This window comes from Pelophylax lessonae (assembly GCF_965119305.1).
Source record: "Pelophylax lessonae genome assembly, chromosome: 6".
Taxonomy (NCBI): Eukaryota; Metazoa; Chordata; class Amphibia; order Anura; family Ranidae; genus Pelophylax; species Pelophylax lessonae.
This window is the reverse complement of record NC_138773.1, coordinates 186,369,685-186,431,844: the sequence shown is the minus strand read 5'-3', so window position 1 is coordinate 186,431,844 and position 62,160 is coordinate 186,369,685. Positions and strand designations below refer to the sequence as shown.

The 62,160-nt window shown below is 48.9% G+C and overlaps 1 protein-coding gene across 1 annotated transcript; it reads right to left on the bottom strand.

Annotated features, from left to right (window-relative positions):
- Positions 1-17,131: 17,131 nt before the first annotated feature.
- On the bottom strand, positions 17,132-47,949 carry MAIP1 (matrix AAA peptidase interacting protein 1). The gene is made up of 5 exons (XM_082260576.1): positions 47,483-47,949; positions 38,877-38,948; positions 26,360-26,486; positions 24,391-24,541; positions 17,132-17,249 (listed from the first exon to the last, which is right to left on the bottom strand). The coding sequence occupies exons 1-5, from the start codon at positions 47,759-47,761 to the stop codon at positions 17,177-17,179; spliced, it is 702 nt and encodes a 233-aa protein (XP_082116702.1). The 5' UTR covers positions 47,762-47,949; the 3' UTR covers positions 17,132-17,176.
- Between the last annotated feature and the right edge of the window lie 14,211 nt (positions 47,950-62,160).

Sequence of the window (62,160 nt, the reverse complement as noted above, 5' to 3'; positions counted from 1 at the left end):
GTGTAAAGTTCTCTGCTGCCGGGCAGGTTCTGGTACTGATGTATACCAGGATGTGGTTATTTGTTGGGGCCTTTGTGGATGTTCCCTGTCACTTTCCTTGAACAATTCTCTGGGCATGACACTATGGCCCCTGTCTGTGTTGCAATTGTATCTTGGTGTATCTCCCTTGTGGCTGCGAACTTCTGTGGGGTTCCTGGGCAGCGGTGGTATTGTATGTTGCATCGTGCCTAGCTTCTGGTCTGTCAGTCAGCGGGGACCTGTGTACTTACCCCCTAGGTCACATGTCTGAGCATTTTTGCCTGCTGAGCACCAGTCTTGTGTGTCTTCTCCTCTGAGCCTTTTTGAGGAGGTTTTACGATATAATTCCATCTAGGGTTGCCTTTCCCTGCTTGTTGTGATACACTCATTTACACAGAGTGGAACTATCTGGTGCATTCTTGGTAATCCCTAAGCAATTCTGGACACCTCGCCTTTGAGGAGTTTTCTGGAGAAGTGGACCTATCCCCATGTCTTGGACCCTCCCATTTCTAGTTGTCACAGGCATCTATGCTGCTGGTGAAGGAGTCCTCTTCCCTCCCGGTCCCTGTGGACAGGAGGATGGATTAGGAGCAGATTTTCCTGGTCTATGTGGATCTTGTAGACCATCTTGTCCAGGGCCTCAAGTGCATGTGCTTGTGTAATGGTTATAGCCCCATTGTGTCCAAGCTCTCTGTCTCAGCTGGGGAGAGCCGCTCTTTGCTGCCGTCCTGGATAGCTTTATCAAAAACCTTATTAGAAGGAAGAGTACCTTTCTTACATACTCCAGAAAAGAGAAGGAGCTGTGCTGCAAGCAGGGTCTTTCTATTCTACATTGGCTCCAAGCCCTTCAGGCTCCTGTGGGTGGCATGCAGCAATCCTGGCCTTGCCAAGCCACAATGCCTGCAGGCAAGCCCCTCTTGGCATGCAGGCTTGCCTCCACCTGCTTCCAGAGTAAGGTGTTGTCTTCTTTGGATACACAAACCCTTTGTGGAGAGCAGGTCTACAGGTCCAAGTAACAATTTTGTCTGGCTATGAATTGAAATTTGTTCTTATCCTAGCCAAATTCTTTTCTTCAATTCCTTGTCTCTCCCCTGTGCCTTTGCAATGAAAAACAGGGATTTTGTAGTACACCCATATTGGACATGTTTAAACTGGCCAACTATATGAAGATAATCCCTCCTACTCTGCTCTGCCAATGCAAATTTTACAATGCCAACATGGGGCAAACAAGGTGCAGGTCTGGTCACTGACCTGCAATGCAACAGAAACAAGATATACAGTATCTTTACCTAAACCCCAGTAGCTTGTATATGTATATAATTTATCAGGTGCTAAAGGGGTGTGACCACATGTTAATACTAGAAATGTAGGATGAACCCTCTGCACACTGCTATATATCTTATATAGCAATATTTGCAATGCATTTCTAGTGTTAACATGTATCCAGTATGTTACCTGTTAACTAGTTTATCTTTTGACCGTTATCTGTTGTTTCACTTTCCAGTGATAACAAAGGAAAGCATTACCTGTTGTTAAAGCTTAAAACACACTATTGTTTTTTTTTTTTTTTTGTCATTCAACCCAGTGGGCTGAACGGAAAAAAACGAAAGAGCCAGAGAAAAGCTGCTGTACTAACTATCTGATGTTAGTACAGCGATCTCCCCCCGCTAAGGTATTGTGTTCTAACAGGTGAACTGCCCCCCTCCAGAACACACAGCCATTAGCTGAGATTGCTGGTCAGATGTCGGTCGGCAGACCTTTTTTGGTCATGCCCCTTCGATAGAAGCCAGATGTTCGGCCAGGTTCTATTTGACTGGCTACCATACACACACACCGAATGTAGGCCGGTTTATATTGAACCGCCTGATACTGCCTGATATTTGGCCCTTATGGCTTAGCTGGAGATCCACTAAGTTAGGGAATTCCGAATAGGTAAGTCAAAAGAAGAAGCATGCTTGTTCGACATATTGAATATGCCTGAAATTAAATTGGGCAAGTGGTACAGCAATTGACAAGAATACCTTTGCTTGGGATGTGTTCAGGACCAGATCCAAGTATTTTAGGCAGAGAGAAGACTGGAGTGCACGTTTGTGGACACTGATCACCCACCCAAAAGCCTTGAGCATCTGAATTGTCCTGTGGACTTTTGCAGACAGCTGAAAGGGGAGGAGTCCTTTAGGAGAAGGTCATCCCGATAACCCCTTGGCTGGATGCCCTGAGTTTTGAAAAGTACAAGAAGAGGTGATAGGATCTTTGTGAATACTCTGGGAGCAGAGAATAGGCCAAAAGGCAATGTAACAAACTGGAAATTACTGTCTGCCACTGCAAAGTGCAGAAAATGATGATGAGTTAGATCAATTGGAATATGTAGATAGGCATCTTGGATGTCTATGGATGGCTGGTATTCTCCTTGTCTCAGAGGAATGATAATTGACCTTTGCGTGTTTTGGAATTCAATGGTATGCTGAGGGATTTTAGGTCCAGAGTAGAATGAATACCCCCGTCAGGTTTTAGTGCTGTGAACAGAACCCTTTGCACCTGTTTTGTGGGGCTACTGATACAACTACTCCCTGGAACAAGAGATGGTTCAGGGTACTCTGCAAACCTGACTGTCCTTCAGCAGTTTTTGCTCAAATTGACATAAGAAAACAGTAAGGAATAACATTTTGAACATTATTCTGTACTCCTTCGAAACCACTGATTGAACCCACAGGCCTAGGATGTCTGTGACGCATAGAGAGCAAATTGTAACAGGTGTCCTCCCACTCTTACGAGTGAGGGTGTCCCTTCATTGCGAAGAGGGCTTTGTGGACTTGGTGGGCTTTGTGGCCAAAGACTTGAGGTTAAAAGAAGGACTACACTTTTTTAAGTTGAAGTGTGGGTAAAGCGAATAGGTGCTCTGTATTTTGTAGAGGTTCCTGAAGTGGGGGGGTTCTTCTGCTTCAGAAGTAGAACCTTTCCTCCTGTGACATCTATAAATTTGTCGGGTGCCTCCCCAAAAATTGCATTCTTTATCAGTAAAATACTTTTCTAGGGAGTACATCACAGGACATAGAGCATCTTTAAGATTCTCCCCACCAAGGTTATGCTGCCACTTTCAGGAAATCCCCTCTTATCCATAACACTTCCCCATTAGGCAAGGTTTCAGTTTTGTAGCAAGCCATAAACCACAAGACGGAGGAGTGGGACCTCTGTGTCCCCTGCTGTGCACGAAGAAAAGGATTTTATAAGTAAACCAAAATCCTATTTTCTTTGTCTTACGTCATGGGACACAGAGCATCTTCATAATCCTTATGAGCGGGATGTTCCCAAGCACTGAATATGAGGGGAGGACAACATGCCAACAGGCCTCAAAAAAATAAACCAAAACAGGAAAGAGCTTCAAGCAACAGCCTGCAAAACACGCTGATCGAAGGTATTGTGTGTCCTCGGCAGCTCCAACATCCACCTGGTAAAACATTTTAAAAGTATGAACTGACGACCCAGTAGCGGCTTTACAAACTTGAGCTGCGAAAGCTTGATAATGAATACCCGAAGAGGCACCTACCTTCCTAGTAGAATGAGCCATCACTGATGAAGTTGGAACTTTTCAAATGGTAAGCTTGAGAAAAAAAGCTGATGAATCCAATAGGAATTTTTAAATTGGTAGCAGCATGACCCCCTCCTTGGGCCTTCAGGAAGCACAAAAAGGTAATTCTACTGCTGAATAGCAGCATTCAACTTTAGGTAACTCCTGACAGCACACACCTCATCCAGATTGTAAAGAGCCTTGCCCCCCCCCCCCCCAGTTTCCAAGGCTTAAGCCCCGTACACACGCGTCGAAAATTGGCAGGGAATTTTCGTCCAACGTCCGATCTTACCGATTTTTGGCTTGTTAGTATGATGCTTCCGACAACCAACTCCGACTTTTCGGCCGAAAAAAATCTGGTGTGCAGACTATAAAATTTTTGTTGGCCATCAACATAAGGGCCGATTTTCGTGCAGTCAGTACAGATTTCGACAGAAAAATCTGATGAGCAAGTCTGGGCATGCTCAGTGAAGAAAGAACACAAAGAAAGCAAACCAACACATGACATCACTTCTGAAGTAGAATTTTGTTGGCCGAGAAAATTTGTGTGCAGACTAGGCACATTCCAACCAACAAAACACAACTTGGACAAAAGTCGGACGATCGGTCGGCCGATAATCGCTGCGTGTGTACGGGGCTTTAGGACAAAAAGCAAGGCAACACAATATTCTGATTGAGGTGGAATACAGAAACCCCCTCAGGTAAAAAGCACAGCTGAGGTTGAAGGACCACTTTGTCCCAGTGGAGCATCAGAAATGGTTCCTTACAGGAAAGGCCAGACAATTCCAAAACCCTACAAGCCAAAGTAAAGGCAACTAGAAAAATAAACTGTGTCAAAGGGGCTAAAGGAAGGAAGATCTTGGATGGGTTTAAATGGAGATTTCTGGAAGACAGAAAGTATCAAATGGAGATCCCTTGGAGTCCAGACCGGGGCAGTAATACGCTACACTTTGTACAAATGCACACACCAAGGAATGTGAAGCAAATGGCCTCTGAAAAGACAGCCAAGGCCGAAAACTGACCCTCAAATTTACCCACAGTCGCAAATCAACTCCAGCTTTGAGGAATGCCAAGATATGGCCCACAACAAGCATTATAAGATTTCCACGTCCTGTGCTAAATCTCCTTAAAATCACCTTCCTAGTTTTCAGAAGAGTAGAAATGACAGAATCAGACTACCCTGTCTCTCAAGCCTTTGGCTTCAACAACCATTCCGTTAAAGCAAGCACTCGTAAAGAATAGAAGATCGAGCTTTGAGACAGAAGGTCGCGTCAATCCGGAAGGACCCAAGAACATTACACTGGCATGTTTACAAATTAGGAATAGCGATGGGCTCAGGCGTGTTCGGAATCCTAGTCCCAACCCATCTGAGCAATCCCACCTGGAAGCTGACACTGCACACCGCCAATCATAGGCAGTGAGGCATTTTCTCTTTGTTCATTGACGGACACAGCTCCTGATCTTCTTAACCATTGGGTTATACAGCCCCCTCCAGAAGATGGACACTAGGCAGAAAAAAAGACTATGCCTATGGGCAGTCCCAGGGGGTATACTCCCCCCCCCCCCTCTCTGCTAAAGGTACTCATTTTTTTTCTGCCTAGTCAGGAGTAAGTTCCTTGCTGAGATCTCCTTGCAGATCTTTCCTTTTAGATCAAATTTTTTCTATTTTTTTCCCTGCGAGATCTACAATCAACTGCCGAACTGGGTGATGGGCTGGATAATCTAGATCCAGTGGTCACCCCAGTCTGGCCAGCGAGCGCGTGCAGACCTCAGCTCTGTGCTAGGTCGACCGTGACGTAGCCCCACCGGACGGGGGGCTGGCCTGCAAGTTAAACGCCACGTAAGGTCACATACGATGGAGAGGAGGTTCTGCCTGGAGCGGTGCCCGTCTGGTTTTTGGTATGGTAAATATTTGTCCCACCTCTCCCCCTGGAGGGTCTTTGGGTGGGCCCGGGTTCCCCTCCTTCTCGTTAGGCACCCCACTGTTCTGTGTCTGGTGGTCCCTGTGGGCCATCTAACCTCCCCCCTCCACCTATGGTGGGGGTTTGGGGTGGTCTGGCCTACCTCCTGGGGCAGGGTATTGTACTGGCGATGGGGGCATATGCCGCTGGCGATTGGCTGTGGGGGGGGGGCTGTACCTGGTGGGGGCTCCTGCCAGGACCCCCCCCTTCTTGCCTGTTTCTGAGGCCTAGGGATCCCTCCTGGGAGCCTTGTGGTGTCACCATTTTCTTGTAGCCTGTGTGCAGTAATGCACGGTTTGTGTGCCATTTTCCAGTAGTCCTGCATCGGAAATAGCAGCAACCATATGAGTGGAGCCTTTCTTGGCTGCGCTTTCGGCTGTGGGAGCCCCTCCTTATCCCCTGGTGCTGACTCCTGGGTCTTTTCATTACCTGGATGCTGAACATGAAGTGCAGATTATCCTGGTGCTGCCGGTGCTTGTTCTGTGGAGTGGTGAGTCTGGTGGAGGTGTCCCTTAGCAATTATTTTCCAGGGTCCCCCTATTGACTTATGGAGTCTGGAACACGTTTCCCCACCTAACCCCCTCTCAGAGGCTGCGGGGCCCCCCGGGACCCAACCATCTATTGATGCACTGACGGTGGTCCTGGAATCCTTTGTGTCCTGGATGGAGGTGGTTTTTGGCCAGCAGGCTAGCAAAAAGCCCCCCCTGCCTCATCTGTCTCCTCAGATCCTAAATCTGATTAGGCCGCTGCGGACGTGGCTCACCCTGCTGGGTTTGTGACCACGTGTCCTGAATTCTCAGATAGTAAGGACGATTCCTTTACACCCGTAGCTGTGCACGAAAATGCGCTGGTGGACGCACTGATTGTGTCTGTGTGTGAGACTTTAAAGATGGAGGACGCAGCTAAAGCTGCGACGGAGGCACCGGTTCCCTTTGGCACTCGCAAGCCATCCAGAGCGGCAAAGAGGTTTCCTTTCCCCTCCAATTTTGACAGGATTGTTGCTAAAGAGTGGGAACGGCCAAAACATCTCCTTGTGGTCCCTAAGCAATTTGATATGCGGTACCCCTATGAGGAGTCCCTTCTTAAAAAGTGGACTGTTTCACCAGTGGTGGATCCCCTGGTTTCCAGGTTGAACAAGGCAACCATGATTCCAGTTGAAGAGTCTCTGGCCTCTAAGGATCCGGCTGACAGGAAAGCGGAGGCTGTGGCCCGCAATATGTACACTGTGGCTGGTTTGGCACTTGCCCTGGTGTCGCAAACTCTTGACCGAGTGGGCTAAACTTTTACGCCATGACCTGGATGGGGAGCAACTTCCTCCTGCTTTTGCTGAGCTAGCGGACCAGTTGGTCCAGGGGCTGCAGTTTATCTGTGATGTCTCTTTGGATGCGGCCCCCCTACTTGCTTGGCTGTTATGGCAGTTGTCCTTAGGTGTGTTTTTTGGCTCAAATGTTAGTCTGCAGACCAGACTTCTAAAAAGGCCTTAACTGGTCTTCCTTTTCAAGGAGACCACCTGTTTGGAGCTACCCTGGATGACATCATTAGGGTCTCACAGGGGGAGGAGTACTTTTCTTCCACAGGTTAGTAAACGTTGCCCGTCCCCAGGTCACAAGAAGTTTTTTCATCCCTTAGGGTCGAATGACAAGGGATCAAAGCCTTTCAAGGCCTCCTCGGGTTCTCCAGACCCATGGACAAGGCTCCTTCAGCATGAAGGTGCGCCCTCACCCGACCGCTTACAGGGTCTGTTTTGGGCGGTACAAGACCTGTTACCTCAAGGGATGATTGTCCCGGTTCCAACTTCGGAACGTTTTCAGGGATTTTATTCAAACCTGTTTACAGTTCCCAGGAAGGAGGGCAAGGTGTGTCCAATCCCAGACCTCAATAAATTGAACTGCTTTGTGCGGGTACAGAAGTTCAGAATGGAGTCCATTTACACGGTGGTGGCATCCCTGCATCAGGGGGATTTTCTTGCCTCTATTGACATTAAGGATGTTTATCTACACATTCCAATGTGTGTCGGCCACCAGCGCTTCCTCCGCTTTGCCGTGGGAGAGGAGCATTATCAGTTTGTGGCGGTACCCTTTGGTCTCGCCTCCGCTCCTCGGTTCTTCACAAAATTGTTGGCCCTGGTGCCAGCATTGTTACGTCAGCGGGGGATCTCAGTACTGGGCTACTTAGATGACCTTCTCATGTGAGTGGAGTCTCCTACTGCTCTGATGGAAAACGTGGAAATCACTATACGGACTCTGAGGGAGTTCGACTGGATTCTGAATTTTCAGAAGTCTGCTCTAGTTCCTTCCACAAAACTGGACTATCTGGGTCTGACTCTGGACTTGGCTCTAGCTAGAGTGCTCCTTCCTCTTGACAAACTCCAGAAACTGCAGGCTGCAATTCATCTTCTGCTGTTCAGCAGATGGTCATCCCTCCGGATTTGCATGCGGGTGCAGGGCCTGATGGTCGCTACCTTCAAGGGGGTTCCATTTTGCACAGTTCCATACGAGGTCCCTGCAAAGTGAGATTCCGCAGTCTCTGGACCATCAGATTTGGCTGAGCCGGGGAACAAGAGGGTCCTTGCTATGGTGGCTTCATTCTCTGGTGCTTCAACAGGGCAAATCCTTTCTGCCCTTGTACTGGACAGTGGTCACCACGGATGTCAGCCTGTCCATGTGGGGAGTAGTCCTAGGCAGAAACTCTACTCAGGGGGTCCAGACACTGGAAGAGTCCAGACTACCGATCAATGTCCTGGAACTCCAAGCGATTTTTTTTCCTTTTTAAATGGAATTTTGTTCCTCTTTCTTTATTATTTTTGTTCCTGTATGAACTACAATCAACCTGTTCCTGTGTGAACTACAATCAGCTGGGCTGGGCGACACGCTGGATATCCTAGATCCTTAAGGTCTTCCCAGTCTGGCCTGTGAGTGCATTCCAACTATTAGCTTCACGCTAGGTTGGCCGCGACATAGCCCCACTGGACAGGTGCTGGCCGGCAAGTTAAACACCTCGTGAGGTCGCATAGCCCTGGTCACGACAGCAGTCTCGATCAGAGTCGCAGCGTACCTTGGGCCACAGCACTCCCTTTCCAAAATAATGCAGTGGACTGCTAGGAGTGGTGCCTGCCTAATGCCATGGTGTGGTGAGAAGTGTCTCCCCTCCTTTCTTTGGGAATTGCAGGGGTGGTCGTGGGCCCTCCCTGGGGATGGTGGGCCCCCCTCTGTGTCCTTCCTCCCCTCACGCTTTCCACCCTCTCCCTAGCAGGGTTCCCCTGCGTCGGTCATCCTCACCTGCTCCCACCCTTAGTCCCCTTCTGGGGCACACGGGTGTGTTTTCAGGTGGGGGGCTTCACTGGTGCTGGAGAGCATTGGGTGGGTGTCGCTGACGTTCCTCCTTTTGGGGGTGCCTGTAACCTTGGTGCTGCAGGGGGGGGGGGGTTTTCCCCCTGATGTATTATTTTTTCCCTGGGGGTCCTGGGTACCGGGTCCCGTGTAGTTTTTGTGTAGTCCAGCGGCCATGTTTTGGGTTTCCCATTGGAAATAGTGGTGGCCATTTTATTGTAGTCCGAGTGAGATGATGTGTTGCTGGGGCCTCTAGTGTCAGCGCTTACTCTTCCTCTTTGATCGCAGTGTGGCAGGCTGTTTAACGCTCTCCAGCTCAGGGGTAAGTCCTAGTGGGTATACGATCCTTCTGCTATATACAGCACTGCAAGTGCGCTGATTCTTGTGGTGCTCCAGCGGTGTGCCGGGAGGGGGTTCTTTTTGAAAAAAAAATGTTTTCTTTTTTTTCTTTCCGATTAGCCATGAAGCCTTTGGACTGTGTATCACCACCTGACCCACTCATTGAAGCTGCGGCACCCTCTGAGTCCTAGTCTGCCCTGGCAGGCCCTGCAGTCACTTGTATCTAAGGTTGATATGGCCCTGCAAAGGCGGCCTAGCAAGAAGCGCCCCCTGCCTTCACCTGTATCCTCTGTCTCCTTAGAGTCTGAGGTGCATTTGGCTGCCGCGGACGAGTCAACCCACTCAGTCTGCGTCCACGCACGAGTGCTCTAACAGTGAGAAAGAATCCTCCTCCTCTGCAGCCACGCATGAAAAGGCGCTGGTGGCGGCCTTGATGGTGCCAGTGCAGAAAACCTTAAAGTTGGAGGACTCCCCTTTCCTGCCTATTTTGACGAGATTGTCACTAGTCAGTGGGGTTCTCCGAAATGCATGGTTGGAATACCTAAGCGTTTCACTAGGAAATATCCCTTTGAATTGTGTTAGCACAAGGAGTCATTGCGCCAGTTCCAGAGTCGGAGCGTTTTTAGGGGTTTTAATTAAATCTGTTTACAGTTCCCAGGAAGGAAGGTAAGGTTTGTCTATTCTTGGACCTCAAGGCTCTGAACCGCTTTGTGTGGGTTCAGAAATTTCAGATGGAGTCCATCCGCACAGTAGTAGCTTTCCTTCATCAAGGGGATCTCTTAGCTTCTATCGATCTCAAGGACGCTTACCTTCATATTCCAATATAGGTCTGGCATCAGCGCTTTCTTTGTTTTACCGTGGGCGAGGAGCACTATCAATTCGTGGCGTTACCCTTTGGTCTCGTCTCAGCTCCTTGGGTGTTCACAAAAGTTTAGGCTCCAGTGCTGGCCTTGCTAAGGCAGAATGAGATCATGGTACTGGGTTACCTGGACGATCTGCTTCTGCGTGCAGTCTTCTTCGGCTCTAGAAGCCGACTTGGACATTACTGTGCAAACTCTTCAGGAGTTCAGATTGACACTGAATTTTCAGAAATTGGCTTTGACTCCATCCACCAAGCTGGACTTCTTGGGTCTGACTCTGGACTCCCCATCAGCCCAGGTCTTTTTTCCACAGGCAAAACTACTGAAGCTGCGGGATGCGATTCGGCTCCTATCGGTCGTCGCTCAGGACTTTCTTGCAAGTGCCGGGTCTCATGGTTTCCACCTTCGAGACGGTTACGGTTGCTCAGTTCCATACCAGTCCTCTGCAAAGAGAGATTCTGGCCAAATGGAACAAGGGTCTGCTGTCATTGGACGATCTGATCCTGTTAAGTCGGGGCATGAGGGGGTCTCTGATAGGGTGGTTCGCTCCCCGCCACTTTAACTGGGAAAATCCTTTCTTCCCCTGTATTGGACAGTGATTACTATGGATGTCAGTCTGTCCAGGTGGGGAGGTGTCTTGGGATGAGTGTTTGGACTCGAGAGGAGTCCAGTCTTCTGATCAACATCCCAGAGATTCGAGCAATCAGGCTTTGTCAGTCTCAGTGGATGGATCGTCTGCAGGGATGCCCTGTGAGGATACAATCAGACAGTGCTACTGCTGTGGCATATGCCAATTATCAAGGGGGGCACAAGGAGTTCCCTGGTGGCCTGGAAAGTAGCCGGCGTTCCGAGGTGGGCAGAACTAGATGTTCCAGCCCTCTCTGCTGTGCACATTCCGGGGGTAGAGAATTGGCAAGCGGACTATCTCAGTCGACAGACGTTGGATCCGGGAGAATGGTCTCTTCACCTGGAGGGGTTTCATCAGCTGTGTCTTCGGTGGGGGACCCCCCGATGTGGACCTGTTAGCCTCCCGTCTCAACAGGAAGGTGCAGAGGTTTGTGTCAAGATCTTGGGATCCTCTGGCTGACGCCACAGACCCCCTGGTGGCCCCTTAGGGTCAGTATCATCTGATTTACGCTTTTCCTCCAATCCAACTTCTGTCGAGGCTGCTACGCAGAATCGAGGTAGAAGGGATTCCAGTCACTCTGCTGGCGCCAGACTGGCCTCGCCGGTCTTGGTATGCAGGCCTGGTAAGGCTGGTAGCAGACGTCCCTTGGAAACGTCCTCTCAGGGAAGATCTTCTGTCTCAGGGACCAATCTTCCATCCTGCTTTACAATCGCTGGCTTTAATGGCTTAGCTATTGAAAGCCAGGTGCTGAAGATTCCTACTTTGTTAAAAGCTAGGAAATCTGCTTCCAGAAAAGTTTATCATAGAGATTGTAAGGCATACATTACTTGGTGTGAGTCCCAGGAGGTTTCTTCCCGTTCCTTTTCTGTGTCTCGCCTGTTGGAGTTTCTACAACTAGGTGTAGACCAATGTTTGGCTCTGGGCACCATCAAGGGCCAGATTTCCACCTAGGCCATTTTTTTTTCCAAAGGCCGTTGGCTGCGTAGTCCTTGGTTAACACTTTTGTGCAGGGAGTTCATCATCTGGCTCCTCCGGTGCGATCCCTGGTACCTCCGTGGGATCTCAATTTGGTACTGTCAGTGCTTCAAAAGCCTCCTTTTGAAAACATTTGTGAACTCCCTCTGCTCACTATGTCGCAGTAGGTGGCCTTTTTAGTCGCTTTTACTTCTGCATGTAGGGTGTTGGAGTTGGCCGTGTTTTCCTGTCGGTCACCTTACCTGGTGGTTCACAGGGACAAAGTGGTGTTGCCACTGTCAGGCGTTCCTTCCTAAGGTGGTCTCTGGGTTTCATTTGAATGAAGATATTGTGTCCTTATGTCCTAAGCCGAAACATCCTAAAGAAATTGCTTTACATTCCTTAGATGTGGTCAGGGCGATTCCAGGGTATACCTGGCGGTGACTGAGTTGATTAGGAAAACAGATTCTTTGTTTGTTCTTATGGACCTTGTAAGGGGATGGCTGCATCTGATGTAACCATTTCCAGATGGATCAGGCAGATGATGGTGCAGGCCTAATCTATTAAGGGTATTAGGGTCTATTAATCTATTTCCCTGTCAAGGCGCATTATATGAGAGAACTCAGTGAATCCTGGGCCTTTCCAGGCGTCAGTGGTTCAGGTGTGCAAAGCGGCTATGTGGTTGTCTGTACCCACATTCACAACGTTTTATAAGGCGGATGTACTTGCATCTTCGGATGCTGCTTTTGACTGCAAAGTTTTGCAGGCGGTGGTTGCAGAGGCTCTCGCCTCAAGGGTGTATTTTTTTTTCCTGGTGGTAAACTCCAGTTCCTGGTTGAGCTCCTGTTTTATCTGGTTGTCTATGTTTAGCCTTGTTGGGAATTTAAATGTATTGCTGTGTTTTTCCCACCCCTCATGTTGGTACTGCTTTGGGACATCCCAAGGGTCTAGAAGACTAGGAGCAGTGTCTGTCAATGAACGAAAGAGAAAACTGGATTTTTGTTTCACCATAAAATCCTTTTCTCTGAGGTTCACTGATGGATACAGCTCCCCAAACCTGCGTTGGGTTGAGTTATGCATTCTTCTGACACTGTTGTTACAAAGTAAAGTCCTATAGCAGGAAGTGATGGTATATCCTCTGGGACGTAGCCAAAATTGTTTTTGCCTAGACCTACTCCTGAAGAGAGAGCAGCATAAGCCCAAGGGTCTAGAAGACATGGAGCTGTGTCCATCAGTGAACCTCAGAGAAAAGGATTTTACGGTAAGACAAAAATCCAGTTTTCTCCTGGGCCGCCTGACTCTTGGTGCTTTCTTGATGATTCATGCATGCTATCACTGTGGCATCTGACTGAGCCATTACAGGGAGACCCTTCAGCTCTGCTGACTAATGCAGGAAAAGAGGAAAATTTCCCTGAGCTTCAGAATTTTGATTGACAACAACCTCTCCTGCAGTGACTAAGTTCCCTGTACCAAAAGGTTGCCCAGAACATCTCCCAACCAATCAACCTGGCATCAGGACCTTCCAGGAGAAGGGGAGAAATTACTTTCCTATCCTCAGCAGTTACCAAGACATTCATCAGTCCAGTAGCATATTGGAGAGTTAAATGATTGTATCCTCATGTCCCATAATGCCAAAACATTCCACTGTAGAGGCCTGGAATGAAACTGGGAAAAGGGCACTGTCTTGATAGAGGCTACTATCTTTTCCAGGAGCTTCATGCAAAGGCGAATTGGTGGATTCTGCATTATAGCAAGGCATTTTTTCTGGAGGGAGGATCACTCTTGTCTGGACAGTATCCAGGGTCAGGCCCAGATATTTCCAACCCCTGGGCTGAGAGTAAATCAGATTTCTGGAAATTGAGAACCCAGCCAAACTTCTGCACACACGCACTGAGAGACAAACTGTACTCCAAGAGAGGAGCAAAATATCCAGCTTCCCTATAAGTTGGATACCTTGGGGTCTGTAGGGGCCCCAGAACCAGAGTCAGGGCCTTGGTGAACACTCTGGGGGTTGTGGGTAGGGCCACAAATTAAAAATGACGATGCTGTATTGCAAACCGCAGAAACCTCTAGTGAGGGGGAAAAAAGGAATATGTAGACAACCATCCTTTATATCCACTGATGCCAGGAAATCTCTATGATAGAGAGACCACCACCAACTGCACAAATTCTGTCAAGAACTTCTACACATGAATAAAATTGTTCTTTTGGAATGGGCAAAATGGGTAAAAATTGCAGTTTGGTTTTGGAACCATAAGTGGTTAGATTAGAATACATGAAACCCTTTTGACCTCTGGAACCAGAATAATCACTCCCCAAGATAGAAGATGATTGAGTGCTTGTAAAAGAGCACTCTTTAGTGGAACCCAAAAAAAAAAAAAACACCACAACATGAAACATTATGGGGAAAAGCTTTGTAATTCCAGCTTGTAGCGACGAGCCACTAGATTGCAGACCCACTCATCCACAATCTTTCTCTGCAAACATTCCCCCACCTGAAAAAGTGGGGGCATCCCTTCATTGTGAAGAGGGCTTGCTCTCCAGCTTAGGATTGGCATGCCATTGTTTCTTACAGAACTGGGACTGAGCTTTTTCCATAGAGCCCAGGGAGTTTGTTGAAAAGAATGTTTCGCTAAAGTAGAAGGAACGGCAGGTTTATGAACTGCACGCTTATCTTTCTTTCTAAGCAGTATTAGAGTACTTATCATCTAGAGCAGAGCTAAACAAACGTTACACATGCCTCTTGCATGACTCCACTGACCAACACTCAAGCCATAGAATCCTGTGTATGGTCCCAGGCAAAAAATTTGTTGCATGGAGTCTGTGTGTCCACTGAGACGTTAAGGGCATGAGGAAAATCTTCCAGGTTCCTGCTCATATCTGTTTAATCACCAGAATGATCCCTCTCTCATCATGCAATGATACTAGACCTTGAAACTTTGGCAGACACCTAAACTTGCAATTGCTGGCTGCAAATGAGGCTTTAATTCAAGCCTCCAGACGCTTATGTGAATCAACCTTATTAAGTCTGTCTCCTTTCAATTCCTCTTCTGATAATGAGGGGGGAATGCTTCCATTTTCAAATCCAGCAGTTCAAACAAACGAGTATTCCAGAAAGCAATACCACAAACAAATGGCCACTGCTCTCACCGATTAACTGGCCTTTGCAGCAAGAAGCACATGGAAGGGCAATGCATGCAAAACAAAACTAAAGACATTCCAAGCTCAACTTATCAACCTAATTATCCTATATAACAGTATGCGTTAAAAAGAGAGGTTTAGTTTGCAAATACTTGCGTAAGCTACAGAGCTTCCTCCAGGCTCACCTGCCCTCTGCCTATCAATTTTTAATGCATGTGCTTCCACTGTGGAGGCTCTCAAATTTAGGCTCCTTTCACACTATCCGTCCGGACAGATTCTGTTTTTCTCAGCGGGGGATCGAGCCGGAGGATGACAGCTGTGTCTCCACGCTGTGTGCAGAGACACAGCTGTCAGTTCCCCATGCATCTCTATGGGGGAAATCGGATGGGAACGGACCGTCGGTCCATTCTCATCCGATCCCGTCCGCTGGACGGATGGAAAATAGGGTTTCCATCCGTCCAGATTTGACGAATCGGGTGTCAGCGGACAGGTCTCCACTGACATCCGATCCCCCATAGAGATGCATGGGGTGACCGATCAGATCCGCCAAAAAAAAAAAAAAAAACGGACAGGCGGATCTGACCGGTCCGCCTGTGTGAAAGGGGCCTTAGAGTTAGGACTACAGAAAATACTGGGGTGCCTTGATGGGGCTCTGTAAACTCTGTATTTGCAAATGTGTGCAAACTAAACCCGTTTTTAACACATACTGTTAGACAGGGAAATTTGGTTGGTTAGCAGGCTGGTAAGTTGAGATTTCTTTGGTTTTGTATCTGTCATGCACTGTTACCTGTGGGACCTTATTTAGACAAGTGTGCCCCTTTCCAATTCATGTCCAATTAACTGAATTTACCACAGGTGAACTATCAAGTTGTAGAAACATCAAGAATGATCAGTGGAAACAGGATGCACCTGAGCTTAATTTTGAGTGTTATGGCAAAGGCTGTAAATACTTATGTACATGTGATTTATTTTTTTAAATACATTTTCAAAGATTTCAAACTTTATTCATGTTGTCATTATGAGGTATTGTTTGTAGAATTTAGAGGAAAATAATGAAATTTATAACATTTAGAAATAAGGCTGTAACATAAAATGTGGAAAGCGCTCTGAATACTTTCCAGATGCACTGTAGCGCTCAGCTGACCCAGTAGACTTTTAAATGAGAGCAGAGAATCTGTAAAAATTGCAAGACCATACTTTCAAATAGTGACAGCGGGTCGGGGAGAAGATTCTTTGCTTGCTGTCACAGGGGGTGTGGACTTGGGGGAGGGGGGAAAAGAGATACAGGAGCATGTTCCACCCTAAATACAATGGAACTTGTACCCAAAGGTGAACTTATCCCTTAACCTTAAATTATGACTCTATAATTATTGCTCACACACTCATGTTGGTGGCAATCTCACACGTGTAGTGCAATCATGGTTTACATACAGGTGTGCACCCTATGCATTTTTGCACACGCCCGCAAATACAATGCAGGTTACATTTCTTTTCTTTAATACATTTTATTTTTTAACTTCTTTTTTTTTATTTAATTTTATTACTACAAGAGAGTCAACAAGCCCCCCATGTGATAATTGGGTAAGTGACATGTACTCTTTAAGGAGACATCAGGGCTATATTAGACCACAAATAACTTCCCTGTGCTTGACAGCATCTATTCAAGTGCAAATCATGCTTGAATCAACCAGGGAATAACAGAAAATCCTTAGAGCCGATCACTCCCGGTTTCATTCAATGCAGTGGAGATTAAGGCTCCGTTTCCACTATTGCGACTTGACACATGTCAATTCGCACAACAAGTCAAAACCCATTATTTTCAATTAGGCCCGTTCTAACTGCTGCAACTTGTAAAAAGGTTTTTGCACTACTTTTGGGCCGACTTCAGTGCAATTTGTCCCTCAGGTAGAAGGAAGTTGCACTGAAGTCCCCAGAAGTAGCCGCAAACAAGTTACACTACAAAGTCGCCGCAATAGTGGAAACGTAGCCTTAAGGATTGGTCTCCTTCTGCTTGCCAACCTGAGTTCATTTGTTGTGGTCCAAGCTCCTGGGATGAGCCCAGGAACCATAAGGGGGAACCCACACTGTAAAAGTGATCACTCAGCTGAGCAAAACAAGCACAACCTCATTGTTGCTAGTGCAGCCATGAATTGTACTTAACCCTTCAATCTCTGGATGTACTACATACCTCCAGAGAGCTGAACTGGTTAATTACAGATTACAGTTGTATTCAAACAGTTTATTAAACAGTTTTTCATTTTCAATTATACAATTTATTACATATACATGATAAAAATCAGACTCCACTAGGCAGTCGGAGACAAAAAAAAACATTGAATAGAAGCTTCTGGATGCAAGAAGTTTAATTTACTAGAATACTATAATTTTGAATGCTCAATGTGTGTGATGATCCACTCTGGCTTTACTCCCTGAGTAAATTCTCTGCGGAACCTAGAAAAGAGAAAAACATTCAATGGGCATTGAGGGAAAAAAAACAAAGCAGAATAATAAATGACTGGAAAGTCTGGATGCAAGTAACCGCTTCATCATGGCATTGTGGAAGAAAGGTGGACATGGGAAACCTCACACTTCAACTGCAGCGGGACGATTTAACCCTGTGATGTCCACCTAACCTTAGCCTTGTTTTATAAAAATAGTCAAAACATTTCAATTTATATTATCCTAAATTAGTCAATTCATTTAAATATCAGAAGGCTAAACACAGTTTATTTAGAAACATTGTTGAAGGCCCTGTCTGTGAGGCGTTTGTAAGGTTTACAAACAATTTGTGTGTGCTTTTAACATGGTGACAGAGCTGCTTTAACTTTTCTAAGGCTCCATGTACACGGGACGCTGGAAATGGCCGTTTAGGAGCAGTTGGGCGTTTTTTCCAGACCCCCTGAACGCAGCTCCATGTTATCTTATCTGTCCATGTACACATGGTCGTTTACAGTCATTTGCAGGCAGTTGCGTTCAGGGACTTTTTTTAGAACGCAATTATTTGCGTTTCGAACGTGTGTTTCCCAGCGTTTCAAACGCAGAAACGCAGCCAAGCGTAACTAAACGTGATGAACCTACGTTCAGCCACATTATAATTTTTTTTTCTTACGTTCAAAATCAATGGTTCCATATGGGAGCCTATTGATTTGAATGGAAGTCGCACCGCAAGTCGGATCCGACTTGCAGCGCGACCTGCACTGTGAGAATCTTAAGGGGGAACTCCACGCCAAAAATGGGAAAAAAACTGCGTGGGGGTCCCCCCCAGGTTCCAAACCAGGCCCTTCGGGTCCGGTATGGAATTTGAGGGTAGCCCCACGCCGTCCCCCCCCAAAGCCATACCAGACCCTTATCCGAGCATGCAGCCCAGGAAAGGGGAGGGGACGAGTGAGCGGCCCCACCCCCCCTGGACCACATGCCCTCAACATGGGGGGGTGTTGGTGCTTTGGGGCAGGGGGAGCTCTGCACCCCCTACCTCAAAGCACCTTGCCCCCATGTTGATGAGGACAAGGGCCTCATCCCCGCAACCCTGGCCGGTGGTTGTGGGGGTCTGCGGGCAGGGGGCTCATTGGAATCTGGAAGCCCCCTTTAACAAGGGGGCCCCCAGATCCCAGACCCCCCCTCCCTATGTGAATGGGTATGGGGTACACTGTACCCCTACTCATTCACCACATAAAAGGGAGTGTATGGAAATAACGACAGGAGACGTTTTGTAAAATTTATTAAAAATCTTCATCCGGCTCTTCTCATCTTCTCCTCTCCGGGGTCTTCTGCTCTTTTGCTGTCCGCTCTTCTTGTCTTCTCTCCGGGGTCTTCTGCTCTTTTGTTGTCCGCTCTTCTTCTTCCTCCACAGATGACGTCATCTGTGACATGAGGGGGTGGGGCCTCCCGATGACGTCATCGGGGCCTCGCCCCTAATGGCTATATAATAAGCTGCAGAGACCGGAGACCGGCATAATCACCGGAGACGACGGAGGAGGAGGACCAGAGGAAAAAGAGCAGAAGACCCCGGAGAGGAGAAGACAAGAAGAGCGGACAGCAAAAGAGCAGAAGACCCCGGAGAGGAGAAGACAAGAAGAGCGGACAGCAAAAGAGCAGAAGACCCTGGAGAGGAGAAGACAAGAAGAGCGGACAGCAAAAGAGCAGAAGACCCCGGAGAGGAGAAGACAAGAAGAGCGGACAGGAAAAGAGCAGAAGACCCCGTAGAGGAGAAGACAAGAAGAGCGGACAGCAAAAGAGCAGAAGGCCGGAGAGGAGAAGACAAGAAGAGCCGAATAAATTTTCCAAAACGTCTCCTGTCGTTATTTCCATACACTCCCTTTTATGTGGTGAATGAGTAGGGGTACAGTGTACCCCATACCCATAGGGAGGGGGTCCGGGATCTGGGGGCCCCCTTGTTAAAGGGGGCTTCCAGATTCCGATGAGCCCCCTGCCCGCAGACCCCCACAACCAACGGCCAGGGTTGTGGGGATGAGGCCCTTGTCCTCATCAACATGGGGGCAAGGTGCTGTGAGGTGGGGGGGTGCAGAGCTCCCCCTGCCCTAAAGCACCAACACCCCCCCATGTTGAGGGCATGTGGCCTGGTGTGGTCCAGGGGGGGGTGGGGCCGCTCGCTCGTCCCCTCCCCTTTCCTGGCCTGCATGCTTGGATAAGGGTCTGGTATGGATTTTGCGGGGGACCCCACGCCGTTTTTTCAGCATGGGGCTACCCTCAAATTCCATACTGGACCCGAAGGGCCTGGTTTGGAACCTGGGGGGGACCCCCACGCAGTTTTTTTCCCATTTTTGGCGTGGAGTTCCCCCTCAAGATTCTCACAGTGCAGGTCGCGCCGCAAGTCGGATCCGACTTGCGGTGCGACTTCCATTCAAATCAATAGGCTCCCATAGGGAACCATTGATTTTGAATGGAGGCAGAAAAACGCTGCTAAAAGCAACGTGGCCAAACGTGCAATAACGCAAATGGAAAAAGCCACTGAAAGCACGTTTAACAGCTGCTTTTTCCCGGCGTCAGAAATAGCTTTGCATGACGTTTTTTCTAAAGTCCCGTGTACATGGACCCTAAGTCTCCAACAACTTTAGCGGTTAGTAAAGGATCTGATTTTTTACAGCTAAATGATATGGGCAGGGCTTAGTGTGGGGAAGGGAAAATTTCGAAGGGTAAAGCCCCATACACACACGCAGATCGTCGTCATACAAACGTCGGCGGACGAAAGATCTGCCGATTGTATGCGTGTTAGTATGGTGCCTCCGACAGCTGTCTGCACACAATCCGCGGACAAGAGTCTTTCTTGCAAACATGAAAATTTTTGTCTGCGGACACCAGAACGGACAATTGTTTGCCTGTCAGTACAGAAATCAGCCGACAGACCGCAGATTTGCAAGACTGGGCATGCTCAGAAAATAAAAAACACAGGGAAAGTTAACCATTGCATGACATCACTTCTGCAGTCAGCTGAAGTCTGCGGACAAAATTCTTGTGCTGTCCTTGTGCTGTCTTTGCACTTTTCAACAGACACCGACATCCCGGGGAGAAAAGACGAACATTTGTATGACGACGATCTGCGTGTGTGTATGGGGCTTAAATCTTGATGTAGAAGTTGTGTCCCCAGGCCACATTTCATTGGACTGACAGTTTCTACACATGGACAACTTAAATATGGATCACGCCCTACATCTTTTATGTTTGTGATGACTACAGCCTAAGAGACAGCTGAATAAACTTTCATGCTACACTTAGATTTGCGCTTTGTGTTTTTCCTACAGTGGCTCCAGGTACAGCCTGGGCCTAGGATCCAAGATGGCACAATAGAGATTGATTTGAGGACTAGAGCAACACAAACACCCCAATGTGTCTGCCCTTCAACCTGCAACACAAACACCCTAATGTACCTGCCCTTCAACCTGCAACACAAACACCCCAATGTGTCTGCCCTTCAACCTGCAACACAAACACCCTAATGTACCTGCCCTTCAACCTGCAACACAAACACCCTAATGTACCTGCCCTTCAACCTGCAACACAAACATCCCAATGTGCCTGCCCTTACAAAGATTACCTGTAGATACAATGATTATCTCCTAAACGTGCACCATTTAGAAGATATTTACAATTTTCTGCTGCCGGTGATGGTGACTGAATGTGTCTTCAATTCAGAGCGATGTGCCGCTGCCATGACTCCCGTGCACATGCACCAGAGTGACATCAAAGCTGTTCAAGTATTTAAGTGGCAAACCCTGAAGCAAGACCAGGTGAAGATGGAAACTTTGAGGCGACAGTATGCTGCTAGAGGGATCCCTTCAACAGCCAAGTCTGTCATAATGTGCTAGTATGGGATGCATACTAGCACATTATGCCATTACTTGCAGGGGAATCTTTTTTTCGTTTGCAAGACTTTACTACCGCTTTAACCACTTCAACTCTGGATGGTTTAGCTCCCCTTTCATGAGGAAGCTATTTTTTGCGATACGGCACTGCGTTACTTTAACCATTTGCCGATCGCCCAACGCATATATACTGCGGCAGGGTGGCTCAGCTGCGCATAATCACGTACATATACGTGATTATGTGCACGCTGTCTCGCGCCGCCGGAGCCACACTCCCACTGTGTTTAGACACAGCGGTAGTCAGACCGCGGGAGGAGCGGGCTCGATCGACGCCGGCCTCGCGAGATCTTCAGAGACAGGGACAGGAGAGCCGCCTGCCTATATAAACAAAGCAGGCAGCTCTTCTGTCACACAGGCAGAGAGAGATCATGTGTCTCAGCTAAGCTGAAACACAGAGTTCTCTTTGCCTGTCACAGAGCCCCCCACAGTCAGTAGGCACAAATAGCCATACATTTAACCATTTGATCATCCCCATTATTAACCCCTTCCCTGCCAGTGTAATTTATACAGTAACAGTGCATATTATTTAGCACCGATTACTGTATTAATGTCACTGGTCCCCAAAAAGTGTAAAAAACGTCAGTTAGGGGTCCGATCCGTCCGCCGCAATGTCGCAGTCCCACAAAAAAAAAAAAATTGCTGATCGCCGCCATTACTAATAAAAAACAAAAAAATAAAATAAATAAAAAGTCAAAAACACTATCCGTGGTTTGTAAACGCAATAACTTTTGCACAAACCAATTAAAAATACGCTTTTTGTGATTTTTTTTTTACCAAAAATATGTAGCCGAAGACAAATTGGCCCTAACGGATTAAAAAAAAAAAAATTATTGGGAATGTAAAAAAATAGTGTTTTTTTCAAAATTGTCGCTCTGTTTATAGCGCAAAATCTAAAAACCGCAGAGGTGATCAAATACCACCAAAAGAAAGCTATTTGTGGGGAAAAAAAGGACATAGAGTGTATTTGGGTAAAGTGTCGCAATTTTCCATTAAACGAAAGCAGTGCCGAATCGCATAAAATGGCCTGGTCATTAAGGGGCAAATCCTTCCGGAGCTTAAGTGGTTAACTGACAATTGCATAGTCGTGCCCAAATAAAATCGATGTCCTTTTTTTCTCCCACACACAGAGCTTTCTTTTGGTGGTAATCACCACTGCGTTTTTTTTATTTTGTGCACTATAAACAAAAAATATATATATATATATATATATATATATATATATATATATATATATATATATATATATATATATATATTTTTTTTACTTTCTGCTATAAAACACAACCAGTAAATAAAAGAAAAAAAATCAAATTTTGTCATAAATTTAGGTCCATATTTATTCTGCTACATGTTTTTAGTAAAACAAAATCCCAATTATATTAATTGGTTGGTGAAAAGTTAGAGCGTCTACAAACTACAGAATATTTTTATGGATTTTTTTTTTTTTTTTTTTTTTACTAGTAATGGTGGTGATCAGCGACTGTGATATTGTGGCGGACAAATCAGACACTAAAGCCTCGTACACACGTACCGATTGTCGGCCGTAAATATTCGGCCAACGACCGATCGTAGGCTTGTTAGTATGATGCTTCCGACAGCCGACAGCGCATTTTCGGCCGAACAGAATCTGTCGTGCAGGCATTAAAATTTTTGTTGGCCAACACCAGAACGGCTGACTGTTCGCCAGTCAGTACAGAATTCGGCCGACAATCAGCAGATTTGCAAGACTGGGCATGCTCAGAAAAGAAAAAACACAAGGAAAGTTAACCATCACATGACATCACTTCTGCAGTTGGCTGTTGTTGGCCGACAAAATTCGTGTGCAGTCTTTTGCACTTTTCAGCGGACAGGACAGCCCTGGACAAAAGACGGCCGATCGGTCGGCCGACGATCGGTACATGTGTACGAGGCATGAGTGACACTTTTTTGGGGGACCAGTGACACCAATACAGTGATCAGTGCTAAAAATTATACACGGTCACTGTACTCATGACACTGGCAGGGAAGGGTTTAACTCAGGGGCGATCAAAGAGTTAAAAGGTGGTCCCCTGGGAGTGCCAACTGTGCAGGGGGGGGGGGGGGTGCGGTAACTGTGGGAAGACAGAGATCCGTGTTCCTGCTTAGCAGAAACACAGGATCTCTATCTTCCCTTGTCAGAGAATGGCGGCCTGCCTTGTTTACATAGGCAGACTGCAGTTCTGCCTCTCTTGGGAACGATCAGCGGGTCCCGGCAGGCCAGCTGATTGGCTCCAGGCGTGCCCAATTACAGCGGGAGCAGGTCCATGGCCTCGTGCCGCAGACCCGGAAGCACAAGATAATGTACCTTTAGGTGATTTAGCTCAGAAGAGCCGCCGCCCCACAGTATATGTACGTGGGGCTGTCAGCAAGTGGTTAAAGTGGAACTTCGCTCTCCCAATCAACATTTATGCATTTTAATCCTCATGCTGCTAGCATTAGTAAATAGATAGGAAAGTATATCATAAGTACTTGTTTTAAGCTTTTTTTTTTTTTTACACTTCTTCAGTTACTTCCTGGTTTCATACCTAGGAAAATTATGTCAAATCCCAGGAGTATTCAGGAGAGGAGAAGGGGTTTTCAGCTAGGCACACTCTCCTGCACGCATACTTGAGCTAAGGGGAGGAAGTAAATGCTGCATGAAACATTTGCCCATACTTCAGATGGCCATGGCCAGAAAAGTTGGGGGGTGTTTTTCAAAGTGATTTCTCACCAAAATAAAGCATAGAGACATGAATAAATGCGGGAGTTTGTATTGAGTATTGAAAATACATTTTTAGTTTGTGGATTCGCTTTAAGAATAAGGATATGGTCTTAATCTTAAGGCCCCTTTCACACGGCTCCGTTCCGTCAACTGAGCCGTTCTGCCCAGTGGGGGGATCGATCCGCCGATCCCCGCTGAGCAGGCGGATGACAGCTCTGTCTTTGCTCTGTGTGCAGAGATGGAGGTGTAAGATCCCCGCTGTTCTCTATGGGGGAATCGGATGAGAACAGACCGCCTGTCCATTCTAATCCGCCAGACGGATTTGACAGACCAGATCGGATCAGAGGTCAGCGGACATGTCTCTGCTGACATCCGCTGCCCCATAGAGATGCATGGGGCATCCGTTCAGATCCGCCTGAACAACTGACAGGTGGATCTGAACAGACCGTATGTGTGAAAGGGGCCTAAGTCAGAAGTTTAGAAGGTTCCTTACTCATAGTTTGCTGTGAGGATACGCTCCATGTTCTGTACATTACGAAATCCTTTCAGCATTCCATATACTTCTGTTCCTTCTGTTTCTTCATCCCGAAGGTCCACATTCTTCAAATACCAAAAGCGCACAAGTATATTGACAAACTTTCTTCCTGTCAAAGTAAAATTATTACACATAACAGTCGCATTGTAACTGTGGGTATCTTATAACTGGCAGGCATATTTCCTCTTTTCCTACTTGGTTGTAAACGAGTAACTGAATATCGATCACCTGAACTGTCTACTGAAAGCCAGTGTAGAAGTAAAGCTACATTGCATGGAGAAATAAAATTAATAAAATGACATTTATTTTACCCTGCAGTTAATAATATGGACTTCCAGACACAATTTAAAAAAATGTGCCTATAAAATGGTTTTCTACTACAGTACAATACAATGTAATTTTTTTAATTCAATTTAAAAAAAAAATGATCTGAAGCATATAATTGTAAGCTCCAATTGAACATTAATTTGAAATATTCAGTAAGCCTGCTTAAAGAAAAACTCCCGATTCAGTTACAAAAGCAAATTTGTATGAGTATGCTGAAAATAGCTACAAACATATTGTAGATACAAATGCTGTACTTGCTCAGATCTGCCCTAAAGGGTAACTCCACTTGTTGAGGGGAAAAAAAAAAAAAAAAAAAAACATTCCCCTCTGGGTGATCTCTATACATTACAAGGTTTATAACAAACTTTGTTGCAGATTCCCACCTTTTGGTATCCCCTGTGTCCATGTGGTAAGTGAATCTAATGGGAGTGGTTTCATAATTATTAATCAGCTGCTGCACCTGCAGGGTTCTAATGACAAAAATTGCAGGTTCTACATTCCTTGAGCCTGGGTTCACATTAGATGCAGTGCGAATTCTGCACCACATCTAAAAAGCCACCCATCCATGTGAATGGATTGCGGAGTGTATGCTAAGTTAACGACACCCCATATTTTGTTTGCAAAATGCAGCGAGATCTGCAGAATTGGATTGCATGAGTGTTCACACCCATGCGATCTGATTCTGGTATGGACAAAAAAAAAAAGGGTCCTGCACCAGTCTGGTGTGAATGCGGTACGATTTGAGCCATACCAATCCATGGCTTAAATCGCACACCAGAGACACCTCATATAATTCGCACAGGAATGTGCCCACTATCGGATGACATCACAAGGCCAGCTCTCTTGCTCTGCCCCATCCCCCCGCACTCACTGAAGCACTGGGCTGTGGAGGGGACAGGAGGAGCTGGTTCAGGCTCTCAGCAGCTCACTGTGAAACTGAGCCGGGTGCCGGTCCTGGCTGCTGGGTCGATTCTGACCATATAGTTAAGATCTTTCCCCAGCCTGGACCGGCACCCGGCTCAGCATCCCAGTGAGCCGCTGAGAGCCTGAGCCTGCTCCTCCTGTCCCCTCCACAGCCCAGCACTCCAGTGAGTGGAGAGGGGGGGGGGGCAGAGCAGAGAGCTGGCAACTGACAGTCACCAGCTCTCTGCTCATGGAGCTCTGAGCGATCAGCAGTGTTTGATTGCTCGGTCTTAGACAGACAGGTACCAATGCAGCATCCACCTAGGCAAGTCTGATTTCTTAAAAAAAAAAACAAAACCCAAACTTCTTTTTCCAACCTAGTAAATAGCCCTTTCCCCCAAAAAGAAGCACCTAAACATGTTGTAAGAAGTCTTTAGATGTTATGCCAGCCTCCTGCAGACAGTAGCATTAAAGTGTACTGATGATTAGGGTGTACATTCATCTGTGTTTGGACACAATGCAATATTTGCCTGACAATGACAAATTGCACACTAGTGCTACATTTTTTTTTTTTAACCCACAGCTAGTTTTCATCCTTTGCTTCTTCACATACTGTAAAAAAAATGAAGAACTGGGAACCAATTTGAAAACATTTAGACTAAATTTTGAATATGAATATAAACAATACTTTACATACCGTTATCGCCATAATATATACCAACATTTCCAGGAAAAAGGTACAATATTTCATCTGACTCCGCTGCCAGAGCATTCCTGTAGTTGTCAGACAGTCCAGAACATTTTTCTTCCAAGTCCTTTAGGACCTGCCACATAAAGAAAAAAAAAAAAACAAGTCATTACGTGCAATGAAAAGCCTCTGCATTGTATTTACTGACTAGCAGCACTGTGCAGTGTAATAAAGCTTAACTGACTCACCTCCTTTAGCCTGATTTCTAATATATTAAGGCTGTGGGATGACAGCATAAACCTAGATACGAGTATTGTAAAATTTAGTTCATGATTGTTTTAAATGATTACAATGTTGGACTAAACGATGTCTCTATTTTCCTGAATTTCAGTTTGGTTCATACAGGATATAGGCAGGAACTAGAAAATAATATTTTTAGCCCCACTAACTGGTCACTGCCTATAGATCCTATAAAAGTCCTGCTATTTTTACCTTCTTTCCATATTTTGGATTGTGAGTGTTGGCACTATTATACAGAACACTACACGGAGTTTATAAGTAGAATTATATTGTTCGAATATAGTTCTTACATGAGCAAGTTCAAGTAATACTTTCAGTATACAGGGTTCATACACATTTTTACCAATAACATTCCACGACTTCAAGTAAATATTCATGACCTAATGTTTCATGAAATGTCTATGTATACATGTTAAATAAGAAGAAAATCCATGTTACACCCAGCATATTTTTGCCACACACTAACGTTACCTGAAACTGCATTACCCCTATAGACTGTAAAAAAGGTTACCCCACGCAGAGAACGTCACGTGACGGATCGCGTGAAAGTTAACTATTGTAATTTAACCAATATTATAAACTATATTCAAATATACTGGAGAAAGAAAAAGATTTGATGGAGTTCCTGCTTGGGGATAAAGCTTCAGTTCAGGCAGTCATGATGTATAAGGTGCAGCCGGACTGGTATGGATGGTCACAGATGCACAAATGCGGCGCATACATCGAGGGCAGCTTCCAGTGTCCTTTCGGGTCCTTGGTGTTTCCATCCCTGAAGCTGGCCAGCAGCCGGGAGATGACACTAGGGGAGAACCAATCAGGGGACTCAATCAGATCGAGGCAGCGGTGAAGCTCATACCTCAGGGGTCTGAAGAAGGAGCGGTTCATGCATGCTCTGAAACTGGTTACGGCCCCCCGCGTCATCACGTTTGTGCGGACCTTAAGTAAAGTATGCGCTTCACCGCTGCCTTGATCTGACCGAGCACCCTGATTGGTTCTCCCCTAGTGTCATCTCCCGGGTGCTGGCCAGCCTCAGGGACGGAAACACCGTGGACCCGGAAGGACGACGTGCTATGAAGATAGACGCTTACCTCCATGTAAGTTTTTAATATGTGTCAATAAAATTATTTACATCTGCTACACTGAGTGGCGCCTTTCTCTTTTCTGCATATTCAAATATACAGTGATTGTGAAACAAATTTCCATGACTTTTCCAAAACTCTGTGGGTTAAATTATTTTCCAAAACTTTTCCAGGCCTGGAAATTGCCATTTTAAAATTCCATGACTTTTCCAAGTTTTTCATGACCGTACGAACCCTGAGTATAACAATGGTAGCTTTTAGCAGGCTGGACACATCTTGCCAAAATCTAGGAGCGAGCATCATATATTGGGAAAGGCTACTATCAACCATGATGCTTTTATCTAAGCCCCATGTACACAGGCCAAATGTCGGGCGGCATTGGTTGGTTCAATAGAAACTGGCGGACATTAGGCCCGTGTGTACTGAGGCCGGGCTGACTTTTGTCAGAGGGGCAGGACTGAAAGGTCTACCGACTGGCTCCCGATCAGCGCTTCAGCCAATGGCTGAGAGCATTGACCGAAGTGTTCTGGCAGGGAGGCAGGGCGCCCCTGTCAGAACACAATAGAACAGCAGGGGAGATTGCTGTACTAATATCAAAGTGTTAGTGCAGCGGCTCTGACCTGAGCTGTCCAATGTCTTTTCATTCAGCATGCAGGGTTTAACGAAGAAAAACCAGCAGTGTGTACGAGGCTTAACAGATTCAGTTCTAACTCCCTCTAGACGGGATGAGTATGTGTATTTCTTTCAACACCCCTTCACCAGACAATAGAGGGTGCCTTAGAATGACAAAAAAAAAAAAAGGATCGAATGTCACAGAGCACTCAATTCTAAGTTAAACTACCAAGCCATATGCAAAGGGCGGCGGGTCATCCATCTGTGCTGGAATAGCGCAGTCCCACCACATGTGGTGTAAACATACCATGAGTGTGGGAGCTTACGAGCAGACTTTCCTGTCCCCCTGAGGAACTTTGCAGTTGTTATGGCAACCCCAATTTATGCTAGTTATTACTGTACATTGCTTTTTAGTACCTATTACCATTCAGAATTCATTTAATATAAGAGATTTTAATATAATACGGTATAGAAAAAAAATTAGATGTATTGACTGCATTGGTTTCCTTTTTTTAACCCCTTTGCACCTACAGAACGTAAATATGCGGCCTTGGGTTTAGGGGTTGTACCGGGGTACTGTTTAGAGCCGTCGGTCGGCTTTCTTGTAATGACAACCGATTTGGCCTAGAAGCTGCTCAGCTGTCATTACAAGGAGCGGGAGGGGATGTCCCCACCCCTCCCGCCGCGGCTCATCGGGGGAGACCCAAGCCGTCAGCCGGCAAGTCTGTCGGCTGGTTGGCGTCCCGAACAAAGCCGAATTTGGCTCAGTTCGGGTGTCTGATGTAAAAACCTGGAAGAAATGTCATGACAGTTGGGTATTAAAACCTTAAAAGGCGCTAAATTTAAAAAAAAAAAAAAAAAATGAAAGCTTTTAAAAACAGCGAAACTTGGCGTTTTGAATGCGTTTAAGTGCAGAGGAGGGGTTTGGGGGTCTTTTAGATCCCAGATTCCTTCATAAAAAGCACCTGTCACTGCCTATTACTATAACAAGGGATGTTTACATTCCTTTGTGAGAGCAATAAAAAAAAAGTGATCAAAAACTTTTTTTTTTAACAGAATAGGGTTAAAAAAAAAAAAAAAAAATCTAGTGTCCCGTGCATTTCTTCCCAAAAGATTGCATTTGAAAGACCGCTGCGCAAATACTGTGACATACAATATTCCAATAATTCCCCATTTTATTCTCTAGAGTCTCTGCTAAAAAAAAAAATATATATAATGTTTGGGGGTTCTATGTAATTTTCTAGCAAAAAAATGGAATTTTTGTAAAATCTTACCTGTAAAATTCCTTTCTCTGAGTCCTCCGACAGTCGCCGCCTCTTCATATTCGTCACTAATGGGGTTATTGACCTTTGCTCCGTAGGAGTAGCTAGGCAACAGAATATATTAATATCAAAGCTTTTAGCATATCCCACCCGCAGGGGGTGGTCCCCTCAGTCAATACCTCCCTGCTTCCTGCATTTCCAACTCAGTTTCAGTATCATAGCAGTAGAGTACATAAACAAACCCCAAAAGAGGGGCGGGGGCGGCGACTGTCGGAGGACCCAGAGAAAGGAATTTTACAGGTAAGATTTTACAAAAATTCTGTTTTCTCTTACGTCCTCCGACAGTCGCCGCCTCTTCATATTCGTCACTAATGGGGACGTCCCATAGCAGTGTAGACATGAGGGGTGGAAAAAAGCAGCCGCGCCTAAAGCAACGCAGTACCCACATCAGAGAAAGGAACCTTACCAAAGTAAGAGAACCAACTGGGCAACAGGAAAAAAACGTGCTCAACAGGAGCAACAACCCAGGAAAGAACAAGTAACCTAGGGGTGAAAACACCCCAACAGCCAAGGGCCCAAACAAGGGACCCTAAGGCACTGCCGCACTAAGAACTTTACGGCCAAAGGAAGCATCTGCCGATGCCTGAACAATCACTTTGTAAAACTTGGAGAAGGTGTGAACGGACGACCAAGTCGCCGCCTTACACACCTGGGCCACAGAAGCCTGATGACGATAGGCCCAAGACGTACTCAGAGACCTGGTAGAGTGCGCCTTCACAGGGAAAGGAGGAACCTTCCCCCTCAAAGCATAGGCTTGCACAATGGTCTGTCTGATCCATTTGGGGATGGTCGCAGCAGACGCCGCCATGCCCTTCCGAGGTCCCTCAGGAAGGACAAAGAGAATCCGACTTGCGAAAGGATTTAGTTGATGACAGGTAAACCCTGATTGCCCTAACAACATCCAAGGAATGCAACGCCACCTCCTTCGGATGCTTAGGCTTTGCGCAAATCGAAGGCAGGACAATATCCTCATTGAGGTGAAATTCCGAGATCCTCTTCGGAAGAAAAGACGGTTAGGTCGCAAGACCACCTTATCCAAGTGAATCACCAAATACAGGGATTTGCAGGACAAGGCCGCCAGCTCCGACACTCTGCGAGCCGAAGTTATAGCCACCAAAAAGGCAACCTTCTTGCACAACAGAGACAACGAGATCTCCCTGATCTTTTCAAAAGGAGCATGTTGCAACGCGTACAGAACAAGGTTCAAATCCCATGGAGGCAAAGGCTCCCCCCTAGGAGGGACCAGATGTCGCACCCCTTGAACAAAAGGTGCTAACCAAAGAGTTAGACGCCACAGGGCGTTGAAAGAGAACGGCCAGCGCAGAAATCGGACCCTTAATCGTGGCCAACGCCAAACGTTGGTCCACGCCCGTTTGAAGGAAAGCCAACACTCTCGACACCGAGTACGAGCGAGGGGAATATCCCCTGGACTCACACCAGGCAAAGTATGCTTTCCAAGTACGGTAGTAAATTTTTCCTGAGGAGGCTTTTCTAGCCTTGATCAAAGTGGGAATGACCTCAGGGGAGAGACCCCTATCCTTCAGGACCTGGCTTTCAACAGCCAGGCTGTTAAAGCCAGCGACTAAAGCAGGATGGAATATCGTTCCTTGAGACAGGAGATCTTCCCGAAGTGGCAGACGCCACGGTGTGTTGACCGCCAGACTCACAAGGTCTGCGTACCAAGACCGGCGAGGCCAGTCCGGTGCCACCAGAATCACCGTGTGCGGTTCCGAGGCTAACCTGCGAAGAAGCCTGGACAGCAGCTGAATCGGTGGAAAGGCATACATCAGACGATACTGATGCCAGGGCGCCACCAACGCGTCTGCCCGAGGATCGCGCGTTCTTGCCACGAACCTTTCCACCTTGTTGTTTAGACGAGATGCGAACAGATCCACATCTGGGGACCCCCACTTTGCGCACAACATCTGGAAGACATCCGGGTGAAGGGACCATTCTCCCTGGTCCAGGGTCTGGCGGCTCAGATAATCCGCCTGCCAGTTCTCCACCCCCGGAATGTGAACTGCAGATATCGCCGGGACGTGCGTCTCGGCCAAAGACAGAATGTCGGCTACTTCCCGAGCCGCTCGGGCACTCCTGGTGCCCCCTTGGTGGTTGATGTAGGCCACCGCTGTGGCATTGTCCGTCTGTACCCGAACTGGACGGCCCTGAAGCCTGTCCGTCCAACGCAGAAGACAGAGATTTATCGCTCGCAATTCCAGAATGTTGATCGGAAGGGAGGATTCCTCCTCCGACCAAGTTCCCTGGGCGGACAGAACGCCACCCCAGCCCGACAGGCTGGCATCCGTGGTGATCACCGTCCAGGACAAAGGACGAAAGGACTTGCCCCCCGACACCGCTGGGGACTAGAGCCACCACAAAAGACCCCTGCGGGTGAGGTGGCTCAACGACAGCCGCAGATCCAGAGACTGCAGACGCCCGTCCCATTTTGCCAGGACCTCTGCCTGAAGATCCCGCGTGTGAAACTGGGCGAAGGGAATCGCCTCGACAGCCGAAACCATCAATCCCAGACACCTCATACACGTCCGGAGGGACGAGCACTGATTGTCCCTGAGGGACCTGACTTCGCACTGAAGTGTCCGAAGTTTGTCTTCCGGCAGGAAGACCTTCGCCTGAACAGAGTCCAGTATCATCCCCAGGTAGGGAAGACCTAGGTAGGGAACGGACACAACGTTGATTTTGGAAAATTTATCGTCCAACCGAATTCCTGCAGAGTCTGCATCGTGATGGACAGGTCGTTCACCAGCCCCTGACTGGTCGCGGACCGAATCAGGATATCGTTCAGATACCCCAGGACAGAAATGCCCTGGGCTCTCAATAAAGCCAGAACCGGCGCAAGCACCTTGGTGAAAACCCGCGGAGCCGAAGCGAGACCAAAGGGCAACGCTACGAATTGGTAATGATCCTCCGCAATGGCGAATCGAAGGTACCTCTGGTGACCCTCGAAAATGGGGATGTGAAGGTATGCATCCTTCAAGTCGATGGAGGCCATGAATTCCCCCGGAACCAAGGCAGCCACCACCGAGCGCAGGGATTCCATGCGGAACTACGAACCCGCACAAAGCGGTTCAGAGCTTTCAAGTCCAGAATCGGACGTACCTTGCCCTCCTTTCTGGGCACAGTGAACAGATTGGAATAGAACCCCCGAAATCTGTCCCGATGAGGCACCGGGACCACCATTCCCTGGGCCCGCAGGTCCCGTACCGCCAGGTGCAGATCCTGCAATCGCTCCGGAGTCAGCTGAAGGTTTGAGGGGAAAAATCTGCCCACCGGCCGAGAGAGAAACTCGATCTTGTATCCAGATCGAACGATTTCCTGAACCCACCTGTCCCGAATGCGGTCCAGCCAGGGTTGAAGAAAACCGAGCAAACGTCCCCCCACCCCAGAACCGGGTGAGGGCGTCCCTTCAGGCCGTATTGTATGGGCAGCAGACCCGGACTGGCCGGACTTCTGCTTACCCGCCGCCGGCTTCTTCTGGGAGCCTTGTCCCTTGAAGGGCTTGCCCTTATAGTGCGACCGAAAGGCACGAAAGGACCCCTGAGAGGGTCTAAACGAGGTATTCTTCTTACCACAAACAAACTTATTCTTGTGCGTTTGTGGTAAGAGAGAGCTCTTACCCCCAGAAATACCCTTTATCAGAGTATCAGAGTATCCAAGGATTCGCCAAAAAGGCGAGATCCGGCGTAGGGCAAATTAGCCAAAGTCTTGCGAGAAGATTGGTCAACAGACCAACATTTCAGCCATATCAGGCGACGGTTCAACACCGCCACACTAGAAAGGCGCGCAGCCAAAGGGACCATATCTAAGTCCGCATCACACAAATACATGACACCCTGATGAATTTGATCCACCATAGCCAAAGTTGTTGGCGGGGCAGAGTCAGCTTTCAGGGTGCGCCTGAGCACCTGCGTCCAATCCGCAATAGCTTGGGTTGCCATAATGGAAGCAAAAATAGGCTTCAGCATAGAACCAGCAACCGTATAAGCATGACGGGCCAGAGACTCCAATCTCCTGTCCGTCGGGTCCCGGAACACTGGGGTATCCTCAGCAGGGATCGCAGTGGATTTATTCAAAATCGCCACCGCGTGATCCACTTGAGGCGGCACACACCATCGCTCATCAGTGGCGGGTGTAAATGGATAACGCAGCTTGAACCTACTCGGCACAGCAAAAGGCTTTTTTAAATTGCGCCATTGCTCATCAACAGCGCACTGAAATTCCGTAGAGCAAGGAAAAACCTGTGATGTTTTGCGCTTTCTTTGCGTCCCATAAGAGGACATCAAAACAGGAGGACATGGTTCATCCTGTAAATGCAGCGTTTGCTTGATAGAAGCAACCAACTCATCCATGAGTGCAAGCTCTTCAGACGAGCCAGGGGGAGAATTATCAACCCCTTCCACCTCAGCCTCCCCCTCAGACCCCACAAGGTCTAGAGATGAGTGAGACCCTGAGAAGGGCACACCAGCCATAGCAGCCCCATCGCCCTCTGAATCAGAGGAAATAGACACTCTGGGCCGTTTTGTGGATCGATCAGCCACCAGCATCTGCACCTGAGCAGCTAAGTTTGCCACAATAGTGGCCAGATCAGCCCCCTCGGGGGAAGCAGCAGCCCCTTGGCCCCCCACCAAGGTGGGAGGAAACTTGCAATCCTGAGAATCCATGCCCCAGCAAATTAGTAAGAAAAGGGTACTGCCCCTAAGATCGCGGCTAGCGTAGCCCACCGCACCCACTAAACACACCGACCCCCACAGGGACAAGAAACTGGGCAAGGAATACAGGAAAAAAGGGAAGATAAAAACCTGGAGAGATCACACAGGCTGCTGCCACCGATCGCTGTCCCAGAGCAAAAGGAAGTGATGCAAGACTGACCGCCCCTATAAAGCCTATGCAAGGCTACACAAACATGGCCGCTCGGCTGAGGATTCCTTGGGCAAACAGAAAATGGCGTCGACATGTGGCCTGATCGATCGCCGCCAAAATGGCGGCGCTTGGCGCCAAAACGCCGTGCATAACCACACAGGACCGGCCACCATGATTCTGCTCAAAAAAATGGCGGGTCGCCGCAGCGATCGCCGCACAGCATGTCCAAAATCATACTGCTTCATGCTGACACCCAGCAGAGCGGGAGAGCCCCCCCCCCCTCACAGCCCACACACAGGCAGCAAGTCCACACAGGAACTGACGGAGCACAGCAGCCACACAGACATGCAGGGTCACACAGTCCCAGACTGAAACCCAAATAGACAGGTCCCCACATAGATTACACTTACCAGTCCGGATGGCGTGGGGAGCCTGCTCCAGCGACCAAACCGCTGCACTGAGGACAGGGAGTGTCGCAAGTATGACGCGGTGGAACTGCGGTGCGAAACCGCAATGGCGTCCAGTGAGGTAGCCACCTCACCGATAGCATCCCTGCAGCGAATAGGGATGGGTCGTTCAATGTGCCAGGGTAAAACCTAAGCTGAACGCTCGATGGCAGGCTGGGAAGCCCCTGGCCCTGAGCCCTGGGATCCAGGGTGGCCAGACTGAGACCCAGCGCCGCACGATCATCTTCATCCGAAGAAGCTAACTAATGCTGAAAATCAACAGCTAAGTAAAAGAAAGAGAGAAAAGACTCAAAATAAAATCAAAAAGAGAATAGAGGCTGAGACAGAGAGCCCCAGCACAGGAACAGCCAACCTACTCCTAAGCTAGGCATTAGAAACTGAGTTGGAAATGCAGGAAGCAGGGAGGTATTGACTGAGGGGACCACCCCCTGGGGGTGGGATATGCTAAAAGCTTGGATATTAATATATTCTGTTGCCTAGCTACTCCTACGGAGAAAAGGTCAATAACCCCATTAGTGACGAATATGAAGAGGCGGCGACTGTCGGAGGACGCAAGAGAAATAATGATTTTAACTTGTAAGCAACAAATGTCAGAAAAACAAAAAGGGATTAAAGCGTAACTCCACTTTTGTTGAGAAAAAAAAAAAAAAAAAAAACCACATTGCCCTCTGGTTGATCTACTGCATGTACATAGCAGGGATTTTACCAAACTTTATTGCAGATTCCTACTTTGTTATTCTGAAGAAACAGCTGTTTGTGTCCATCTGCAGAGTGAGTCCGTGTGAGAGTGGTTTTATAATTATCAGTCAGCAGCTGCACTCGCAGGGCTCTAATGAGAAAAATTGCAAGGTCTGCATCCCTTTAGACGCGATTTCCCTTAGGAGGCATTTCACCCAAAAATTACATTTTTTGTTGCAGGGGATGACTAAAATATGGTTTGTATCTTAGTGCAGACTTCTGGGAAAATCCGTAAGCCAATCACACAAGCAAGAAATGAAATTTCTGGGCAACGATCTGTACACCATTTGTGTACAGAATACATCCAGGCTGCCATATTGCATTGCATTTTACAGAAAACTACAGTGCTGCAGTTTGGAAAGGAAAGATCATTTTTTATTACATTAAATTACAATATAGATAAAGATTGCCAATTAATAGATGTGATGGCTGCATTAGTGTTTATTTATTATAGGTACTTATATAGCGCTGTAAATGTATGCGGCGCTTTACAGGATTCCCCCCCCCCCTTAGTTTTCACCTGGAGATCTGGCCTGTATTAGAGTGCCCCCACTCTGTTGGGAGGATCAACAGAAACAGCCTTCCCACTTGTGTGCCTCTCCATCTGTTGGATGTGTAAGGCCCCTTTCACACGTACCAGATCTGCCCAACATCAGTCTGTTGATCCCCTGCTGAGCTGAGTGGATGACAGGTCTGTGCCAACTTCACTTACGCAGAGCAGACACGGCCCACTCTGCTCTATTGGCACTCAGATGTAAATGGACCAGCTGTCTGTTTTTACCCGACTGTCCTCCAATCTGATCCAGCCAGCCAGAGGGGAGCCGATCCCCTTCTTTTTTTCTTTGCCCGATCAGACCCAGAGGTAGCTGGGTGTAAAACAGACACAAGTCTGTTTACATCTGGCGCTCCATAGAGGAAAAATGAAGGGTCAGATTGGGTCTGACTGAAAAAACGGACAGCTGGACCCGATCAGATCTCTCGTGTGAAAGGGGCCTAAGAGAGAATAGCTAGTGGAAAATGGAAGTTTAAGTGCTATTAAACCCAAAAGCAAATATGAAATAAATTGCAGCTTACTAATCCTTAGATGTGGTGGCTGCATTTGTTTTCTTTACCCCCCCCCCCCCCGTTTTAACCTGGTGATCTAGCCAGTGACACTCTGGATGAAGGAGCAGAACTTCAGTGCACATTTTTTAACTATCTTCCTACCGGGTCAATTCTGGAAACCTGTTGCTTCCAGTTTCTGATCTCACGGAGGGGAGGGGGGGGGGGGGGGGGGACATCAGTTCCTTTCTCTCTGTTCACTGATGGAGATGCTGCCTTAAGAGTGGTTCCAAGCTCCCCAATGGGACAGGAAAACCAGAGAAAAGAGGAACCCATTTCTGCCTCCTGTAGAAGTGATTGAGTGGCTGAATGGCTGCTTGAATCACTGCTACATGAAACAGCATTGCTGGCTAAAACTTTTGATACCAGGATGATGCTTGTAGCTGCAGGCATCATCCTGGTACAACCACTTATACCCCAGGACGTCAAATTACATCCACCGAGAGGGAAGTAGTTAAAGTTGAAGTCCATCCTAACACGTAAATCTCTAAATCTACAGACATCCAAGATCTAAAACTAACCTATCTACCCCTGTAAGGAAGAAATCACTATACATACCTTTTTTGAAGCTGCTCTGGTCCGGTCTCCAGCGGCTGAAGCTCTGCAGAGGACACACCCGACAATTGCTAGGAAATAAATGGGAATTGACGTCACCTATAGGGTTACTATGGGGCTTCCGTTGTCGGTTGCCTCCTCTGCACCCACCTACACAGTGAAGCTTCCGCTGACAGCTCACTGTGGGACCAGATCAGAGCGGCTTCAGAAAAGGTATGTATAGCAAATTTCTTCTTTACAGGGGTAGATAGGTTAGTCTTAGATCATGGATGCCTGTAGATTTAGAGATTTTAGTGTTAGGGTGGACTTCTACTTTAAGCCATTACAGACACTTTTTTTCCTTTTAAAATAAAGGTTTTAAAAAAAATGAATAAAAGCTGACCATTGAAAGCACCCCTATCAGTGGTAAATAGTTTAAATTGGTTGAGCCCCCGTTCACACTAAGGCAACCTGTGAGGCGACCTGGTCGCCTCACAGGTCGCCTCCCATAAGGAAGCTGCGGACCCGTTCTAATAGGAGCGACACAAGTCGCTCCGACTTAGAAAAAGGGTCCGGAGTTTCTTTGGGGTGACCAGGAGGCGACCGCCATAGACTTCAATGTTATGAAGTCCGTGGCGGCCGCTCCGAGGTAGCGTCGCTTGCATGTGAACGGGGGCTTAAGGTTTTAAGAGGAAATGGAGAGCTTTTGGATGTAAACACAAGTCTGTCTACATCTGAGAGTGCTGTGAATAGTCTCTTCTGTGAGCAAGAAGGAGCAGTGCTGTTTGGATTGGCTCTGAACACTGTGCCTGTGAAAAAAACTATTTGAGGATGGCTCAGTTCACCAGCAGCAGCGGGCGGAACAGCCACTTGAGTGCTGTTAGTGGAGCGACATTTGTTGAGGTCACTTCAGAAATAGTTGTCCATCTTTTTTTTTTTTTTTTAACAGTAGGGAGGTGGCTAAAGTTTAATCAGGCAATGGAATTTTTAACAGTAGGGAGAAGGCTAAAGTTGAATCAGGCAATGGAATTTCTTATGACTTTTCAAAACAGTTAAGCATTGTGCAATACTCATAGGGCTCTTTCACACTGGCAGCTGGAGAGGTGGTAAAAACAGGCAGCCTAGCTGCAGTTTTACTGCCTCCTAACATTAAAGCCTGACAGGGCCATACAAGTGGCTGCAATGACTTGCATCATGACAACTGCAATTTTAACTCAAGTGCCCATTGACATTAATGGGGGGGGGGGGGTCGCACCACAACTGTGAGACAAATGCTTGACTCAAAGTTGTAATGCAGTCCTGCAAAAAAAAAAAAAAAAAGGCATCAGGAACCGATTCACAGCAGATCACTTTTCAGAGGGCAGTAAGCGTGTTTGAAAGAGCCTGTGAGCTTTACCGGTTGAGAGATGTCAGCAGGAATCTGAGTCTACAGACAATGTACATGCCACAGTGTATGATGTAACCAATCTCACATAAATATAGTATAAGCTCTTACCTCCTTGGCAACAAGATTTTCTAATGCATCAAATTTTTTCTGAGACAGCAGTCTTGAAACAAATAAAAAAGCCTAAAAAAAGGAAAGATAAACCACCAGGGTTAGTAAATACATACAATTTCTTTCACAATGTTTTTATTAACTAAAGACAAACTCACAAAACAGTGAGCAGATGCCAAGGCCAGTGGCGGACAGTAGAGAATGATAACATACATACCACAGACAAGTAGGCCTCTTATATGGTGTAGCTCAGTGTTTCTCAACCTTTTTTCAGTCAAGGCACCCTTTAACCACTTAAGCCCCGGAAGATTTTACCCCCTTCCTGACCAGGGGTTTTTTTGCGATTTTTTACTGCGTGAATTTAACGGACAATTGTGTGGTCGTGCGATGGTGTACCTAAACGAATTTGACGCCTTTTTTTTCCCCACAAACAGAGCTTTCTTTTGGTGGTATTTGATCACCTGTACGATTTTTTGATCACGCGCTATAAACAAATGAAGAGCGTAAATTTTGCAAAAATAACAATATTTTTCACATTTTTTTTATATGAAATTCCCAAAAAAAAAAAAAATGTAAAAATCAAAAATTTTTAACATTTTCGGCCAATTTGTTTTATGCTACCTATGTTTGGTAAAAAAAAAACAAAAAGCGTATTTTGATTGGTTTGCGCAAAAGTTATCGCGTTTACTAACAAAGGGAAAGATTTTTTTTTTTTTTTTTTTTTTTAACAAGTAATGGCGGCAATCTGCGATTTTTTTTGCGGGACTGCGACATTGCGGCGGACAGATCGGACCCTTGACTGACATTTTTGACACTTTTTGGGTTACCAGTGATATTACTGCAGTAATCAGTGCTATACATATGCACTGTTACTGTAAAAATGACACTGGCAGGGAAGGGGTTAACTGTATTGGAGAGGGAGGGGTTAAGTGTGTCCTAGGGGTGTGCTTCTAACTGCGATTGGCTGTGGCTACTACTGTAAAAACAGAGATCAAAGGTCCTAAATAGTAGAACCATCTGATCTCCATTTTTACACAGGGGAGAATGACAGGCGGCTTATTTACATTAGCCGCCTGCCTTTCTCCCTCTCTACCGACGATGGCCGCGTGACCGGCGGACTTCGGGTCCGCCGGTCACGGGCACTGTCTCCTTAGTGAACGAGCCGGGGCGGGCGTGCGCTCGCCCGCTATTGGCTCACAAGCTGGTGACAGGCTAGTGACGTATATATACGTCACTTTGGCTGGCCGGGGCTGACCGCCGCTGTATATGTACTTGCGGTGGTCGGCAAGCGGTTAAAATCTTGAGGCGCCCTCCAAAATTATGGGCAGGCTTGAGGCGCCCCATTCTAATAATGCAGCAACATCAATACACGTAGGACACCCAACGTTAAAGGTGACTTTGGAAGACAAAGTCACCTTTGTCTTCCAAAGCAAATACACTTTTGCAAACTGGTAGTGGCTAGTATTCCAATGTTTCTCTTCTCCCTCAGTTTTTCACCATCACTTAGCTCACAGGTGTCAAACTGGCGGCCCTCCAGCTGTTGCAGAACTACAAGTCCCTTAGCTAATGAGACTCCAAAGTTGATGGAGAGAGGCAAGGATGATAGTTATAATGTGAAAAGCGAGAAAAACCAGGTTGCGGCCAGCTGGGTGCATTTAAACAGTATAAATGTGCCACATCCTAACATCTAAATAGAATTGGAATACAAAACACATGGACTTTACTGGCACAGATATAAAAACATAACATTTATTGTTGGTAAGGTAAAATACAAAAACAAAAAGTTGGCAAACAATTGCCAGCACATAAAAAATAATCAAACAAAGCAGAAAAGGGGGAAAAAAAAAACAAAAAGGTAATTGGTAAACTACCACATTATAAAATACATATATTCTGTGACAATGGTTAAATAGTAAGTGTTCCCCAGAGGGAGGCATAAAAGTACCACTTCCCCTCCTGGGGATTTGTAGAAAAAATTGTCACAGATGCCACAAGTTGGCGGAGTGTGAGCTAGGCTGACAGGTTTCACAATTCAGCTTCATCTGGAGCTCTGGTTCAACACTCTGTATAAGAAAACATTAGCTATGTTATGTTTTATATCTGTGCCAGTAAAGTCCATGTGTTTTCTATTCCAATTCGAAGGATGATATGTAGGCAACTGACATCCTCGTTATCAAATGATGATGTCATTTGGTCGTTCGGAGGTTGGCAGCTAGAAGGTTGTAATGGTGGACAACGAAAACTTGTGGTTTTATGTAACTAAAAGGCAGGTTTTATCCATTTACCAGCTTGAATACAATTTTTGGGCAATTTTGCCAAGGCACCCTGGTTGAAAAAGGCTGGTGTAGCTTCACAATATATAATAGATAATGGGAAACAGGAAAGAGGAAGAATCTCTGTAAGGGGGGCACAGTCAGCAATAAAAACAGATGTTCTAATCCCTCTCCATTCTTTTCATAACCAAAAAAAACCAAACAAACAGTTGTGCCTCTAGTTCAGTGGTCACCAAACAGTGGCCCTTTGCTTGCCCTTGTCCAGCCCTTAGAGTACCATTCCTCCCAATGACACCAACGATGGGGCACTATTCCTCCCAATGACACCAACAAAAAGGTGCAATGTTATTTCCACTATGCTAACAATGGGGCACTATTTCTTCTCCTACTGACCACCAAGCCTGAGACATTGTGGACTCCCATTAATGGTGGGGCTGGTTCTATTCCCTATAGGCACAGTCCAGCCCCACTAAAGTCAGAAAAGCAGTAACCTGGCCCTTTGTTTAGGAAGTCTGGAGAGCCCTGCTCTAGTTGTATAGTTGGATGGCTTGTTATGCCAGTGTACCCCCTTCCCCGATTAAAAGCCCCCTCCTGTTCTCTGTGCAGCCTCCTCCATCTCTGAGGAATGACCACAAGTTCTAGTAGATGTGCCCACCCTCAAACACGTCTCGAGAGCTGTGCCCCCCCCCCCACACACACATCCCAGGAGCTGTGCCCCCCCCCCCCACACACACACACACACACACGTTCCAGCAGCTGTGCCCCCCCCAACACACGTTCCAGGAGCTGTGCCCCCCCCACACACACGTTCCAGGAGCTGTGCCCCCCCCACACACACGTTCCAGGAGCTGTGCCCCCCCCACACACACGTTCCAGGAGCTGTGCCCCCCCCCACACACACACGTTCCAGGAGCTGTGCCCCCCCCCCCCCCCCACACACACACACGTTCCAGGAGCTGTGCCCCCCCCCCCACACACACACACATTCCAGGAGCTGTGCACCCCCCCCCACCCACACACACACACACGTTCCAGGAGCTGTGCCCCCCCCCACACACACACACGTTCCAGGAGCTGTGCCCACCCCCCCCATACACACACGTCCCAGGAGCTGTGCCCCCCCCACACGTTTCAGGAGCTGTGCCCGACCACCCATCATGTCCCAGGAGCTGTGGGCGCCCACCCATCCATGTCCCAGGAGCTGTGGGCGCCCACCCATCCATGTCCCAGGAGCTGTGGGCACCCACCCATCCATGTCCCAGGAGCTGTGGGCACTCACCCATCATGTCCCAGGAGCTGTGGGCACCCACCCATCATGTCCCAGGAGCTGTGGGCACCCACCCATCATGTCCCAGGAGCTGTGGGCACCCACCCATCATGTCCCAGGAGCTGTGGGCACCCATCATGTCCCAGGAGCTGTGGGCACCCATCATGTCCCAGGAGCTATGCCCACCCATCATGTCCCAGGAGCTGTGGGCAACCACCCATCATGCCCCAGGAGCTGTGCCCACCCATCATGTCCCAGGAGCTGTGGGCACCCACCCATCATGCCCCAGGAGCTGTGGGCACCCACCCATCATGCCCCAGGAGCTATGCCCACCCATCTATCATGCCCCAGGAGCTGTGCCCACCCATCATGCCCCAGGAGCTGTGGGCAACCACCCATCATGCCCCAGGAGCTGTGCCCACCTATCATGTCCCAGGAGCTGTGGGCACCCACCCATCATGCCCCAGGAGCTGTGCCCACCCATCATTTCCCAGGAGCTGTGGGCGCCCACCCATCATGTCCCAGGAGCTGTGCCCACCCATCATGTCCCAGGAGCTGTGCCCACCCATCATGTCCCAGGAGCTGTGGGCACCCATCATGTCCCAGGAGCTGTGGGCACCCACCCATCATGTCCCAGGAGCTGTGGGCACCCACCCATCATGTCCCAGGAGCTGTGCCCACCCACCCATCATGTCCCAGGAGCTGTGCCCACCCATCATGTCCCAGGAGCTGTGCCCACCCATCATGTCCCAGGAGCTGTGGGCAACCACCCATCATGCCCCAGGAGCTGTGCCCACCCATCATGTCCCAGGAGCTGTGGGCACCCACCCATCATGCCCCAGGAGCTATGCCCACCCATCATGCCCCAGGAGCTATGCCCACCCATCATGTCCCAGGAGCTGTGGGCAACCACCCATCATGCCCCAGGAGCTGTGCCCACCCATCATGTCCCAGGAGCTGTGGGCACCCACCCATCATGCCCCAGGAGCTGTGGGCCCCACCCATCATGCCCCAGGAGCTGTGGGCACCCACCCATCATGTCCCAGGAGCTATGCCCACCCATCATGCCCCAGGAGCTGTGCCCACCCATCATGTCCCAGGAGCTGTGGGCACCCACCCAGCATGTCCCAGGAGCTGTGGGCACCCACCCATCATGCCCCAGGAGCTGTGGGCACCCACCCATCATGCCCCAGGAGCTGTGGGCACCCACCCATCATGCCCCAGGAGCTGTGGGCACCCACCCATCATGCCCCAGGAGCTGTGGGCACCCACCCATCATGTCTCAGGAGCTGTGCCCACCCATCATGTCCCAGGAGCTGTGGGCACCCATCATGTCCCAGGAGCTGTGGGCACCCACCCATCATGTCCCAGGAGCTGTGGGCACCCACCCATCATGTCCCAGGAGCTGTGGGCACCCACCCATCATGTCCCAGGAGCTGTGGGCACCCACCCATCATGTCCCAGGAGCTGTGCCCACCCATCATGTCCCAGGAGCTGTGCCCACCCATCATGTCCCAGGAGCTGTGGGCAACCACCCATCATGCCCCAGGAGCTGTGCCCACCCATCATGTCCCAGGAGCTGTGGGCACCCATCATGTCCCAGGAGCTGTGGGCACCCATCATGTCCCAGGAGCTATGCCCACCCATCATGTCCCAGGAGCTGTGGGCAACCACCCATCATGCCCCAGGAGCTGTGCCCACCCATCATGTCCCAGGAGCTGTGGGCACCCACCCGTCATGCCCCAGGAGCTGTGGGCACCCACCCATCATGTCCCAGGAGCTGTGCCCACCCATCTATCATGCCCCAGGAGCTATGCCCACCCATCTATCATGCCCCAGGAGCTATGCCCACCCATCTATCATGCCCCAGGAGCTGTGGGCAACCACCCATCATGCCCCAGGAGCTGTGCCCACCCATCATGCCCCAGGAGCTGTGGGCACCCATCATGCCCCAGGAGCTGTGGGCACCCACCCATCATGCCCCAGGAGCTGTGGGCACCCACCCATCATGCCCCAGGAGCTGTGGGCACCCACCCATCATGCCCCAGGAGCTGTGGGCACCCACCCATCATGCCCCAGGAGCTGTGGGCACCCATCATGTCCCAGGAGCTGTGGGCACCCACCCATCACGTCCCAGGAGCTGTGCCCACCCATCGTGTCCCAGGAGCTGTGGGCACCCACCATGTCCCAGGAGCTGTGCCCACCCATCATGTCCCAGGAGCTGTGCCCACCCATCATGTCCCAGGAGCTGTGGGCACCCACCATGTCCCAGGAGCTGTGGGCACCCACCCATCATGTCCCAGGAGCTGTGGGCACCCACCCATCATGTCCCAGGAGCTGTGGGCACCCACCCATCATGTCCCAGGAGCTGTGCCCACCCATCATGTCCCAGGAGCTGTGGGCACCCATCATGTCCCAGGAGCTGTGGGCACCCACCCATCATGTCCCAGGAGCTGTGCCCACCCATCATGTCCCAGGAGCTGTGCCCACCCACCCATCATGTCCCAGGAGCTGTGCCCACCCACCCATCATGTCCCAGGAGCTGTGGGCACCCACCCATCACGTCCCAGGAGCTGTGCCCACCCATCATGTCCCAGGAGCTGTGGGCACCCACCCATCATGCCCCAGGAGCTATGCCCACCCATCTATCATGCCCCAGGAGCTGTGGGCAACCACCCATCATGCCCCAGGAGCTGTGGGCAACCACCCATCATGCCCCAGGAGCTGTGGGCACCCATCATGCCCCAGGAGCTGTGGGCACCCACCCATCATGCCCCAGGAGCTGTGGGCACCCACCCATCATGCCCCAGGAGCTGTGGGCACCCACCCATCATGCCCCAGGAGCTGTGGGCACCCACCCATCATGCCCCAGGAGCTGTGGGCACCCACCCATCATGCCCCAGGAGCTGTGGGCACCCACCCATCATGCCCCAGGAGCTGTGGGCACCCACCCATCATGCCCCAGGAGCTGTGGGCACCCACCCATCATGCCCCAGGAGCTGTGGGCACCCACCCATCATGCCCCAGGAGCTGTGCCCACCCATCATGTCCCAGGAGCTGTGGGCACCCACCCATCACGTCCCAGGAGCTGTGCCCACCCATCATGTCCCAGGAGCTGTGGGCACCCACCATGTCCCAGGAGCTGTGCCCACCCATCATGTCCCAGGAGCTGTGGGCACCCACCATGTCCCAGGAGCTGTGGGCACCCACCCATCATGTCCCAGGAGCTGTGGGCACCCACCCATCATGTCCCAGGAGCTGTGGGCACCCACCCATCATGTCCCAGGAGCTGTGCCCACCCATCATGTCCCAGGAGCTGTGGGCACCCATCATGTCCCAGGAGCTGTGGGCACCCACCCATCATGTCCCAGGAGCTGTGCCCACCCATCATGTCCCAGGAGCTGTGCCCACCCACCCATCATGTCCCAGGAGCTGTGGGCACCCACCCATCATGTCCCAGGAGCTGTGCCCACCCACCCATCATGTCCCAGGAGCTGTGCCCACCCACCCATCATGTCCCAGGAGCTGTGCCCACCCATCATGTCCCAGGAGCTGTGCCCACCCATCATGTCCCAGGAGCTGTGGGCACCCATCATGTCCCAGGAGCTGTGGGCACCCACCCATCATGTCCCAGGAGCTGTGCCCACCCATCATGTCCCAGGAGCTGTGCCCACCCACCCATCATGTCCCAGGAGCTGTGCCCACCCACCCATCATGTCCCAGGAGCTGTGGGCACCCACCCATCACGTCCCAGGAGCTGTGCCCACCCATCATGTCCCAGGAGCTGTGGGCACCCACCCATCATGCCCCAGGAGCTATGCCCACCCATCTATCATGCCCCAGGAGCTGTGGGCAACCACCCATCATGCCCCAGGAGCTGTGCCCACCCATCATGCCCCAGGAGCTGTGGGCACCCACCCATCATGCCCCAGGAGCTGTGGGCACCCACCCATCATGCCCCAGGAGCTGTGGGCACCCACCCATCATGCCCCAGGAGCTGTGGGCACCCACCCATCATGCCCCAGGAGCTGTGCCCACCCATCATGTCCCAGGAGCTGTGGGCACCCACCCATCACGTCCCAGGAGCTGTGCCCACCCATCATGTCCCAGGAGCTGTGGGCACCCACCATGTCCCAGGAGCTGTGGGCACCCATCATGTCCCAGGAGCTGTGCCCACCCATCATGTCCCAGGAGCTGTGCCCACCCATCATGTCCCAGGAGCTGTGGGCACCCACCATGTCCCAGGAGCTGTGGGCACCCACCCATCATGTCCCAGGAGCTGTGGGCACCCACCCATCATGTCCCAGGAGCTGTGTCCACCCATCATGTCCCAGGAGCTGTGCCCACCCATCATGTCCCAGGAGCTGTGGGCACCCATCATGTCCCAGGAGCTGTGGGCACCCACCCATCATGTCCCAGGAGCTGTGGGCACCCACCCATCATGTCCCAGGAGCTGTGGGCACCCACCCATCATGTCCCAGGAGCTGTGGGCACCCACCCATCATGTCCCAGGAGCTGTGTCCACCCACCCATCATGTCCCAGGAGCTGTGGGCACCCACCCATCATGTCCCAGGAGCTGTGCCCACCCATCATGTCCCAGGAGCTGTGCCCACCCACCCATCATGTCCCAGGAGCTGTGCCCACCCACCCATCATGTCCCAGGAGCTGTGGGCACCCACCCATCATGTCCCAGGAGCTGTGGGCACCCACCCATCATGTCCCAGGAGCTGTGGGCACCCACCCATCATGTCCCAGGAGCTGTGTCCACCCACCCATCATGTCCCAGGAGCTGTGGGCACCCACCCATCATGTCCCAGGAGCTGTGCCCACCCATCATGTCCCAGGAGCTGTGCCCACCCACCCATCATGTCCCAGGAGCTGTGCCCACCCACCCATCATGTCCCAGGAGCTGTGTCCACCCATCATGTCCCAGGAGCTGTGCCCACCCATCATGTCCCAGGAGCTGTGCCCACCCATCATGTCCCAGGAGCTGTGCCCACCCATCATGTCCCAGGAAGTGTGGGCACTGACTGCTGGTAACATAAAGACAGCCATGTGCACTCACTTGTTGGGCCCCCTCATTGAACTCCTGCAGGCTGAAGTCCTGGTCCAGGAAGGTCTGGATAAGGAGGACGTAGACTCTTGTTTTCATCCAGATGAAGGGATTGGGGATGCTGATCACCATCCTCTTTTTGGGCGCCGGGCGCTGACTGCTGTACTCCCGCCTGATACATCGCTGCTCCGCCGCAGCCGGGGGCAGGAATGGGAGCCGCACAGGGCGACATATCGAGCTCGGTCCCCTCAAACTCAACCAGGAGGACACTCGGAGCGCCGTCCTCCACATCCTGTGCACTGACTAATCCGTCCCCAGGAAACACAGGACTCGGCTTAAAGGGCCCGCTTACTACTTGGGACCCATTCACTGAATTCAAAGTAAGAGGCTCAAAACCTCTCAATACTCCATTCCATACATTGCAAATAATGGGTACAACTCCATGACGGGTAACCAGTCCACCTATCCTGTATTACTAGAGCGCTCTTCTACACACTGGGTGATGGTCAGCCAATCACAGCTCTTCCAGCACAGGTAACAAGGGATGGGAGGGGCGGGGCTAAGCATGGCAGTGTGGGCGGGGCTGTGAGGAGGAAGTGTGGTCTTGGGGACACGCTGTGGATGGAAGGTAACTCATGCAGGCAATTGCTAGTAGGCAGGCTGTGTATTACTTACAGCTGAACTCAGGGGATGAAAAAAATTCTCCTTGCAGTGGCCCCCCTCCCCATTAACTGCTGCTTGTGTTTAGAATCATTGTTAAGGTGTTACATTTACCTTATCCCTTGCTATCTCAGGCTTCCTCCTCTTCCTGCAGCTGGCCCCTCTGAAGCCTCCTCCATTCTCTGTCCATCCAGTTGCAGCTTTCTGATGTCATTCCATACAACGCAGGACCCTTATTCCTGCATTGTCCGGGAGAAGGACGAGGAGAGCGCCAGCTGCTGGTGGAGCAAGGAATAGGGGAGGTATATCACTTTATTCATTATCCCTCAGAAATTGAGGAGGGGGACCCACTGCAAGAGATTCTTCACCTCCGGAGTTTAACTTTTAGTCCTCATGCACACAGAGCGTTCGAAAAAATGAGCTGCAAAGCCACTACTGATGCCAGGAAAAAGCAGCTGTAAAAACTGGCTTTTAGTAGCTTTATGCATTGGTATTAACCACTCTAAGACCGGAAGGATTTGCCCCCTTAATGACCAGGCCCTATTTTGCGATTCAGCACTGCGTTATTTTAATGGACAATTGCGTGGTCATGCAACGCTGTACCCAAATAAAACCCCCCAAAAAGACAATATTTTTCACTTTCTGCTATATAACATTCCCTCCCAAAAATTTAAAAATCAAAATTTTTTTTTTTTTTTCAAATAATTTTTATTGAGATTTTCAAAATACAAAGAAACATAAATCAAACAAACATAAGTCGAACAGGCTCTCCCTCAGGATGAGGTGTAACAATCAAGGTAGTCAGTGACATGTTACAATCAACAATGTGCAATCAAGCAATAATAACATGGAAATACCATAGTAATAACTTTCCAATGGTTCAGTTATTGTACCACTCAACGTGCAACATAAATAATAACACAACAAGATCGGCATAATGCCAGTCATATTAGGAGGAATACCAGTTAACCCATGCTGCCATGAGCGTCCGCAGGAGGGGGCAAGGGATAGAGGCAGATGCTGGACGGGATTGCCGTGTGCCCCATTGTAGAGGGGAGTTCGGGGGACTACAATGTCCAGCATGTAGGTATATGTGTTACCCCACGTCCAGCATGTATATGGAGGAGGAGCACTTCCCCCCTTTCTCTTCTCTCCCCCTTCTCTTTCTCTTCTCTCCCCCTTCTCTTCTCCCCCTCCTTTTCTCTTCTCCCCCTGTCCTCATTTCTTCTCTGTCCTCCCCCTCTCTCCCCCCTACCCCTCTCTGTCATCTCTCCCCTCACCCCCCCTCTCTGTCCTCTCTCTCACTCCCCCTCTCTGTCCTCTCTCCCCCTCCCCTCCCCCCCCCTCTGTCCTCCCTCCCTCTGTCCTCTCTCCCCTCTCCCCCCCTCTGTCCTCTCTCCCCCCCTCTGTCCTCTCTCCCCCCCTCTGTCCTCTCTCCCCCCCTCTGTCCTCTCTCTCTCCCCCCCTCTGTCCTCTCTCTCTCCCCCCCTCTGTCCTCTCTCCCTCCCTCCCTCTGTCCTCTCTCCCCCCCTCTGTCCTCTCTCTCTCTCCCCCCCCTCTGTCCTCTCTCCCCCCCCCCTCTGTCCTCTCTCCCCCCCCCCTCTGTCCTCTCTCCTTCCCTCTGTCCTCTCTCCCTCCCTCTGTCCTCTCTCCGTCCTCTCTCCCTCCCCCTCTCTCCGTCCTCTCTCCCTCCCCCCTCTCTCCGTCCTCTCTCCCTCCCCCCTCTCTCTGTCATCTCTCCCTCCCCCCTCTCTCTGTCATCTCTCTCTCCCTCCCTCCCTCTGTCATCTCTCCCCCTTCTCCCTCCCTCCCTCTGTCATCTCTCCCCCTTCTCCCTTTGTCATCTCTCCCCTCCTTTTGTCCTTTCTCCCCCCTCTCTCTCCCCCTCCCCCGTCCCCTCCACCCTATTCTCTTCTCCTCCCTCTGTCTCCTCTCTCACCCCCTCCTCTGTCTCCTCTCTCACCCCCCTCCCCTCTGTCTCCTCTCTCCCCCCGTCTCCTTTCTCACCCCCTTTGTCTCCTCTCTCACTCCCCCCCCCCTCTGTCTCCTCTCCCCCCCCCTGTCTCCTCTCTCACCCCCCTCTGTCTCCTCTCTCACCCTCTCCTTCTGTCTCCTCTCTCACCCTCTCCTTCTGTCTTCTCTCTCAACCACCCCCCCCTGTCTCCTCTCTCACCCCCCCTGTCCACTCTCCCTCTCTCTGTCCTCTTCCCCCCCACCCTGTTCTCTCCTCCCTCCCCTCTTTCCCCTTCCCCCATCCTCTCTACTCCCCTTCCTCTGCCCCCCTATCCTTCCTGTTTCATTTTCATATATAGCGTAAAGTGAAAAAACTGAACTTTTTAAGCCTTCCAAACTATCTCGGGGCATAAAAAGAGGCTCTGTAGGTGCTGCATTCCACTTACCTACCTGGTGGAAAATTCCCCCCAAGAGCTCTATCATATACAGATCTAGACCAGCCAGAGGAGATATGGTCAGGCTCCAATGGTTGTTATTGGTTCATAACTTTAATGGATGGCTTCCCTTACAAGTAGGGTGGAGAGGGCGGGCATTCTACAACAATGGCTGGTCAAGATTTGCATAATGGAACACCCAAGGTTTAGGGGTTCCGAGGTATGTGACCATACAACCGCCAACAACAGATGGGACATGGGAACCTATGGATGATGCCCTCGCTCCAGGCTTTGCTGGCCTTTGTCAAGCACTCTCTCCTCTCCCGTGCAGCCACCGCTAACTGACACAGGGGATCACCTGACCAGAGCTAAAGGTCCGTGCATATTATTTGCCTTGCCCTGGGCGCCGACAACCCACGCTACGCCACTGATGACATTTAAATACTGACATCCATCCATGTTGTGACATACTACATCTATTGCTGGCCTGCTGCCTGTTATATAATATTATAGTGAGTGACACCAAATGCAGATTCTACATGTGTCTTTTTTATAATTCAGTTGTAGTGCCTTGATCATGTGTATATAAATAATGTGGTGCATTCAATAGTGTAAACCAAAAAAAAGATTAGAAATTGCTAATCAGACAATGGCATATTGATCCTTTTGCATCAGGTTTCTTAAACCTTTGCATGCCTGCACTTTATTTGATAATGACTAAGCCCCTCCCCTTCATGACATTGTCAAAAAGGGACGGAGCACAGGTGACCTTAAAATGATGCCCCCCCCGAAAAATGTTCTGCGGATGCCCATGCATGCTGCCCATTGTTTATTAAAGGAAGAGGTCGAATCCTTCGTCCTGGCTGCCAGTAGACGCTCGTAGTGATAGTTCAGGTTGACTTGAACTAAAACTTCACTATGGCTGGGCGCCGAACTATCTTTCCAGTGCCTAGCTATACATAGTTTGGCGGCCAACAGTAAGTGGATCATGATGTTACGATATTCCCACGGGTAGTCCTGTACGCCTATATGGAGAATGGCTAAGGCTGGGTCGGGCTGTTTCAATATACCAGATACTTCAGCCATAACTTGGAAAACTTTTTTCCAGTAGCTAGATATACCTACGCAAGACCAAAAGACATGAGAAATGTTGGCTGGATGACCGCAGCCCCTCCAACATAACGGTGAGCATGACAGTATAAATTTTTCCAATAGGACTGGAGTTTTATACCATCTTGCTACTATCTTTTGGGAGAGATCCCAATGGTTGGTACAATGCGTCGCTGCTGCTACAGCTCGGAACGCCTTGGTCCATAAGTCTGGGCGGAACTGTTTACCTAGATCTAATTCCCAGCGTAACATGGGCGGGGTTTTGGTAAATATAGATTTGTCTCCCAATAAATTGTAGAACAGTGAGATGCCCTTTGTTTTCTCATCCGGATCCGTAAAGAAATCTCGGGCCTTGGTGGGTATTAGAACATCCGGGAGGGGTTTTTTGCGAAGGAACGTACTGACTTGTAGGTAGGTGTGGCGGGCCGCGGGGGGAAGGTTGTATGTAGCAACTAAATCTTGCCAGGGTCTAAGGACGTGACCGGACACAATTTTATCCATCCAATAGATACCACAGTCTCACTTGTTCATTTTCAAATAAGGTATTAAAATTTCTAGAGTCTGAACCGGTAGGCGTAAGCTTGCGTAGTGTGGTTGGCGGGATTTGGGGTTTATAATTTTCCTCCATGCTAGCATAGTAGCATGAGCTGTGAGAGGTAGCGATTGGAGTGGTAGGGGTCTCCATGAGTCCGCCAGAAGCAATAAATACAATGAGGGAGCCTGCGTCAGCACTGCCTCCAGTTGTACCCAGAGGGCCTCTGGGGACTCAAGGAACCATTTTTTAGCTTGGGACAGTAGGGATGCCGTGTAATAATCTTCCAGCACCGGCCAGCAAGCACCTCCCACTGTTTTGTGTTTCACAAGGTGGGCCTGTGCGCATCTGGGCTTCTTTCCTAGCCATACATAGTGTTTAAGGAGGGTTGTGAGCTCTTTAAAATATCTTTGGTGGATAGGGAGGGGATAGTTCGAAATAGGTATACGATTTTGGGTAATTCCATCATCTTAAATGACATTATCCTACCTATCCATGACATTTCAACTTTAGACATGCGGAGTAAATTTTGACGGATATTTGCAATAAGAAGTTTGAAGTTGATCTCAATGATTTTGGATAGATCAGCCGCAAGGTGGATACCCAGGTAAGGTATTGATTCGGCTGCCCAAGTATAAGGGAACCGCTGCTGCAGGTGGCGTTTGGTGTGGACATTCAGTCCTAGGTCCAATATTAAGGATTTGTGGAAGTTCACTTTATAGTATGACAATGAGCTGAAGTGGGTAAGAAGGTCGTGGATGATCGGGAGAGAAACCAGGGGGTTGTGGACAATCAGAACTACATTGTCCGTAAAAAGATTTATCACATGGGAGATGCAATTAGCCATTGTACCGTTAATGAGGGGATGGGATCTGACTGCTTCAGCGAGGGGTTCCATCATCAAGTTAAAGATGGCAGGAGAGAGAGGACATCCCTGTCTGGTCCCATTTCGAATAACAAACTCCTTAGACAAGAACCCAGATGTGAAGACCCTCGCTGAAGGTCTAGAATACAGGGCTAATATAGCCGAAACAATAGGCCCATGAAACCCAAATTTTGTGAGAGCGGCCCTCATATATCCCCAGTGTATTCTATCGAACGCTTTTTCAGCGTCTATCGATAGTAAGAGGGATTGTGATTTATGATGTCGTGCATGGTGGATAACATTGAGTATTCTTCTAGTCGCGTCCGGTGCCTGTCTACCTTTGGTAAAACCCGTTTGATCAGGCTTAACTATACAGGGGATAACTTCAAATAGTCGTTAAGCTAAAATTTTTGCGTAGATCTTTATATCTGAATTTAAAAGCTAAATGGGGCGGAAGTTAGGTGGCGAGTCAGGGGGTTTGCCCGGTTTGGGCAAAGTTACAATATGAGCAGTGAGCATTTCCGAGAGAAATTCTCCAGTTGAAGCGGCTGTCGTAAATAAGGATAAGAAGTGGGGAAGCAGTATGGGGTGGAATGACTTATAATATTCGTTCGTAAGGCCATCAGGACCGGGAGATTTACCTAAAGGAAGCGATCGGATTGTTTGTAGGATTTCGTCGGGCGTGAAGGCACTGTTGAGGAAGTCTAAGTTCTGTGTTGACAGTTGTGGGAGGTGGAGGGAATCTAGAAAGTCAGATATTAAGGTTGCCGTGGGTTGAGGGGTTTGGGGATCGTCTTGAAGGTTATATAATGACCCGTAGTATTCCGCAAATGCGTCTGCTATCATTTGAGGGTTTTCTATTTTTACTTGGAGGCATGGTGGAATACATGGGGAATAGTAGATTTCGTCCATCGTGTCTTAAGTTTCTGTGCCAAAAATGTCCCCGCTTTGTTATGGTTAGCATAGTATTTTAGTTTAAGGCGGCGCATATACAGATCATGCTCTGCACAGAAGAGTTCTCTGAGGCGGTACCGTAACTTGGACAGTTGAGAGGCTAGGGCTGGGGAAGGTCGGGTCTGGTTCAATCTATCAGTCTCTCTAATCTCTGCAAGAAGGGGGTCAAATGCAGCGGTACGGGATTTCCTTTTGCGAGATACAGCCTGCAGCAGCAGTCCCCTCATAAACGCCTTATGGGCGTTCCAATTGATAAAGGAATTTGTATCCGAGGGACAGTTCCTTTCAAAATAGTGTTCCAGTTCTCGAGTCAACCTCTGTTTACATTCCGCATCCTGGAGGACAGAGTTGTCACACCTCCAAATACGGGAGGAGCCAGCTTTGGGCCCAGTGGAGATAGACGATGTAATTGCCGCGTGGTTGGACCACAGTATGTCATGTATATCAGAGTTTGTGACCCGTTGTAGTGACAGTCTGTCCACCAGTGCGTAATCAATTCTAGAATAAGAATTGTGTCTCGAGGAGTAGAAGGTGTAGGAACGTTCCTCGGCATGTTGACACCGCCATGCATCATACAGACCCTCAGCAAGAAGGAGTCCACGTAAAGATGTGGGCCCCCTCCTGCCCAGGGCGGACGAGTCCAAGGCGGGGTCAAGTACCATGTTGAGGTCTCCGCATAAAATCACATTACCCTGTCGCACCTTAGAGATTAAACTAAAGAGGCGTTTCAGAAATCTCAATTGATGCGAGTTGGGAGCATAGGCAGTAATTAGAGTATATAAAACATTGTTAAGCTTACATACTAAGATAATATACTGTCCATTGGGGTCCAAATGCGATTCCATTAATTCAAAAGTGATTTTAACACTAACAGCCAGCAAGACCCCCCCTTTCTTCTCTGTCCTTGAAGCAAGGAAGATATGGGGAAAATCCCCATGGGAACAGAAGGGAGTCTTGTCCCTGTGAAAGTGGGTTTCTTGCAGAGCCACAATGTCAGCAGAATGTTTCTTGGCATCTTTCCAAAGTGATCTCCGCTTAGCGGGGTGGTTCAAGCCCCGCGCATTAATGGACATGAGGTTAATCGACATGGCTCAGGAACAGTACAATAGCCTGGGAATTAGATGACAGTCCCAGGCGGGCAGATCTCACGGGGCCACAAGGAGGACAAAAATGGATCCGGATCGGGTAGGGAGGAAGCATGGATATTCCTTGGAGTGGACTGACAGGGTAGCATCTGGAGAGTGTAGGGATGTTGAATCGGTTGCGTCGTTGCAGCTGGAACAGCCGGACGGTCATCGCAGGCAGGGCACAAGGCATTTGAGGGTGCCAAGAGATGCTCGATTCAGAGTCGAGTGTACCCGAAAAACTACAGGGTCGAGGACATTTGCGCTTGCCAGCATCAAGGCGAGAGCAGAATGAGCAACAAAAAAAAGAACAAAACAGGATAAAAAGGGTGGACCAAACATAGTCCGTGCAGCAGAAGCTGCCTTTTCTAGCAGGGGACAGGTACGTTGGAGTGTACCATAAAGGGTGCCCAGGGAGGATATATGAGTAGTTGCAAACATGTGACACCTATGGTGGTCACTTGTTTGTTGTTGCGCCTATGGCGAGCGACTTGCCAGTCTGGGACGACGTGCCTGAGATCTGCAGGCGGATGGCGGTGGTCTTCCGGCGGAGGTTGTTGGTGGTCCTGGGGGACAATTCCCCACTCCAGCAGAGCTCTGATGCCATTGTCGACCGATGTGATCATGTGCGTGGAGCCGTTGTATGTCACGCTCAATTTGGCGGGATACTTCCACTTGTAGGCCACGTTATGATTGCATAGGGCCTTAGTGATGGTGGACATATCCCGCCTCTGTTGAAGAGTATGCTTAGAGTAATCCAGGAGCAGTTGTAAGGACTGTGCATGTGGAGGAATAGAATCCTTGCATCTGAAAGCTTCCAAAATTCTCTCTTTCACTTGATAGAAGTGGATTCTTAGGATGACGTCCCTCGGAACTTCCTGTGGAAGGAAGGAGGGCTTTGGTATGCGGTGGACTCTGTCAACCGTCAGGTCTGCAGAGGTCAGAGAAGGGACCAGGTCCTTAAAAAGAGAATGCACGTAGTGGGGTAATTGCTGTGGAGTGACTGATTCGGGGATCCCCCTTATTTTAATGTTGTTTCTACGTGACCTGTCCTCTAAGTCCGCCAGCTTGTTTTTAATCATATGGATGTCATCCTTATGGGAATTGTGGGAGTCCACCAATACATTATAAGAAACTGCAACTTAAGACAATTTTGTTTCATTCGCATGAACTCTTTGGCCCTGCACCTCAGCTTGGCACTGGCGAACTGCCGTGAAAAGATCTGCGTGCAGAGAGGCTTTCAGGGAGAGCATCATTTCTTTCATGGTCACGTCTGATATCAATTGACCAGTATTAGGGAATTGAGCTATAGGATCAGGCATAGGTGAAGGGTCAGGTGATGGTACCTGAGATGTGTCATGGGTCCCTGTGTCCATCACACCCCTCCTTAGGTCTGGTTCTGTGCGAAACTTAGATTTCAAGAGACTTCTGAATGAGGGAGTACTCTCCCCAGAATCTGTGTGTGGAGACCGGGAGCGGTGGGAACTGGCGTCCGTAAACTCCATCGGCGCCCGCTCTGTGATCGTAGCTTCCGCCTCTAGAGGTAAAGCAAGCGGCGGTGAAGGCGGTCTCCCGCCGCCATCTTGCCGGAGCCCCGCCGGCTGTAGAGCGGGGAAGTAGTCCGGCAGTTTGCGAACCTGCAGTGTCTCTGTGTGGTTCCTCCTCATCTCCGGTGATCGCAGGGATGTCTCCACAGGCAGGGATGGTGCAGGTCAGTGCGGATCGGCAATAGGCGTCTCGTTAAACACGATCCTCCCTGGGCAACGAGCGGAGCTCTTTACATTGCGGCCATCTTGCCGAGCGGTCGCCAAAATCAAAATGTTTTAACATTTTAGGCCAATTTGTTTTCTGCTACATATTTTTGGGAAGAAAAATCGCAATAAACTTATTTCGATTGGTTTGCGCAAAAGTTATCGCGTCTACTAACTACGGGAAAGATTTATGTCATTTTTATTGTTTTTTTTTTTACTAGTAATGGCGGCGATCTGCAATTTTTAGCGGGACTGCGACATTTTGGCGGACAGATCGGACCCCTAACAGACATTTTTTGACACTTTTTGGGGGTACCAGTGACATTACTACAGTAATCAGTGCTAAAAATATGCCCTGTTACTGTAATAATGACACTGGCAGGGAAGGGGTTAACAGTATAGGTGATCAAGGGGTTAAATGTGACCCTAGGGGAGTGATTCTAACTGTGGGGGGAGTGGCTTCTGAGAGGACCATAGAGACATGTGATCCTATTTAGAAGGATCACATGAGCTCTGTAATCATTTCAGGGAGAAGGACGGTTGGCTGTGTTTACAACAGCTGACCGTCCTTCGCTCTCTGCAGGGAGCGATCGCGGGTGTCAGGGGGCAATCAGAGCCACCACGCATCGGCTTCCCTGCTGACTATCGGGCGCGCTGACGATCGGGCGCGCTCGCCCCCTAGCTCCTCTCAGACGAGCAACGTAGACCTACGTCGTTTTGCCTGTACGAGCCAGCCTGCCGCAGTAAATATAACGTAAGCGGTCGGGAACTGGTTAATGCCCGTATAGCCACGTTAGCGTTTAGCAGCCTCTTCTATTTTCCACTCCCAAATACATGTAGCTCCCTCCTAGATAGGTGCTATGTGTTTTAACAAGTCCCTTATAAAAAATCTTCAACGTATCTTCTTCCTCTGGTCTTCTCCCTCTGGTGGTGTGTTCTTCCTCTGGTCTTCTCCGTCCGGTGGTGTGTTCTTCCTCCATTCTTCTCCCTCCGTTGCTGTCTTCTCTGCCGAGAACGGAGCTGGCACAAAAACAGGATTCAGCATCATAGGAGGACCTGGTCAGCGGCAGAGAAGAAAGCAGCGGAGGGAGAAGGCCAGAGGAAGAAGACACTTTGAAGATTTTTAATAAAGGACTTGTCAAAACCGTCTCTTGTTTTTATTTACACTACACTGCCTTTTTTTGGGGGTGAATGGGTAGGGGTACAATCTACCCTACACTCATTCACATGGGGGGGGGGGGGTATGATCCTTTGGCTCCCATGTTAAAGGGGGTTGCCGGATTCTGATAAGCCCCCTGCCCGCAGACCCCCAAAATCATCGCCCAGGGTTGTCGGGAGGAAATAGAGACAAGGTGCTTTGGGATGGGGGGCGCAGAGCCCCCCTGCCCCAAAACACCCCTCCCCCATGTTAAAGGCCTGTGGCCTGGTATGGTCTAGGAGGGGGAGGTGCTCGCTCCCCCCTCCCCCTTTCCTGATCTGCAAGGCTGCATGCTCGGATAAGGGTATGGTCTTGGGGGGGACACCATGTGTTTTTTTTTTTTTTCATTCTGGAATGGGGTTTCTCTTTCTCAGAGCATAAGTCACATGCCATAAGTCGGACCATAATGATCCAACTTGGATGCGACTTCCATTCAAATCAATGGAGTGAAAGGGGGATCAATTATTACGGCTCTCATAGGGAACCATTGATTTTGACATGTCAAAATAAAAATACTTGACTGCTAGACGCAGCTTAACGCTGTATCCAGCGTTAAGCTGCGTTTAGCAGCATCAGACGTTTTTACAGCTGTAATGCGGGTCTTCAGAAAGCGCTGGCCCTGGGTTTTTTGTTTGCAGCTTAACCACTTTACCACCGGAGGATTTTGCTGTCTTCCGTCCAGGCCACTTTTTGCGATTCGGCGCTGTGCGACTTCAACTGACAATTGCGCGGTCGTGCGACGCCGTACCCAAACGAAATTTACGTCCTTTTTTTCCCACAAACAGAGCTTTCTTTTGGTGGTATTTGATCACCTCTGCGATTTTTACTTTTTGCACTATAAACAAAAAAAGAGCGTTTATTTTGAAAAAATAATAATATTTTTAACATTTTTTTTATATGAAATTCCCCCCAAAAAAGATGTAAAAACCAATTTTTTAAAAAATTTTTGGCCAATTTGTTTTCTGCTACCTATGTTTGGTAAAAAAAAATCACAATAAGCGTATTTTGATTGGTTTGCGCAAAAGTTATTGCGTTTACTAACAAAGGGAAAGATTTCTGTCATTTTTGGTGTTTTTTTTTTTAACGCGTAATGGCGGCGATCTGCGATTTTTTTTTTGTGGGACTGCGACATTGCGGCGGACAGATCGGACCCTTGACTGACATTTTTGACACTTTTGGGGTTACCAGTGACATTACTGCAGTAATCAGTGCTATATATATGCACTGTTACTGTAAAAATGACACTGGCAGGGAAGGGGTTAATTTTATTGGAGAGGGAGGGGTTAATGTATGCCTGGTGCTTACTGACGTGTAGGGGGGGGAGGTGACTGAGTGAGTCATGGACAGATCGGATGTCCAGCTATGCTGAACAGTCCGATCTGTCACTCCCTGTCACTATGGAGATCCGCCCGCTTGTGTTTACACAGGCGGGCGGATCTCCACACTAGATCCCCGGCGATCGGGGCAGAGCAGCGGCGATCGCCGCTGCTCCTCCCCTGGCCCGACTCCCGCTGTGAATGAAAACAGCAGGAGCGAGCCTCCGGCGGCGCGCAAGCGCCGCCCAGAAGGGGGAGTGTCTGACGACGTTAATACTACGTCGTCAGACGATAACGAACCACTTTGCCGCAGTACTATTACCGTACTCGGTCGGCAAGTGGTTAAAAACGCCTATGCCACTTATAGCTCCTAAAAGCCTATGTGTGTATTGACAGATAGAATAACATGGAGAGGCATTTTTAAGCTGCAAAAAAAAAAAAAGGCCTGGCACTTGTAAATGCAGATGAAAAAACGCCTTGTGTGTATGAGGTCAAAGGCTCATGCACAGGGAAGGATTACAGGTGTACACCGCAGGAACTGTTTGTATTCGGAGCAGCTTATTTGTCCCTGTATATGTATAACCACTAGAGTGCAGGTGTACAGCTGTGGCGCCTGACAGTAATTGATTTGTAGTGGCTGCAGGCTGCAACTCTTCTCCAATTACTGAGCACAGAAATTTGCTGAATTCTTGCAGTGTAAGTTTATTTTTTCAGAAGAAATAAAAAAGTGAACTAAGGCCCCTTTCACACTATCCGTCCGTCGGACGGATTCCGTTTTTCTCAGCGGGGGATCGAGCCACCGATCCCCCACTGAGCAGCAGGAGGACAGCTGTGTCTCCGCGCTGTGTGCAGAGACACAGCTGTCAGTTCCCCATGCATCTCTATGGGGGAAATCGGATGGGAACGGACCATCGGTCCATTCTCATCCGATCCGATCCGCTGGACGGATGGAAAATAGGGTTTCCATCCGTCCAGATTTGACGGATCGGGTCGGATGTCAGCAGACATGTCTCTGCTGCCATCCGATGCCCCATAGGAATGCATGGGGGGACCGTTCAGATCCGCCAAAAAAACAGACAGGCGGATCTGAACGGTCCGCCTGTGTGAAAGGGGCCTTACAGTCTAAAACCTCCTCCCGATCTCCACTGTACTTACCTGTTTGGGTGATTAGCTGTCACTAACTACACAGCCGGTGTAGTGGTCCTGGGATTTGAAATCTCTGCGCTTCTTCCCCTTCTTTCTGTAGGTCTTCCAGGATAGATTAGAGCAATTCCAACTGGTCAAAGAGGTCATGTGCCAGCACTGACCTGTCAGAATCATTAGTATCTGTCCCAGAAGCCCTACACAAATAAGTGTAAGAAGAGCTGGGATTTAAAACCCTGGACCCCTACAGCTTATCACTTACGGAGGTAGGTACAGCAGGGGCCAAGGGGGTGGGGAGGGTGTAAAGTGTTAGCTCACCTTTACCTTATATTTGAAAAGGTAAACTAACCATTTAAAGTGACCGTATAGTCAAATCTGCTTTTTCTAGTTCTACATTGTGTTGGGAAGAGTTAGAACCCCTGTCAATTTTTTATTGCTGTCTGCCATCTTCATAATTTGTCGTGTTGACCATTGTCTTTAAAACACAAAGTGATGGGTTGTCACCAGCAAAAGAGGTGAGCGGAAATCTGTTGATAGACCTATTCCAGCTGTTGAAGGTAAAGCCGCATTAAATGTAGTCTCAGTGCTGGGACATGCAGTTGAAGATGTGGGTGCTGCAAATGGAAGGAATGCATGTGTTTTCCTTCACAAGTGTGTTCAAATAGCACTGTGCAGAATTCAGTCTCATCCACATGGGCGTGAAAAACACTCTGTAGAAAGGCAAGCAGAATCTATTATTGTGTATATCTCTACTTAGCAGTGTGTATATGTATTTGCCCATTCCCACGTCACAGTCAAATCCTTTATTAAACAATAAAAAAACAGTGTCCCCCGGTGTAAATCCATTGTCATTCACGTTGCCCGCTGCACCACTGAACCGAAAAAAAAAACGCTCCGTCTTCTGGGACGGCCACCTGCCGAATGCCTCCTTCTGGGCTGGGGGCCATAATTTGCCTTGTTCAGCAGTGTAAACAAAAAAAAAGGACACAGAATGCATCCGAGTCCATATTTGGGACCAGAATTAATGTAGTATTCATGTAAATACCAATAGTGTGTGTAGTGTGCACACTTCATTTTTACATGTCGGCCCTGAATGGCCGCCTTCATCCTAGCAACCAAGCGCACTAGGTGCTAGTGGCCGCCTGTGTCCTAGAAACCAGGAAGCTGCATTAATGTTGTATGCGTGTAAACTTTGCACAAATGATACATGTGTATGGAAACACAGGATCTTGCTGCTAGAAAGTTTCTGAATTTCATGCTGTAAAACTTAGTCCACACGTGTTAATAAAGCCTTAAGTGATGCAGCCCATCTACACAAGTTCATGTTTTAGTAGTTAGGCCCCTTTTACACAGGCTGTCCGATCAGGTCCGGCTGTCAGTTTTTCAGGCGAACCTGATTTGACCGTCTAGTCTCTTCTTCGGAGTGGTGGATATCAGCAGACATGTCTGCTGAGACCTGCTGCCATCCGATCTTGTCCGCCAAAATCAGACGGATGGTGGTCCAAAATATTCTCCATCCATCTGGTGGATTGGATTGGATGAAAATGGACAGGCGGTTTGTTTCCATCCAATTGCCCCATAGAGGACATAGCGGAGCAGACACAGACCTGTCATCCGCCTGCTCAGTGGGGATCAGTGGAGAGATCCCGC

Coding starts and splice junctions, on each gene's coding strand:
- MAIP1 (XM_082260576.1), bottom strand. CDS start 47,761: ATGTGGAGGACGGCGCTCCGAGTGTCCTCCTGGTTGAGTTTGAGGGGA. Junction 38,949..47,482: donor TCAATGAGGGGGCCCAACAA/GTGAGTGCACAT, acceptor TCCTTTTTTTAG/GCTTTTTTATTTGTTTCAAG. Junction 26,487..38,876: donor AAAATCTTGTTGCCAAGGAG/GTAAGAGCTTAT, acceptor TTTATGTGGCAG/GTCCTAAAGGACTTGGAAGA.